We start from the raw sequence: 72,089 nt of genomic DNA on the forward strand, positions 1-72,089 counted from the left end.
TTGGTTATGAATTTGACCAATGGAACCTTCTGGTAGTTTTTATGAATCATCTTAGCCATATATTAGTTTAATGGAACCACACTATTTCATAACTCAAGTGGTCAAATTGGTCGTGTCACGTGTGTGTACAAGAGTTACATGTCTCTGAATTGCATCCCTTTGTACTTGTGAAGGTGAAACAGGAGAAGTTCATTTACCATACGCTAAATATGCTCAGTTTTGATGTGACAAAGAAGTGCCTTGTGGGTGAGGGTTGGTGTCCAGTTTATGCGACCAGCCAGGTGCTGTGCACCCACCTTCTGATATGGTTTACATTTGTGTTTTGTCTCCATTATTTAATTTGTAATTAAACATACTTCCTTTGGACGTTTGCAGATACAAAATGCAATACATCGAGCAACTTTGGATAGTAACTCACAAGTTGGGGCCATATTCCAGGTCTTGCATACCACAGAATTGCCACCTACATATTTCCGTACAAACAAATTTACATCTGCCTTCCAAGAGATTGTTGATGCATATGGGTGAGTAATAGTAATTTGTTTGATATTTTTCCTGATTGAGCACCACGTACATGATTAACGTCCTAAGTGAATACTTATCCTTAGAAACGAAATTCAAAATGAATGAAGGTTAGGAACATCCACTCATCAATGTACAATTTTTTACTCGAACGCTGAGTTGTTGTAATGCCTGGTCTCAATTAAACAGTTGATCTTTCCTGCTGTTTGTGACTATAATTCTGCAAATTTCATTTCCTCCATATGCTGGTGCTGTGGTGCGAGTGGTTGATGTTTTTGGTGTGGGGCTAGAAGGGGCAAAAGGAGTTATTGCTTTGTAAAGATAATTTTGAGATACATAAAATTTTCTCTCATATAGATGTTTCTTGCATTATGCAAAAATCTGAGCCAACCTCAAAGCACTAGAGCCCCTAAAAAGTTCAACAAAACCAGCAAACTCAAGCTCTTAATACAACTATTTTAAACCAAATCTCTTCTAGAAGCAGAATAATTCAATTCGGGTTGATTTTCAGACAGTTAAATCTGCTTAATATATGATCTACTCATACGGTCAACTAAGTCTAATATTCAATGTGCTCATATAAGGGTAAATATGAACGGATAATGGGTCACAAAACTGTATGTGAGCTTTGATAGTTGCCATTCACCGTCACAAAGAACTTTGCTTCTCTATTTCTGTCGATGAAAATAATTTACTGCTCAGTTTGGCATTCTCCCTCACCCTGCTAACTTCTTTCCTTCTTTGTTGGATCAAAGTTCTTTCTCCGGCTCTTTTCTGATTTAACATATTTAGATATAAACACACAGATTTATGTTGTCAACAAAAGAACAGTTAGCTGATTTCCTCTGATTGATTATCCATGTGCAGAGCATCATAGTTTATGACTTCCAGTTTTCAACATTTCTTGATCTAGCAACTTGATTTCCTCATCTTTATTGACCATGAAAGAAAGTCGTTTTTTAAGTGGAGCCTTGCTGGACAATATTTTGCTTTTACTATTTATTTGACTGGAGTACTGTGGTATCTACACTTCCTTAGAGATCCTCTGATCTGTGGTTCATTATAGGATTGCAAAATATCAGGAAGTAAACCCTGGTGTTTTCACAATAGTATCTTTCCCATTCCTCTTTGCTGTCATGTTCGGAGACTGGGGACATGGTATATGCTTGCTTCTTGCAACATTATACTTCATTTTACGGGAGAAGAAGCTATCTGGTCAGGTCAGTGCCGAACCTCCTTTCTGAAAAGCATCCAGTCGTTCTCTGGATTTGTCTTTACTGTTATCTGTCCCCATCTGTACCCTGTTTGATTGTAAATATATTGGGAGATCATGTTTTGCTTAGGAAAGAATTAAGAGCTAGTTGTGCATGGTTGACTTGGCATCACTGATAAATCATGTTTTATAGACTTTTTATTCAGTTAATAAGTTTTATGAAGCATAATAAGCTCATTCAATTTGATTTGTCTCAACAGAAGCTTGGGGACATCATGGAGATGACTTTTGGCGGTCGCTACATTATTATGATGATGGCTCTGTTTTCAATATATACAGGATTCATATATAATGAATTTTTCTCTGTCCCCTTTGAAATATTTGGACGCTCAGCTTACGGTTGTCGCGATCCTTCCTGCAGGTAGGTGCTGAAGTAGTAATTCATGTTCTCTCTGTTTTCTTCGTTGCTCCAATCCTTGAACCAGTTATTTTTGTTGAAGGGATGCCACTACAATAGGTTTGATCAAGGTCCGCGCTGCCTATCCATTTGGTGTGGATCCTAAGTGGCATGGTACACGCAGCGAATTACCATTTCTGAATTCTTTGAAGATGAAGATGTCGATTCTACTAGGTGTAGCTCAGATGAATCTCGGAATCATTCTAAGCTATTTCAACGCAAAGTTCTTTAAAAATGACGTGAATGTCTGGTAAGCTAGATTACGTGCCTCTCTCCTTGGTTGTTTGTCAGGACTTGACTCATTTCACAGTTACAAATAACATTTTGCCTCTGTGTATCAACATTTTCAATTCTTGTAAATATCTACCCTTGAATGTGTGTAAAGTATTCATGCGCTATTGGAATTTAGTATGCCACTCTACGATTTTATTTATTAACATGTTTTTTCAGGCATCAGTTTGTCCCCCAGATAATATTTCTGAACAGCCTCTTTGGCTATCTTTCACTTCTTATTATTGTCAAATGGTGCACTGGTTCTCAAGCGGATCTGTACCATGTAATGATATACATGTTTCTAAGCCCTACTGATGATTTGGGCGAGAACCAGCTTTTTATTGGGCAAAAATTCCTCCAGGTTTCATTTTTCATCTTTATATTAACATCTACGTGCTACAGAAGAGGCCATCTCTAATATCTGTTATCTTCTCTTCTGATCCAGCTTTTGCTAGTATTACTTGCGCTTGTTGCTGTTCCATGGATGTTATTTCCGAAGCCATTTCTTCTAAAGAAGCAACATGAGGAAGTATGTCTAAACTCGATCAATGCAGCCAAAAATTTTAGTGGTACTTGTTTTCTCCGGTGTTTCTCTTCTTGCATGAACTTTTATTCATTGTCACATCATCAATTTCCAGAGGCATCGAGGTCAATTGTATGCAATGCTTGACAGCACTGATGACTCGTTTGAGTTGGAGACACACGATCATTCACATGGACAAGAAGAATTTGAGTTCAGTGAAGTTTTTGTACATCAACTCATACATACCATAGAATTTGTACTTGGAGCGGTCTCTAATACAGCTTCATACCTGCGTCTGTGGGCCCTCAGGTGTGTATCTACCAGCTTTGAAGTTTCAAATATGAACGCATATATCAAGTTGATGCCATGCAAGTGTATAAGCTCACCTCTGTTGATAAGTATCAGTTCTGAAGTTAGATGTTCAAAAGACTAGTTTGCAATTAATCAATGACTGCATGCTTGACCAGTATTCATTCTCAGGAAATAGTCAAACTTCTGATTAACAGGGATGAAAAGCTTAACTGGTAGACTGTGATTGCATGACTGATGCAAGCAAAAGTAATGGAGAATTTTTCATCTGATTTTTTTTGTTTTGGGAACGTTTGTTTATGCTTCGAAGGAGCTAAACCGGAATGGTTATGTGATAAATGTTTCAACTTTTGTTAATGGTGCTTTAAGAAGCTTAAAAAGTTCGGCATCTTTAAATCCTCTGAACGTGTTAGGCAAAATGATTGACTCCCCTATTTGAACCATGCTTATGTTGCCATATGCACTGGAGATTTATGAAATAAGCTTCAAAAAGAACTCTGATTTATGAAGGTTGGATTGATCTAGCAGGCTTGATCCTAATGAGTTTGGCATTTTCTCAATTTGCTATCAATATTTAGTTGTAAACCAAATCAGCCTGTAAGAAATCATTTTATATGAGAGAAGCTGCTCTAGATATTTCTAACTCTGCTATCATTTTTTAGCTGTAAAGCAAATATCCGTAAAAGATAATTCTATGTGACAGAAGCTGCTCAGGATACACGTAGCATCACAAGTATTCATAGAGTCCATACAAACTAGTCAGTGTCAAGGCTTTTTGGTTATTAGAGTTTCATTAGGTTAGGTGCTTGACAGGTGTATCTTTTTATTTGGTCATGGACTTGTATGTTAATGTGGGAATACGTGCAAGTTTAGAGAATGTTTAATTTTCCTACAAAGACAAATTATTTAGTATACGAATTGAATGGAGCAGAACGGCGGTGTAGCAGATTCATATAATTGATCCAATTAGTATAGGATTGAGGAGTATTTGATTGATTGATAATAATTTGATGTGCCTTTTAGGTCATGATTGATCTTATAGCAGTCTGGGTGTTTTGAATGAGTTTGACAGTTTTTCTCAGTTTGAGTATATAGGAGATCATTCTATTCGATAGAAGCTGTTGAGAATATAGCCCTGAAGGTGAACATCTAAGGGTTCTCATGTTACCTGTATATTGTCCTTTGCTCGTAATTATAGATTTTATTCATCAATGTATATGATTTAACATTTCTGTCTCTTTGCAGTTTGGCACATTCAGAACTGTCAAGCGTGTTCTATGACAAAGTTTTGCTCCTCGCAATGGGGTAAGTTTTTTCCTGTGTTTGCCTATAAATCTGAACTGGAGAGATTATCCTCCTTGTTTTCTCTTGAGTAAGAGACCATTTCCTTGACCTGAGAAACTCACATCTAGTATATCCTGTGTTTTCTTACAGGTTCAACAATATCATCATACTGATCATTGGCATAGTTGTATTTATATTTGCTACTGTCGGTGTGTTACTTGTGATGGAAACTCTAAGTGCATTCCTACATGCCTTGCGTCTTCATTGGGTGGAATTCCAGAACAAGTTCTACGAGGGAGACGGATACAAGTTTTCCCCATTCTCGTTTGGTTTGATTAGCGAGGACGAAGATTAAATAACATAGAAGGTTGTGTAAACACTATTGTTTCATTGGTCAAAACACGCTTCGATATTTTTTCATGCTTGTAGAAATTTCTTGGTAACACACCAGTGAAAGCTGAGTGTTCGGAAATGCCTTTTGTATCTCATCCACTTGCGTAATCATCTCAAATAAAAAGGAGTTGTTTATTTAGAAGGCTGCTAATTGTTTCGAGTACGAGAGTCGTTTCTGTTTCTTATTGTGGTGATTAGATTAATAACTGTTGTGACAGAATCTCTTCTACTGAATAATATCCACGTAAAAGTTGTTCTAATTTTCTCACAAATATTCTTTTCTGTAGAACTAGAGACCATGGCATCAACTCACTGATATTGGGACCCTACAAATATTGTAATATCAATACACTCTCTCTAGTTCTCATCTCAATAGTTTGCTGGACAGTTCATCACAATTAGGGGTGTCAAATAGGTGCATTGACCCGAATTGCAGGTAAAAGATGAGCTACTTAATAAATGGGTCGGTCACTAACCGGCTGGAAGGTTATTGGGCAATTTGCACGATTGCTTTATTTGCGGGTGGTCTTTAATTTTCCCCTCCAAATTGCTTGTCTTTAATTTTTTGCCCTTTTAAAAAATCTCGGGTTATTAGGTTCAACCCTCGATCAAAAAAAAAAAAAAAAGGCGAATTTTACATGAAAATTAAGCAAAAATATGTCTTGCAAAATTTCGCAAGGCAAGCCTCTGCTTTTGCCTTAAGGCCGAAGTTTTGCGAAGCCTTGCCTTGCTATTTTTTTTTTTTTACTGTCGGGGATTCGAATCCATAATCTCGGGGTATTTTTGGCTACTTTTTAAGCGAAGAACAAAAATTAAAGACCAGTGCCTTTGAAGGACAATCCGTGCAAAAAAAAATTAAGCTTATTTGGGTGGGTCAAAATGGGCTAAACATTTGTCATAACTCAACCCCCCAAAATATTTCCAAGTTTTAAATTTCTTTGCTTGTTTTTTTATAAATTTTTAAGTACCTATAAAACTTCTTTTCTTTTATTATAACTATATATAACATAAAAAATATTATGACAAGGTTTCTCATGGACCAATTTGAGCTACACATCATCCCAGGATTGAATTGAGCAGGTCAAAACAAATTTAATCAATGATACGATTAGCTAAGCCTTATTTGGCCACCCCCGAGCAACCGTTCATGGCCATTATGGGGAAACACTTTACGAAGGGGATACATTAGTTACATTTATATATGAAAAATCGAGATCTGGTGATATAACACAGGATCTTCCAAAAGTATAACAGGTGTTAGAAGTGCGTTCGATTGATTCAATATCCATGAATCTAGAAAAGAGGGTTGAGCGTTGGAACAAATGTATAACAAGAATTCTTGTCATTAACCCCTCCCCATACAAAAACAAAAAAAGAACTTGACAAGTTGGGCGGATAAAAGTAAAGGAAAACTACATAAATTGCCCACCTGGGCCTCTTTAATTACTCTTTTTTGCTCATATGGCTTTTAATACCAGAAATAGACATGTATCCCAAAGTAGTTGCTCGGCCAGACAAAAATGAAAGCAAAAAACTAGAAAATATAACGACAACCAACACCCAGATAATTGTGGACGACGGATAACAACATTTTAGACGCACTTCGACCAATCGTTCGTAAAACTTTTTTGTATATTTACTTTCTTTTGAATATACATGTTTCAGAATGAACTGAGTGAAAAACATGATCGTCTATAACATGTGAAATATAAAGCGAACTATAATTTTATATTTTTGCATGACAATTTATTAAGGAGCATAAAAGCGAAGCACAAAACAGATCATATGATTACTATTACAATCAACATTTCATAATAGTGATTTTTTTTTTTATCTCTTCATCATTTAGAAAATTTTAGAAAATCTAAGAATGAATCATTGATAATTCGCCAGATCATTGATACAAAAAATATTCAAATGCCAAATCAGACTGAAAGAATTTATCGCTAACAAAGGTAACTTGCTTCTTCAAGAAGCTTTCCATAACATGTTCTTTGTATATTTCTAAATTTATTTAGAAGTTCTCAGGATATTTTTTTTTAAATTATTTTTACACACAAAAGATATGAGAAGTTTCTGACGTTTCCTCTCTTTTCTCTCAAATAATCTTCTATACTGTAAATTTTATCATTTCTCATTAAATCGTGTGTTATAGAGTGGGTAGATCGCTTACGCTTCTTTTTGGTGTTCATTAATTAGTTTTTGAAGATTGAAAGTTGATTCATGCACAGGTAATTTTTGTGAGATTTATGTGTGGTTCGTCTGTAATGTCGAGTTAAACGGACCATATTGTATTACAGTATTATTTTGAATCCACGAAACAGGAGTCAATTTTTATGTGGACTCAAATATTTAATATTACATGAATAAAGTTCACTCATAAAGCAATGAATTAATAGATATTATATATGTTTTAGAACTTGCATTCTTATTAATTCTTTTTCTTTCCTTTCCAATTTGACATGTTTTCGCTTCTGATGTTTAATGAGACTTAATATATACCTTTTGTGTTGTTCTCTCTAGATTGTTGTCCCCAAAGAAGCCTTAGTACTCTTTAACAAATACATTTTCACTACTAATAACTTTCATTTATTTAGCACATAATTATGCAAGATGGCAATTTATAAAGGATATTTATGTTATAAATACACCGTATTGTGGATGTCCATTCAAATACACAGTCAACTGGATAAGTTGACAATTAAGCAGACAGCTTGCAAGTAGCTCAAGCAGATAGCTTGCAAGTAGCTCAAACGACGACTTGTTTACGAAAAGCCTTACGTTAACCCGGCTTGCTGTAATCAAACGGCGGCTTGCCAGCGGCTTCAAAGCCTCACAACAGCTTCCTGAAAAGCCTCACAGCAGCTTCGTTTCCTCTATAAATAAGAAGTTAATTCAGTTCATTTTTACATCAGTTCAAAGTCAAATAATATATTAGTCTCTCTCTATATACTTGTCTCTGGTGTATTACTTTATAGTCTTTATTTTATAACACGTTATCAGCACGAAACTCAACCATCTGGAGCAAATATTTTGAAAGCCTCGAAGGTATAGACTTTTTTTCCTTAATTAATGGCAAATCTTTCTAAACGTGAATTTGTCACCCTGGATATATCGGGCAAAGGCTACTTGTATTGGGTGCTTGAAGCTGAAATTCATCTTGATGCGATGTTTCTGGCAAAAACCATCAAAGATAAAATCAGGCATCGAAACAAGATCGTGCCAAGTCAATGATATTCCTCCGCCGTCACCTTGATGAGGGCTTGAAATTGGAATATCTCACTGTTAAAGATCCTTTACTCTGTGAAATAACTTGAAAGATAGGTAAGAACACTTGAAGATGGTCATTCTTCCACAAGCACGTTTTGATTGGATCAATTTAAGGCTACAGAATTTTAAATCTATCTGTGAGTATAATTCTTCAATGTTTAGAATTATATCACAGTTGAGATTATGGGGTGAAAATATCATTGATAATGATATCTTTGGAGAAAACCTTGATCACTTTTCATGCCTCGAACGTGCTCCTGCAGCAATATCGAGAGATAGGGTTCCGAAAATATTCTAAACTAATTTCACATCTTCTTGTGGCCGAACAAAATAATGGGTTACTAATGAAAAATCATGAAAGCTGACCTCTTTTGGTTTTAGTCCATTCCCTTAAGTGAACGAGACTAATTTTGTCACGACCCAGCCCCGTAGGCCGTGACTAGCGCCCCGCATTCGGGCACCGTACGTACCAAAAAAGCTCAAAAGTAGTAACTCGAGTATTTAGAAAAATTTGGGCGAGAGTTTCCTCGTTTTCTTACTAACGAAATCAACTGCGCACGGAAAATACGAACAAAGGCCATTCGAGCCAACATATCCACATATGCGTATATAGGCGAGCCGGCAAGGGTGCGTGGCGGGGAACCTCCCGAAACATATTACATATACATACGGCACGTACGGACCATAGCCACGCTTTATGTCTACGGGCCTCTAATACAAAACGAGAATCGGAGAAGACGGGGACGGGGCCCCGCCGTACCCAAATAAGTACATGTGCGAGAATGTATGACAATGATATATACCAAAAGTACAAGCTCGGATCGGGGAGCGACTCCAAACGACGGGCGGATATCTGTTGGTGGCGTATCACGCGCGGTGCGTACGTACTTGCGGGCATGTGCGACCCCAGAAAGAACGGGGGTCGGTACGGAAGTGTGGGGTATGTAAAGCGGAAAGGCAACAAATATATTCATAATCAAAGACAGGGATACGAAGCATAACGGACGGAGCTACGGTTAGAATGCGAAGTACAAAAGGTAATACCTTGTCAGAGACACCGAGAAAACATAGTGCCAAAAGATAAGTAATGCATATCGGATCATGTAATATCATATGAACATATGTCGTGTCCGCCCTACGATAAGGGACTCGGTAGGTGAAATCATGCATAACAAAATCATACTTTATATATATAGACAACGTGTCGGCCCTTTATTAAGGGACTCGGTAATATGGAATCATGCATATCGAATCATATATCATGCATACATAACGTGTCGCCCTCTTTGCGGGTCTCGGTGAATAATAATCATGAGCCATCACGGCCACCATCCCGTATCATCACATCATAATCATGAACGGATAACGTGTCCGCCGCAAGTACGAGGGACTCGGTGAATAATACAAAGAAGTGCGCACGAGAACATGTCTGGCCGGGCTCGGTGAAAAAGACATATCATAGCCGCACGAACGGATCAATGCGAAACATATGCATATAAGTCCGGACTTAATAGACAAATCCGATAAGTCATAATTCGTACCTCTCGGATGTCGTGACGGATTATGTCAAAACGGAAGTTTTGAGGCTGTTCATACGAAGCAAATATATCACAAGGCTTACGGAATATTCGGAATGATCGTTCCTTAACAAGTAGAACAATTTAAATGACATATCGGGCAAGGAAATCAGATGACAATCATAGTATATATATAGGCCCTTTTTGGGGATGGCACGACAACTTGCATCGAATCATATTTCTAGGATCATAACATATATCATAATATCGTAGATTCGTCGTATTTATCATTTGACAACGGTACAATGATCACAAGATTCCTTTAAGCATTTTGTGTGTAGACATAATCAATTAAAACCATAGTAAGAGGTCTCGGATTACGTAGGCCCACCTCGGGTGAATCGAGGTGGTGAACTCAAATCATGGATCATAAGCCTTATGGGGTCATTCATGAGAGTTTTGAAACAATCCGAATCTATTTGGGAAAGTTACATACATATAAGTTGCTTAAACTACAATTTGTAAGAAACTAGTTCAATTGTTGAAAGAAATGGGGCCAATTTCAATCTCGAATTTCGGGAGACGAGTCATATCTAAGGCCCGCGTCAGGAGCCTAACACGTTTAGAACATGCCAAAGAATAGAAGGGAAGACTTACATACCTTTCGCCTTTCTCGCTTACCAAAACTCCAATCCGTTTCGTCGAAAATCGTAAATGGTCACCTTTACAGTTACTATTCATGAGAGTTAATATTTCAATCTTGGGCTTAGTATTTGGCTACGAAATTTAGCGCCCCTCCCTATAAATATGACACCCGAAATTTACCTCGGCTCAAAATAACCAACAACAACCAACAACAACATCAATGACCAATAACAATCGACAAACTTGTCTACTTTCCAACATAATGCAATAATTCTCAATTTAACCGCACTTTCAAATCAACGCTAACATGCTCTCACTCATTACTAATCAAGGTCATTACAATACCATTCGGAAGCATTTCATATTGTTTCTACAATATATACTCAAAATGTACAAAATATACAAACTTCCCGCCCAAAGCCATATTTCAATCCAACAACCTAAATTTTATAACTTATTCATAACATGTTTCCATCTTCTAATTACATAACTATGATCATAATTCACATCTTATCAACTTGGTTTCCATAATATCATAAAGATTATTTTAAAGTGACATGATCTTCTACATTTCATTTCAATTCCAACTCAAACCATTAAACCTTCCTTAGGTCGTAAAGATCATCACAATCTACAACTTAACATATAAAACAAAAATAATTCATGTTCATTTCTTCATAGCATGATCCACAACACCTGACTTACAATTTCCATTTGATTTTTATTCAACTTTCATTCTCGATATAAATCAACAACTACAACTAGAATATTACATATAATTCAACTTACCATGGCCGTTATGCATTATACAACCACGGCCTGACCATTTCACACACGCACGCATTACAACAAAAACACCATTCCATGCTTTCCATTCAATTCTCTACATACCATAACATATATATAGCCTTCCATAACATAATAAAAACATGAAAATCTTACCTTTCCAATAAATTCTTCTCTTGCCAAAAGAAGTACCTCTTTGCCTTTAAAATTATACCCAACTTGGAGAGCGCACTTGCTATGAATACGAAGAGAACACGATTTTTGGATCAACAATCAAGCTCAAGAATTTTTTTCCTTTCTCTCTTTTTTTCTCCAAGGCCGGCCTCTCTCTTTCCTCTCTTCTTTGTTTTGTTTTAATTTCTTGAAAATTCTAGATGGTCAAACCCTTTATATGATTGATCACGTGTTGGTCACATGATTTAATTTAATCATGGACTTGGGCATTTAAGTGGCCATGGCCGACCACACTCGTTGGGCCTCGATTTTCTCTTTTTTTTTTAGCCCGATTCTTCATGAATCGTATTTTGCAATTAAAAATAAATTTCCAAAATTTCAATTTTACCATAGGCAACCTTAAATTTGTTTCCACATTCGAACTTTCATAACCGACACATCTTAAGAAAAATCCAAACTTGGCCTTATTCTTTACAAGCCAAGGTTAATTCCACGTTTTCAAATACGCAAAAATGCGGATGTAACAAATTTCCACCCGGCCTTGTGGAAAAAGTCGTGGCCTCGATCTAAGGCGTTGTGCACAGTAGTGGTCATGATCGTGGTCGAGGGAAGAGCTCTATTCATGATGATTTCCTTGCACCAAATAATATGCTTCACCACCAGTAGTGGACAAAGAAGGATAAAAGGCATGAACCGGTACAACGGAGAAACCCAGGAGATAAATGTCACAGATGTGGAGGAAAAGGACACTGGGCACATGCTTATCGTGCATCAAAGGACCTGGTTAGGCTTTATCAAGTCTCCCCAAAGAAGACAGAAAAGAATGCTAAAGCAAATCTCAATTCTGAAGAAAATAATGACTTCACACATTTAGATGTAGCTAATTTCTTGGCACTAGATCTTGTGATCGGTGAAGAATCAGTAGAAACTTAAATGTTTTAATTCATGTTGTTTGTATTATCTAGTATAATCATGTTCATACATAAGATAAGTCATGTTTTATTTTGGTAATTTAGTTTGTACATTTATGAATTTTGTAAATAAAGTATAAATCATGTTTTAGCAATGGATTTACTACGATGTTCACTTTGTTTATATTTTTCATTTTGAAGAAAATATGAAAGTCCTCAAACTTTGTTTGGATCAATGATCAATCGTGAATATTTGTGTAATTGGTGGCAAATTCAAAGATGAGAAATATTTTTTCTTACTTGTTTAGGAAAAAGGCAAATGTTACTACAATTTTAGGCAATTCAAAATTAATTGAAGGCTCTGGTAGAGCTACTATATTTCCGCCTAAAGGGACGAAACTTGTTATAGATGATGCAGTGTTCTCTTCTAAATCCCCAAGAAACTTGTTGAGTTTCAAAGATATCCGCTGAAATGGGTATCATGTTGAGATATTAAATGAAATGAACATTGAATATCTTGGTGTTACCAAGAATGTCTCCGTTGGAGAAATTACCAAATTGCCTTACACGGCTATCTTAGAGTTTGAAATTAGTACGTTTTATTTGAAGCACCTGTCGTAAATTAGAAGTTTGCGATTCAAGTACTTTGTGCCTTGACATGACGAATTCATCTGCGATCAATAATGATCGGAATTGTGGAAATTCAAATGGGCATCCACTTAAAAATCTGAAGATTCTTGAAAGTGGTGAATTTTCATGTGATGATTGTTGTCAAGGAAAATTGATAGCAAGACCATCACCAGTGAAAGGTGGCATTAAATCCCCTTTTTTTCTAGAGTGTATACATGGGGATATATGTGGACCTATTCACCTACCTTGTGGGTCATTCAGATATTTCATGATTCTAATAGAGGCATCTTCAAGATGGTTTCATGTGTGCCTCCTATCGTCTCGCAACCTCGCGTTTGCGAAATTATTGGCACAAATAGTACGCTTAAGGGAAGAGTTCCCATATTATCCCATTAAGGCTATACGCCTCGATAATACTGGAGAATTTAGATCCCAAGATTTTGATGATTATAGTTTATCAGTTGGGATAAAAGTTGAACATCCGGTGGCTCATGGTCATACTCAAAATGGCTTTACTGAGTCATTTATTAAGCGCCTGCAATTGATAGCATGACCACTATTTATGAAAACACGGTTGCTCACTACCGTCTGGGGCCATGCTATCTTACATGCAACATCGTTTATTCGTCTCAGACTAGCTCATTATAATAAATACTCTACGTCACAATTAGTATTTGACCATGAACCAAATATTGCTCATCTCCGGATCTTTGGTTGTCTTTGTATATGTCTTTGAGACCACCACAACTAGCACTAAGATAGGCCAAAAGAAGGTTAGGAATATATATTAGGTTTGAATCACCCTCTATTATTCGCTACCTTGAACCTTTGACTGAGATTTATTCACTGCTCGATTTACAGATTGTCAGATTGATGAAATGAATTTCCCACAATTAGGGGGAGAAAAAAAGAAAATCAAAAGTGAAATTGCGTGGAAAGTTTCATCGCTCTCTCATTTTGATCCTCATTCCCCTATTTGTGAAATGGAGGTCCAGAAGATCATTCATTTAAGAAAATAAGAATCGATGCCGGATGCATTTACTGATTTGAAAAGGATAACTAAGTTGCATATTCATGCAGAGAATGCGTCTATCTGAATTGATGTCCCAAAAGGACAATCTGCTAGTGCCATATCTTCTGAATCCCATGCGCGCCTGAAGCGTGGAAGAGCATTAGGTTCCAAGGATAAAAATCCTAGAAAAAGAAGCACGAAAAATGATAAAAATTGCACTATGAAAGGATATCATGATGAGATTCAAGATCTGATTCATCCTGATATTCCTGAAGATATCAGTGAACTAAAGACTCAAGTGAGTAAAGAGCTATCATTAAGTTCTACTGGTGATGGGATTAATTTGAATCGATCCAAAATTATGGTGGATAATGTTTTTGCATATAACGTTGCACTGAACATTATGAAAGACAGTAAGGATCATGAACCTCAATCAATCGAAGTATCTCGACGAAGATGTGATTGGCCGAAATGGCAAGAGGCGGTTCAATCTGAATTAAACTCATTTGTTAAGCAGGAGGATTTTGGACCGATGGTCCAAGCACCTAATGGTGTAAAATCAATTGGCCATAAATGGGTCTTTGTGCAAAAAAGAAATGAATGTGAGATACAAGGCACATCTTGTTGCACAAGGATTCTCCGAAGAACCGATTTCGACTATGAAGAAACATATTCACCTGTTATGTGTTAGGGGTTTTGTCCTGATTTTCTTATCAAATTTGAGTTTTACTTTTCTCTCGAAGGAAAGTTAAAGTATTACCATAATTGTTTTTATTTTTCCTGAAAGGAAAATATAATTCTCTTCCATATTTGATTATTCCTTGTCTTGGAGGAAAAGTTTTGTACATCTATAAATTGAAGACATCCTTCCCACAACTAGAACACAGTAGCATCCACAATGTAGGCGTTTAGAGAGTTTTGTTTAGGGGGAGATTATTCTTTCAAAAGTTATGCTTTTATATTAGTTTTTTCATATGTAGGCCAGTTGGCCAAATCATATAATAATATTATGCTTCTTTTAGTATAGTTCTTTTTGTTGTCTTATTTATCGCCATTCAAAGTTTGCAATTATTAGCTTCTGTATCATCTTTATGTTATTTCGATCCTAACAAGTGGTATCAGAGCCAATGGTTCAACCGATGGTTCAACCAAGTTTAACAAGACTGATGACAGGTTCAAGGCGGGCTCAAATCAAAAGCAACCAATTTGGCGATAATGAGGAGTTTTGTCTCAAAGAAAAAAAAAAAAGAGTTTGAAGTGCTACATGTGGAGACGAAGTTTCAACCATATTTTCAACATTTCTACTGCTGAATCTTTGAAAATAAAAGCAAAATATTTTAAATCATTTTTAACCCATAATATTTTTAACTTTATTTTTAACCATGACAAACAGCAGTGATGAAGATTATGTGAAGAAGGAGATGAAAATTATTTTGTCAAGAAAATCCAAGCCAAAAGGGGAGATTTGTTAGGGTGTTTGCCCTGATTTTCTTATCAAATTTGAGTTTTACTTTTCTCTCGAAGGAAAGTCAAAGTATTTAACATAATTGTTTTACTTTTCCTGAAAGGAAAATATAATTCTCTTCCATATTTGGTTATTCCTTGTCTTGGAGGAAAAGTTTTGTACATCAATAAATTGAAGACATCCTTCCCACAACTAGAACACAATAGCATCCACAATGTAGGCGTTTAGAGAGTTTGTTTAGGGGGAGATTATTCTCTCAATAGTTATGTTTTTTATATTAGTTTTTTCATATATAGGCCAGTTGGCCAAATCATATAATAATATTATGCTTCTTTTAGTATAGTTCTTTTTGTCGTCTTATTTATCGTCGTTCAAGGTTTGCAATTATTAGCTTCCGCATGACGCCATGTTATTTCGATCCCAACATTATGGATGCCATAACTGTTACATCCCGTACTTTTGTACGTTGGATTTGTCGTAAGTTAACCGACATAAGCTCGAAGGACAAGACTATTTTGAGGTTATAAGTATTTATGTAATGCTTAACAAGTGATAAGTAAGTGTCGTGAAGGGTAGAGGTTAAACAAATTTGGGCTATGGTTCGAACTGCTCGTACCGGAGAATATTTTGGTCATATTTAGGTATGCAAATAAAGAGATCGGTGTATAAAAGGATGAGGTCCCAAAATAATTTAGGACTTATGTGTTCCAAAGAGAGGCTACGGACTAGTGCTATATCACATGATCGTGTTTATCAGTATATAAAGTGTGTTAAAATAATTTAATTCATGCAAGCATATTGAGATCTAGGAGATAATTATGTGATTAGCTTTATGTTGGGTTTAGTGGAGGATTAAGAAATAAGTATTTTTTTAAAAATGCATAAGGTCTTTGGAGACATCTTTCCACGTGGGACCACCTAAAGAAATAGAGAAGGTGACTATTATACCTATATACTAGTCGCGCTGGGTCCGTGCTAAGCCCGGGTCCAAATTTAACTTTAATATATAAAAATAATTTGTTTTAGCATTTTTAAAAATAATTTATTTTAGCATTTTCCTTTTGCTCGTCATAAAATGATTTGTATTCATAAAAGTATTTTAGATCGCGAATTTTAAAAGTCTTGCTTTCTTTTTAGATTTTATGCATAGTCAAATAGGGTTATATATAAACTGAGACGAATGAAGTATTAAAAGAATGGTGTACATGTCTTCATTAGCAAAATTGGCAAGATCACTTGCACAAAATGACTGCAAACATCACTCACGACTCAATATATCAATAGTTCCTTAAATTTGTTAGTAAATTTTATTCTAACTTTCGAATTACATTTTGTTCCAATTGAGCACATGAACATCTTATAAAGTGTCTGGTTTCGATTCAAATTTTTGAAAAACTTTGCTCGTGTTCTCAAGCGTCTTTTAGGTGCTTAACTAAATAAAATATGACATCTCCTTTATTATACACAACAACCTAAATATCAATATATGTGAACTCATTTAACTGACTTAGCGGAGTTTAAGAAAGAATATATGACTTTTAAACTTATAGTGTTAAATGAGTCGGGGAAAATAAACATATATTTTGCGTGTACCGGCCAATTATAAAAGCCCATGTTAAAGTGAATGAGAGCAAAAATGTAAAAACCAAAATATGTATGGAAAATTTACAACAAACTGTAAGGACAAAGACCATAGGACAAAGACCGTGGGATAATTATGTGAGGACGACAAATCCTAAAGATTGTCCCCTGTATTAAGCAGTAATGTTACACGTATGGTTGGCTGCCTTTAGGATAATTTAGCATATTGTAGAGGTAATTAATATAGTGGGGCCCATATTACATTTAAGAGGAGTTCCTTTGCATTCTCATATGAAAAGAAGATATTTCCTTTGAAAATAACAAGAGCAGCAACGTATACAACCAGCCATATGCACAACAAATTGCATTTTTCATTTTTAGGTAAGGAAGCTTCCTCTATTTGCTTCCTTTTCCAAAATCATAAGTCCTCATCTTCATCTCTCCATGGTTGTAGAGATCAGCCTGATCCTTGTAAAGCTCGAGTAAGGTAGTTAGTTTTCCCTCAATCAAGGTACGAAATCCGTTCCTATCTCCGTAGATGAGATTGTATAAGCGATATTAGTTTGTTTATCGACTAGGACTTCCGGAACGGTGATCGGACATGAGTCCAAATTATTGTGATTCTTACTGGTTGTAGGTATTGGGTTGCCTAGATTGTGTATGTTGTTGTTGATGTTGTGGTTCTTGATGTTGAGTTGAAGAAGTGATAAAAGTAGGGGAGATGCTGCCTAATTCTTTATAGAAACAGATTATCATTTGATATACATCATATACTAGTGTTGTCTAAGTTGATGGGCGCATTATCATTGATTATAGGTTGAAGTACTAACTGAGGCAAGTTCGTTATTGAGTGCATATTGATGACAAGAGGTATGTTAAGGCTATCCCTTTCTTCTTTTGGCATGATCCGAATATAAACGAACCGTAAACAATGTCCGTCCAAAGTGACTCTACTCATGAAAGCTAGAAATGCCTATGTCCTTCATTCTACTGAAAAGGTTTATTGATTCATGTATATCTTGTCTTATTGACTAATATTGAAAAGTATATTCATGTGTTAGCTCCATAATGTGGTCGGAAGTCTAACGACCTTACGTCACTCCAAACGGCTCATGATGTTCCTTTGTGGTCTCTCATGCATTTATATATATATGTATATGATATAATGACACGCCCCGAGCTATAATCGGGGGGTACGACACTAATGTGTGCTATATATGTATATGTATATGATATAATGACACACCGCGAGCTATAATTGGTGGGTACGGCACTAATGTGCACTATATATGTATATGATATGATGACATACCCGAGCTATAATCGGTGGGTACGACACTAATGTGTACTATATATGTATATGATATAATGGCAAACCCCGAGCTATAATCGGTGGGTACGACACTAATGTGCGCTATATATGTATATGTATATGATATAATGACACACCCCAAGCTATAATCGGTGGGTACGGCACTAGAGTGCACTATATATAAAATATGATATACCCACCACTGATCAGTTGGGTACGTTATGATGATGGTTAACCCCAAAGAGCGGCTTGATATACGGATATATGTATCTATATGTATATGTATTCTATGAGCATGCATGATATACACTCTTCATAGTGTTCAGAGTGTTTCTCCCTAATCGCTCTTATTTCAATGTTGTTGCTTTTATTCATGCCTTACATACTCTGTACATTATTTCGATCTTGACGTCCGCTGCATGGGGGACGCTAACGTTCATGTTCGTAGGATTCAGAACATGTTGTCAGGAGGATTGCACCAGTAGGATTGCCGAGTCCCAGCTAACGTGGTAAGCTCCATGTCATTTGGAGTTACTAGGGTCAGAGTTTTGTGTATATGCAGTATGGGTAGGCCGGGGCACTATCCCGACCGTGTTACAGTTACACTTCTGTAAAGGCTTGTAGACTTGTGTGATATTATGTTTTATAGGTTGGCCTCCTGGGCCTCATTCATCTTCCGAGACATAGAGGATATCAGTTACAGTTTGGTTCGCCCGGCCTTAGTAAGGTGCCGGGTGCCAATCATGCCTCACCAAGATTGGCGTGTGACAATAACATTTCGATATCTCATCAGTTTAGTTGTGCATGAAAAGCTTGAAATACATCTTATGGATGTAGTTACAACTTATCTTTATGGCTCACTTGATAATGAAATTTTTATGAAAATCCCACAAGGATTTACAATCAGATTACAAAGATCATTATACGGTTTGAAGCAATCAGGGCATGTACGCCATAATCGCCTCAGTGAGTACTTGATAAATGAAGGTTATATAAATGATGCCATTTGTCAATGTATTTATATTAAGAAACAACTTATCGAATTTGTTATACTTATTTGTTTTATGTTGATGACATAAATATTTTTGGAACTCCAAAAGGCGATTGAATTTTTAAAGAAATAATTTGAGATGAAAGATCTTGGAAAGACAAAACTTTGTCTTGGTCTGCAAATTGAACATTTAGCAGATGAGCTTTTTATCTATCAATCTGCCTATACTGAAAAAGTTTTAAAATGGTTTTAATGAGGCACAAAATCTATTAATGAACATCCAAGGAGGAATGTTATAAATACACCATATTGTGGATGTCCATTTAAATACACAATCAACTGGATAAGCTTACAATTAAGCAGTCAAGTTACAAGTAACTCAAACAGATAGCTTACAAGTAGCTCAAGCGAGACTTTTCGTGCCTTTAGCCTTGTCAAAGCGGCAGCTAGCTTCCTCAGCTTGTAATCATGTGAGTGAAATTTTTGCCAGGAAAGCTTTTGAAAAGCCTCACAGTTGACTTATTTTCCTCTATAAATAGGAAATAAATTCGGTTTCATTTCACCCAGACATTGATTCAAAGTCCAATAATATATTAGTCTCTTTATATACTTATCTCTATTCACTTTATAGTCTTTATTTTATAACAATTTAGTATTAGATAAGAGTTATAATTTGACTTGGAAAGCAACTGAATAATTTAATGATAAAAATATTGTTGAAGATGATATTCAAGCAAAGCATACTCAATAAATGTATAATGACCACGGAAAGCGCGGATAAATTATCCAGTTGTATACTCCTTTCATTTCAATTTAAGTGTCTTACTTTTTAATATGTTTCAAAAAGAGTTTCTATTTCTATATTTAGTAAGTTGACAATTTAGACATCCTTAAAACACAAGATTCAAATGATATTTTAGTACAATACACACATCTTTAATTCTATATAAAATTTAAAATTTTTTATTTTTATTTCTTAAACTTTGTGTTAAGTCAAATTAATACACTTAAATTAGGAGGGATTGAACGTTATTTTTAGCAGCGGTCAATTCAAGGAGAATCAGTGAAGAAAAAAAGAAAAAATGAAAAACTCAAGTCGCAACGTGGACTGGAGTCCGACCCGGATCGGGTTTCAATATCGGTCCACTTGAGTCTTCCTCTTTCCCGAATTCAGACATAGGAGCCCTCGAAATCGGAGAAGCAGAAATCAAAACCCATAGAAACAGATGGATGAAGATAATGGAAACAGCAACAACAATAGCAATAGTAGTATAACAGTGGATACAGCAAAATGGGACAGATCAGTGTGGTTGATGAAGTGCCCTTTAATTGTCTCAAAATCATGGCAATCTCAATCTTCATCCTCATCGGATTCACCACAAGTGGGTAAAGTAATAGTGTCAGTTGATCCTCTTCGTTCCGATGACTCTTCTGCTCTACAAGTAACTATCCGCACACCCTGTCTCTCTCTTTCTCTTTTATCTCTTCTATAATCGATCCTGTCTCGTAGTTTTAAGTGTTGTTTGGTGCAGAATGGATTTTGAGCTAAAATCTACAACTAAAAGTAACCTAAGGTAAGCTATTCTAGATAGAGCTAAAAGATGATTTTCATTGATAAACTCTAAAATGCTTACACCAACAGAATGTATGCTAAGGAACCCTAGCTAGCTAGCTAATGGGTCTAAAAGAAACTTATTACAATAAGAATTGGGGTAAATGCATAATTTAAATAACTAAACTTAAGGGTCCGAATATAACTAATGGAACTTGTGTCTCCCTTCCAAAGATCAAGTTTCCGACAGCTATGTACTGCACCAATTGCACCCGGTACAGCCACCCCAAGCATTAGCTCACCCTTATTATAGCTCCCAAATTCATATTGCATCATTATTAGTTTTTTTTTTTTTTTTTTTTTTTAGAATTTGGACATTAATTGCTTAATTTTTCTGAAACAAAACGGTAGGTATGTATAAAAATCATCTGAAAGTTGATGATATTTTCGAGGAGTTTATCTGATATGTATGCTTTGATCTGGAATTGAGTTTTCTCTTCTTTTCTTTAACTATTATAACTATCAGAGCTAATAGTTGGAGCTAAGCTCCCTTTTATCTCTTCTAGAACCTTCCAACCTCAGAAAGGAGAACAAATTCAGCTTCCATAATTGATCCTGTCTCATAGTTTTATGTGTTATTAGTATTTTCTGTTAGAATTCAGACATTAATTTCATAATTTTTCTGAAACAAAACGGTAGGTATGTAGTATAAAAATTAGGGAAAATTATGCTCTGTGTCTACTGGGAGAAAATATTTACACCACGTAGCCCATATTTTGAGTTTGTTACCCGGTTTAGCCCATATTTGTGTATAACCTTAGATAGGAGGTTATGGAGGATACGGATTAGGGTAGAAGGCTAGTAGGTAGTTGAGCGTTGTCATGCTTCTCCTTTCATACTTGTAGTTGTAGTATTATTCTTGTAGTTTCTTGCTCTTAATTACTGTTTTCTGTGTTTCTTGTAATTCGATTATCGTATGATTTTGTGGTAGTTATGGTATTGTCCCTTTTTTCAGACTGCTTTGTCATGCTTTATACTGTATTTTGCCATTACTTTTGTCATTTCTTTTTCCCGACTGCTTTGGTTTGTTTTTCTTTGAGCTGAGGGTCTATCGGAAACGACCTCTCTACCTTCCAAGGTAGGGGTAAGGTCTGCGTATACTCTACCCTCCCCAGACCCCACTTAGTGGGATTACACTGGGTGTGTAGTTGTTGCTTTTCCCCCGGGTATAGTGTCGTGTAATATTGTGTATTGAGCTACGTGGCGTAATAGTTTATGCTGGGCTGTATATTTTTGAAAATTTCCCAAAAAATTAGGAGAATTAGGCTATCTGAAAGTCGATGATATATTCGAGGAGTTTATTTGAGATGTATGCATTGATAGGAAATCGAGTTTTCTCTTCTTTTTCTTGTCTATTATAACTATCAAGAGATAATAGTTGGAGCTTTATTCGTATTTGTGCTTTCTGTTATGTTTGTTTCTTCATTGTTGTTAGGAAGGTTTAACCTATATAGGTTATATTATGCAATAAACTTTATATGTTATAGTGCCAATTCTTGTGGAATATGATCCTGCATCTCGGTTGTGAATTCAGGGTTTCGGGTGTGTTTGGTATGAAAAATAATGTTTTCTTGGAAAACAAGAGGTTTCTTACTTAGTAGGCGTTTGGACATGCGATTTCATCTTATGAGATGAAATCCCAAATCATCCAAAGAGGCATGATTTGGGATTTCAAATTTTTTTGAATGTAAAAGTTGATCCATAAGTTTATATTTTGTAAAAATAGATCCATAAGTTGGTAGATATATTTAGCAATATGTTTACCAACCATTTAAATCAAATATGAAAAGATCTACAAGTTGGTAGTATATTTATAACAAATTTCCTCTTACCAACCACGTGGAAGGATTATATTAAAGAGTAGTTACACTACAACTCATGTTCAATTTTCCATTTTATTGAACTTAAGTTTGATCAATTGATGTTGTATTTTTTAGAAAGGCCCTCTAGTTGTGTATTAATTTTGTTATGAATTATGACTTGCTCATTTGGTAAGATTGTATAAGAATTGGGAAAGTTTTGATGGTTTCACAACTTGTGGGGTTTTTATGTCTATAAGAAAAAATACGACTTCAGAAATCCAAATTGCTTGTCCAAACAGAACTTCAACTTCAAATCATCATGATTTCAAATCATGTCCAAACGGGTCCTTATTTTCTAGTGTTTGTCAAGTAAGCAAAACAAATATTATCCCAAGAGCATTTATATGTACTCTAGCAAAACACTATGGGGTGGGGAGTGGGGGTTCGGGGGTGGTGGGCGGTTGGGGGCGTTGGGTGGGTGGGTAAGGAGGAGACACTGAACTTGGAATGTTAGTTATGGAACTTGTTTCCCTTACTTTCATTAGAGAAGTCCTTTTCCTCATTTTTAGGAACTTGTTTTCCTAGATAAAACGTTTAACCAAACATGAGAAGATTGGAAGACATTTTCCAGGTACACCCTTAAAGTCTGTGAACGTACCTCCTAATATATATACACAACACATTTTTTTAATTCTTTATAAAAGGCTTTCTATATGCATATGTAGAGTACTAGCATGAGGCAGTCCAACACTCTTAATGTAGACACATATTTCGATAAATAGTTGCTTAAAATTTTCTGTGTACATATATTTAGTCTGACACTGAAACCTTTCACCTCTTTTACAAGTATGTAGTCTGAGTTCCATGCGGTGGGTGCATGTGCACCCATTGCTTATATGCATCTTCATCACAGTTTTATCTTAAAAAGAGAGATGTTCGCAATCATTCTTTATCCTTCTGACATCTTTATGATATACAGTTCACTATGGAGATGGGTGGAAACAACGTGGGGAATATGCCGAAAAGTTACTCCTTGAATATGTTCCAAGACTTTGTTCCAATGTGTGTGCTCTCAGAGACAGATCAAGGTAAGTATCTTGGCGCTATTACTTACATTTTACAAAGTCATGAGAAGGTTTGATGAAGATTTCTGTTGTTCTTACCTAGGTGATGTGCAATTGTGCATTGTTTTTTAGGGAGTTAAATCTGGTGATTGCTTCCTTTTTGTTTTCAAATGTTAATAAGTTTATGTGCCCTAGTGAACTGAAGGACCAGTACAAGTTCTTTGAATTATCTTGGTCTCGAAACTGTATATTTCTGCTTCTGACTAGGCTCCTCCATTTGCCCTATCAGGTTCAATTGGAGATTTTAGTTATCTATTTGCTAGCAATTGGTTTGGTACTGATATCAGGATTCTATTGTTTGTTGGGTTATCCAAAAAACCCACATCATGTATAAAAAGGCATCCAGAGGGATCTCTAAAATTATTGGGCTACTCCACCCGTTGCTTTAAGATATTTTACATTGGAAGCTTAGATTCTTTCATGTCATATCACAATCAACCTTTAATAATTCTCACACTTTTAGGTCTGCATTAAAGTGCGTTGAGTTATTTAAAAGTCCCACGTAAGATATGCAGGTGCATCCAAAGGGGCATGTAAAGGGCTTGGGTCACTCTTACTCTTGGTCTAAGGTTTTGGGTTGATCGCTTAGATTGTTTTCCTACTCATGAATGTTTATCTGAATAACCGAGTATCTTTAAAAGGATATAAGAGGCTTAATTTCCTTGAAAATCTATTGGCTACTTCTCACTGTAGCCTCCACGTTTTTTATTCCTTTTCATTGGCTCTGCTTTTCTTGTTCTTTTTTCTTTCCTTTGCCTCTTTGTTCACTTCTCCTTCATTATTTGACTAGATAATGAAATTCTATGTTTATATCAATTTTGTGTTTTAAATTATAGATTCATTTCGTTCTGCAATGTCATGAATATATAACTTTGGAATAATTTGAAAACTATGCAATTGTATTTTGCACAATAAACTTTATTAACAGTCTACATTTTTTCTTTCCTTACATTATCAGTATCGTAATATTGAGGAATTGGCTGGTTTTTGTTTTAAGCTTTTACAACTGAAAAACGTACCAGTAAACTCATGATTTAGTTTGCTTTACCTAATTCATTGTGTCACCCTCTCTTCTCCGAATTGTTGTTCTTTCTGAAGGAAGAGTTACCATGGAAGGAAAGGTTGAACATAAGTTTGATATGACACCTCACACTCGTAACATGGAGGAGTACAGGAAAATGTGTCGTGAAAGGACAAATAAGTCAATGATCAAGAACAGACAAATACAGGCAAATCTCCTATTATTTGATCGCTTTTCTGATAAATTCACACTGTCTTTCTGTGTTTTGATTAAATTTACTGCAAAGTCAGGTCATTGATAATGATCGTGGAGTCAATATGAGGCCCATGCCTGGGATGCTCGGCATGATTGCGTCCAGTTCTAAGGTATACGGACCATCATCTATTCCTTTTAAACATGTAGAAATCTTGCCTTTCCTTTTATACACAGCTTTTTTCTTTTTGATTGGTAAATGTAATTCATTAATAATTAGCATCAAGTAGGTGTAAAGTATTTACGAGATGGAAGTACAACTGCAGATTGTGTAAAACACTTAAAAGTCAACCATGGTATCTATATTATTAGCAATACCCATGTTGCACAAAAAAAACAAGGAAGATGTACATATGTACTTAATGCTAAGTACATATTCCATTTTTGCTTTAAAAAAATTCTCGCATTCCTCTCCTCTAGACAATCCACCAAATCACTACAGAGATGGTATCCCATCTCTTTGTCTTTCCTATTCCTTCTAGATGCAAGCACTGTAGAAGTTCTCTTTTTTTTTTTTTTTGGAAACTGGTAAAGTTGTAGCACTGTAGAAGCTTCTATGTTGTCCTCGGCATTGTCCAAAGTGACTCCTAGAATGTTAAGAAAGAAGCTCTAGATATATGGGATGAACGAACAATGGACAAATAAGTGATTGACATCTTCATTCTCCTTTTAACACAGGCAGCATCTACTGCATATATTTATTCCCCGTTTTTGAAGGTTTTCATGTGTTTGAAACGCTTCTTTGGCCACCAACCAGGTAAAGCAATTAACTTTGGGAAAACAACACAAACTACCCATTTCAAGCAAACTAAAGGGTAGCCCGGTGCACTAAGCTCCCGCTATGCGCGGGGTCCGGGGAGGGCTGGACCACAAGGGTCTATTGTACGCAGCCTTACCTTGCATTTCTGCAAGTGGCTGTTTCCACGGCTCGAACCCGTGACCTCCTGGTCACATGGCAGCAACTTTACCAGTTACCCATTTAAAGCAAACTATTTACCCGAAATTGCTCCTCTAGTAACTAATTACCTGAAATACCTACAAAGTCAAAGAATTTACCCGAAATACCCATCTCAAATGTTCCTTTTCTCTTTCCACTGTGTCAGCCGTTTTTGTCCTTAGCTATAACCTTAATTAGCTGTAAAGTGTAGCAACTGTACTTGTTTCCTTATTTTGTTTTTACCTTCTTTTTTTTTTTTTTTTGAAACTGGTAATTTTGTATTCCTCAGCATTAAGGGTATGCTGGCCACCTCCAAAAATTTACATTTTACTGAAAGAGAAATACTTACAGTAATCCTAAAAAGTCCACTAACTGAACTTCCTCTTCTACATATTGTTCTTTACACCAAAAACTTAATGAAGTAAAGACCTTCCATTGGATCTTCTGCAATGAACTTTCTCTGCCTTTAAAAATTCTGTCATTTCTTTCCTTCCAAATGTTCCACCAGATGCAGGCAGGAACTGTTTTCCACCAAATCTTCTGACTCTTGCTCCCTCCCCTTCTTATCCAACAGCTTAGAAGGTCTGCAGTGTGTTCAGGCATAGTCCAGTTCACCTTAGCCAAATTAATGAACAATGCCCAGACTTGTGCCGTAACTTTACAATGAAGGAAAAGGTGATTGTTTGTCTCTAAGGCCTCCTTGCATAATGTGCATCTTGAAGCAATGTTTATTCCTCTTTTCTGCAGTGCTTCATGAGTCAAGCAGGCTCTCCAAGCTACCAGCCAGGTGAAACACTTCACCTTAGTTGGTGCCACACTCTTCCAAATGGATTTCCAAGGTCCTGGTGTCCTCCCTGAAATTTCAGTCAAACCCTTGTTGTACAATCTGTTCACAGAGAACAGTCCATCTTGATTATGCTTCCATGTCAGTAGTTCCTTGAAATCCACCAATTACTGTCAATAGTTCTGCTACCCATGCTATTTCCCAATCATTTAGAAGTCTTCTGAAAATCAAATTCCAGCCTTGGGGAAATGTATTCTTTTTTTCTCTTTTTGTTAGTTTAACTTCTTTTAATTTTTTTTTCCTTTTGGAGTTGGCTGTAAATGTATAGTGGTAGTCATAAATGTTTTCTACTTTCTTTTGTCCTCCTTTTCTTTAATTTTTTTTCTTTATTTGGTTAGTTTTACTTCTTTTTATAATTTTTTTGTCCTTTTTTATTTAGTATTTTTCTTTTTAGTGATAAAAATATAATATAAAGATAAAAATATTAGCTAATTATTTTTAGACTAATAAAATTATAGTAAAATTAAATAATTAGATTACAACAAGAAGTGATTCACCACTTTGTGGGATTTCACTGGGAATGTTGTCGTCGTTGTTACAACAAGAAGTAATTAAGAAAAATACTAAAGTCACTAACTTATTTATAAAAATCTAAATTAATAGTTAATATATTTTTATAATAGCATGGTAGTGTATGATATATACTATTGAGTATATGAGGATTGATGAGCTTTTTTTTTGAAGATGGGTTTGTCCTCTATGATATACTGTTACTATATGATATCTATCAGGTTGGTAGCATAAAGGACTAAGCCCTTTTTTGAAGAAATGTGAGTATCATAGAGGACTGAAGAGTGTTTTTTCTTGAAGGAATAAACTAGTCCTCTATGATACCCTTTCAGTATATGATATATATCAGGTTGGTATCATAGAGGATTGATCTCTTTTGTGAAGGAATGAACAAGTCCTCTTGATACTTTGTCAATATATGATATATAGTCCTCTTGATACTTTGTCAATATATGATATATACCATGCGAGTATTATAGAGGACTGAGAAGTGTTTTTTATTTTTAAGCAATCAATCATTCTTTATGATACCCTGCCAGTATATGATATATATCATGTGGGTATCATAGATGACTGAGCTTTTTTTTTTTTTTTTTTTTTTTTTTTGAATGAATGAATCAGTCCTCTATGATATCTTGCGAGTATATGATATATCATGTGGGTCAGTCATCCATGATACCCTGTCAGTGTATGATATATACCATGTGGGTATCATAGAGGATTGAGTTCTGTTTTTTCTTAAAGGAATGAACCAGTCCTCTATGATACCTTGTCAATATACTATATATGGTATATACCATTTGCGTATCATAGAGGATTGAGGAGTGTTTTTCTTGAAGAAACGACCATTCCTCTATAATACCCGGTCAGTATATGATATATATACTATGTGGGCATCATAGAGGACTGAGTAGTGTTGGAATGAATCTGTCATCTATTATACCATATCAGTATATGATATATATCAGGTTGGTATCATAGAGGACTGTTCTTGAAGGAGTGAACTGTCAGTCCTGCATGATACCTTGTTAGTATATGATATACCATGTGAGTATCATAGAAGACTAAGTAGTATTATTTGAAGGAATGAATCAATATTCTATGATACCCTGTCAGTATATGATATATACCTTGTGGGTATCATAGAGGATTGAGTTGTGTTTTTCTTGAAGGGATGAATCAGTCCTCTATGATATTCTGTCAGTATATGATAAATACCAGGTTGGTATCATAGAGGACTAAGTGTTTTTCTTGAAGGAATGAACCGCCAGTCCTATATGATACCTTGTCAATATATGATATATACCATGTTGGTATCATAGTATACTGCAACAGTATACTTCAACTGCTACTGATTTGATATACTATATGCTAGAATAAATTGTTTTTTGAGATATTAAAAAAGAAAAACATAATATATCAGTTTTCCTTTTTATTGATAGAAAAAAGAAAAAAAATAAAAATAAAGAAGCCAAAAGTGTGTAGAATTAGATTATGAAAAAAAAAAAGGAAATAAAGAAAAAAAATAATTTGAAAAAAATGAAATTAGAAAAGGAGAAAAAGGTCACTGAAAATCAACAGAATTTTAAAAAGAAAGAATAAATAAAAATAGGAAAAAAGGTGAAAGAAATTAGATTATGGAGATAAAAAAGAAAAAAAATAAATGAAATTAAAAAAAGGAACGAGAAATAAAGAAATAAAAAAAAGAAAATAGAAAGAAAAAAAAAAAAAACGAAAAGAAAGGAGCTAGAATTAAATATGGAATGATTATGGTGAAAAAGAAAATAAAAATAGTATGATTTGGGAAAAAAAATAAATGAACAAAAAAGGAGAAAAAAACAAAAAAGAAAAGGAAAGAAGAAAAAAGAGACAGTTACCTACAAAAGCTACAATGGGTATAAAGGGTAACTAGTTTTGGGGGCGTGAAAGTAAGGGGGGCCTAGTCCTCCAGATACATTTCCAAGGTCACTTTTCAACAACATTGGGTCTTCAACTATTGGTAGCATGATTTAACATAAAACTTGCCATTAGAATCCTGTTTCCACCTTATAGTCATTCCTGGGAAGAACGGGAGGGTCCTGTGCAGACTGAGAAGTCGTGAGCATAGGCTATAGGCTGTCCATTTCCTCGTTGATACTTGATATTGCGCCTGAATACTATGTTCCAGCCTTGATCATTCCAGTAATCTGAGACTGATGGTTCAGAATTTTGTGCGACACTGTTTAAATTTGGGTACTGCTCGTTCAGAGTTGACTGGCCAGACCAAATATCAAACCAAAACCTCATTTTCCTGCCATCTCCGTTACTATAGAGGTCTTGGATTGAAAAGAGTCTCAATTAGCACTCTTGTGTTCCAGATACCACATGTGTTGGGGAAATGTGGCTGTTTCCGTGATCCAAGGATTGAGAGTCCATATTTAATTACTATTACATTCCAAACGATAAAAAAAGTTACTATTATATTCTTCCGTAAAGCCCCTTCCTCCTTGTTAAATCTCCAAAGCGATTTGGGTTGCAAACTGATACTTTGAGCCCTCAAATCCTTGACGGCATGTTCCCTGACTTCGTATCAGTAGTGACTGTTGCCCACTTTACCAGATTGAAAGTTTTTCTTTCTCTACTCCCTTGCCACAGAAAATTTCTTCTTTGTTTATCCATTTTCTTCGCTATTGAAGCTGGCAAAGGGAACAAAGACATAGTGTAGGTGGGTAGGGACACTGTTGATTAGTACAAGCCTATCCCCAAGTGACAGATGCTTACTCTTCCAACATGACAACTTTTGACGTTTCTCCATGATGTCATTCCAATTTTCAAATGCTGGTTGCTTTATACTTTGCATTCACGGAAGATATACATCTGTCTTTAGACTTAAAGCTAATTACGGATTCATTTTGGAATGTTGTGTCTTTTCATAGGTTCTTTCTGGTCATATAATGTATATGATTTAACATACTGCAATTTACTAAGTTGTAACTTTAGTAAATGCCTTCTTGGTACAGACATGTTTTCATGACCTTATCCATAGTATGATAGAGCATACAATTGGGATACATACACTCTCATTATTACGCTTTTGACCTCCTTGAAGTCTCATTATGTGTGACTTTCTGTCAGAGTACTTTACCAGCTTGGCTCACTGTAGTCAGTTGTGATGGAACAATTATTTTCCATGATCTTTTCTAATCTCTGTGAGAAAGTGATTGAAAAAATGAGTAGCCTTTTCAAATCCATTGTTCCCATGCAGGATAAGAAGAAAGCAGCCCCTGTTAAGGGGCCGGAAGTCAAGAGAACTAGAAGGGACCGTGGCGAACTGGAGGATATCATGTTTAAGCTTTTTGAAAGACAACCTAATTGGACTTTGAAGCAGTTAGTGCAAGAGACGGATCAACCTGCGGTAAGTTGTCTGATCAGGATGTCTATGCTGTTATCAATTTTCAGACACTTTTTGACTCGTCTTTTGGTTAATATTCATTGTTTTGTCTTGGGGGAAGTGTGAGATTCACGGCAATAGCTCTTATCGTCCAAGTCACATCACATAATTTCGTTTCCATGTTTCCTCATATATGTCCACTTTGCCCTCTTTATCAGGGACGACAACAACAGGAAAAAATGATTATATTTCCTTTTGGTGCTGCTTGGTTGCATTTCTTTCTCCTTACCACATGATTTTGTATCTAATTATTTTACTTGTTTTGCAGCAATTTTTGAAAGAGATACTGAATGAGCTTTGTGTGTACAATAAAAGAGGAACAAACCAAGGAACGTATGAATTGAAGCCAGAGTATAAGAAATCTGTAGAGGATACAGGTGCTGAATGAATTGTCCCCCTGTTTCAACATATATTAGATCGTGGAACTTAAGACTATGAGTTTTAGTAGAATTAGTGTTGTGAACATTATACTTCCATCTTTCACCAGTTGTTGATAGGTGCTGTGTATGCTGTCATTGTCAATCATGAATGGATGTAGAGTTTTGTGAATGCAATATATATGGAACCCACTAACATACACTATCTCAGTTATTTATCGTCTGATTTCTAGTTATATTTTCTAATTGATTCCATTAGTTTTAAATTATGCATTAATGCTTTGAAAGTTCTCCGAGATAAGGTGGGAATGGTATCAGTGGAGGACAAGATGCGGGAAGCGAGACTGAGATGGTTTGGGCATGTGAGGAGGAGAGACACGGTGCCCCCGAGGCGGGAGGTGTGAGAGGTTAGCTATGGATGGTTTCGAAGGCAGAGGTAGAGGCGAAGAAGTGTTGGAGAGAGGTGCTTAGACGGGACATGGTGCGATTCAAGAACTCACGAGGACATGACCTTAGATAGGAGGTTATGGAGGACTCAGATTAGGGTAGAGGGCTAGTAGGTAGTCGCAGTTTTGATTTATAGTCTATTGTCCTTTGATTCTTGCTACTATATGTTGTTTCTTGTACTTCGATTATCTTTATTTATCTGTGGTAGCTCTCGCTTCCTTTTCTCGACTCTATCATGACTTTTTCGCTTTCTTTAGTTTCATTTTTCATTTTGCTTTGAACTGCGTGTACGTATCTGACCTTTTCTCGTCGTGTTTTCTCTTGAGCCGAGGGTCTTCCGGAAACAGCCTCCCTATCTTCTACACTTTACCCTCCCCAGACCCCACATTGTGGGATTTCACTGGGTATGTTGTTGTCGTTGTTGCTTTGAAAGTTTTCCATATCTTTGCTGTTGAGTTTCTTCTCCTTTCTCATTTTTTTGCCTTTCTTCCCCATCATTTATGGAATTATAAAACTGAAATGCTATGTCTGCACTTCATGTCAAATGGAAATGGTGACAGTGCACTATCTATAATGTCCCAATCTTGTTCGGCTATAGTTGTATTTGTTTTGTCCTTTCTGCTAGGAATTTGTTTTGGTTTTGTAGTGTGATGAATAGATTTCCCTTGTGTTGTGGTTAAGTAGTGGATAAATTTAGAATTACCTCCAAATCAAACGTTCTTCATCTGTCTATATTTATTAACAATGTCATTTTGGTGGCAATAGCCTCAAAATCAAATTATCAATGGTGAAGCTTTCTGTGATTTTCATGCTCCCATACCTTTTAGACCAAAATGGTTAGTCAGACATTGTAGATTAAAAACATATGCAGCACGTATGTAGACAGGTGCTCCTTGTAGACTGAAGCTTCTTTATAGCTTCAATAGTCTCAATCAAGTTGAATATTCGGTAGTGCTTGAAAAGGGTCTGTATCCTCTCCTATCTAGTCTATATTTTGCCTAGGCTACCTTTAACTTTGTTGTCAAATACAAGTTGACTCTTATATCCAGTCTGCGCGTTCTTCTAGACGCCTTTTCATCCCCTTATTAAAAATAAAAAGGAATATGCACAGAATTTGATCTTGACTTGTGAAAATCTGTATGTCCTTGCTGATATTTTCCAGTGTCACACAAATGTTTCAGGATAGCTCATAGTTTTGATTATCCTATGTTATTTTTCAGCATACAGACTTTATCTTTAAAGAGAGTAGAGAATTTGAAATTATGTTTGGGGAGTATCTGTCTTATGTACCCTGTTTTTGATTGATGCGTCTATTTTGTAGTTCACTATAGGGGACCATGCAACCTGTAGCTTAAAGCATTGTGTTGGATTCTTAAAGTGCATTCATTCTCCTAGAATATAAAATTTCCGTGGTCAAAACGTTCTTTCATGTGTTCATCTTTTTATTGGTTCATCAGTAATAACAATTAACAACACAAATTAGCTGTGAAGCTTGAATTTGGACTTTGAATAAAATACATGCCAGTCTTTCAGTATGTCAATCTGGTTATTAAGGATTACATGGTTCTGCTCCTTCAAGTTATATAAAGGTACTTATTTGTTTATACAGTGTGAAATGAACATCGTATGTATGTTGCGTCACATCATTTTTTCGTGCGGTCTGTGTTTCAACAAATGAATCTTTCTTCCCTTGGAAAATGACATTTCTTTGTGTTGTAAGGAGTATTTTGTGTCACTTCTTTGCAAATTCAGTTACATTATGTAGTCAACATTGGGATGCTATAAGTGGGTAGTCATAGCCCAGACATAGGTTTGAAATTAGTTCGTCAGCTTTATACTGATAAGTTAACATGGAGCTCGGTGCTCGTAAAATTGATGATGCGAGTGCTGCCTTTTCTTGATTATGAACAAGCTGCTAGTTTACATGTTAGTCCAAGCATTGATGTCGCAATCAAGGAATCCCTGTTGCCTAGGAAAAAAATAAAAATAGAAAATAAAGTGAAGCATTCCTCTAGCCTGTAGGTCTTAGTTTTTTAAAAATGCATTCCTCTAGGTTTATGATATTGACTCGAGGAATTTTTGGTCATATTCAGTATTATCACGGGGAGTTGTGGCTTAGCTTAACTTGTTGCATGACCTTGTATGAAAAGGATATTCTGATAGCTATGTAAGAGTCAGAGGCTATTGTTGCGTACAACTTGAATTATGCAATTTAGCTCTCAATGTGCTTTTGACACCCAAAAGGAGATAGTCTTCACTCTTCAGCAGAAAGCTTCCTGGAGCTTAAATTGACCTTTTCTGGAATATTGGGAGGTTATTTGTCTTTGGTGTAAGAACAAAGCTGCACCCAAGGGTGTAATTTAGTGGTCAATGAGTTTGCCATGGGAGGTGAGGGCTCAATTTTCAGCATGGACAAAATACCAAGTGATTTCTTTTCATCTGCACCCTAGGGTGTAATTTAGTGGTCAATGAGTTTGCCATGGGAGACGAGGGTTCAATTTTCAGCATAGACAAGATATCATCTGCCCAAGTCTTGGTGGGTTGAGTTATCCAGTGCATGTATTGTCGCAGGTAGCAAGTATCCGATGAAATATTCAAGGTAACAAAACTGTTGAGGTTTGTATAGCTGGTGCTGGTTGTAAAAGTTAGACAGATTATTTTCGTGGTTGTTTTTTTCCCCGCTACATGTATCTTTCATGATTTTCACCTTAACAATGATCATCTTACTCAAGTGACCATAATTACAACAGTGCTTAGATTATTTACATGGATTTTACCCTAACAAGAATGTTTATACTCCTAGTCATTGAGATGCCTACAAAAATGTGGAAGTGGCAAGAAAATTGCCTGGTGTGGGCTCTTGTTGAGCACGAGTAGCAAACCAATATCCCCACTGATTTAACTTGTCAGATCATGTATTATCAAAATGACCTACGAGGAATCTTCTCTCACTTTTATGAGATTTTTCTTGTTCCTGCTTCTCATTTTCGCAATTGGACGAGAGACTAATTGACTTTATTTAACTTTAGCTGAGTACTGGCAACCTAGGGTGCCTACAAGTATCACTCCTGTGAATGTAAATGTCAAAAGTAGCTAACCACTAGAGAAAAGGTAATTTCAAGATTTTTTTTCTCATGGTCGTACACATGAATGGAATCTGTTTTATTTTCATGCCACTCTCTTTCAAAAGGAAGTTCGTTGCACATCTTGCTTTTTGGCATTGCCTGTTTACGCTTTAATGGCACCTTTTTGCTTGGAGTTATCATTTATATACAGACTCCAATTTAATCGATTATTGGAGTTTCAAAAATTGTAGTGCTCTTTAAATTAAAGACGCTTTGTGTATGTTATATTCTCTAAGGTGTCGTATGAAAACCGGTGATATATGGTATCTTGTTCATATAGATAGTAGTCCTAAAACGGAACGAGGTGACACTTTTAATTTTGTAATTAGATGTGTTTGTTTAAGGACGAGTGTGAGATTTCGAAATCGTCAGATGCGTTTTACAATTAGATTTTTTGTTATTGGAATGGAATGGAAAAAGATGTGGAAGATTCATATAACTCACTCTTTAGTTGAGGATTAAGACATATGGTTGATAGTTCACCCGTTACGTGAGACTTGGTGTAATGAAAGTTAAAGAAAACGAAGTACTAGTATGGTTAGATTATCAACTTTGGGGCATCACTTCACCAGCATCTCCTATTGGTATATAGGCATTTGAGACATTCAGGATTTTGTGTGTTTTTTTTTTGGGGGGGTGGGGGGGTGGGGGTGGTGTAAGATATCATCTCGTCTTCTCTGTCTTTGTAATTTTTTTTAATTACATTATAGGAGTGATAGGGAATTAATGAGAATTGAATCTATACCTATTATATGAGAGACTTGTCGGCAGGGGTGTACAAAGTAAACCGACAAACCGCACCAAATCGATAAACCGAGTCAAACCGAGAAAAAACCCGATTAGTGGTTTGGTTTGACTTAGTTTGGTGTCGGAAAAAAGACCCGCCCATAATTGGTTTGATTTGGTTTTAGCTAAAAAGTCTAACCGAACCAAACCAACCCGACATTAGATGTATTCAAAATTTAAAATATTTTATACATAAAAATATTTATTTGTAATGTAATTTATAAATATTTCTTAATTTTTTCGTAGTTTTTTTTATCTATTATGATATCATTCAAGTTTGAACTTAGAATTTTGAACGCGAATAAGTTTTATATCCTATGGATGTTAGTAAGCTCATATAAAGTTCAAATCAAACCAACTCAACACTAATACTAACAAAAGGAATTCAATTTACCACTAGGAATGACAATAATCTTGGATATCTATTCTTTAATTTTGCATAATTAGTTTAGAGAGTGAAAATACATAACTTAAGTTTTTTTCTTGCCATGTAAATAATACTTATTAGCCGTACTTATTTAGCATAACTTAGTATTTTTAGATTATGGTAATTTTCTTTATGGCTTATTAATTGGCAATGTTTATTTTAATCGATTTTATTATCTTTTGTTGAATATTTTAATACAATGTCATCACTCTTCTCACATTTTGTGTTATTTTCTTATGAAACACCTTAATTACATAGTTGTATCTTACTAGGACTAAAGAAATATTCGAAGTAAAAGTTATCTGTTTTGTATCAAGACTATTCCGGGAAAAAAAACCCGAATAACCCGAGAAAACCGAATAACCCGATAAAACCCGAGGTTGAAAAACCCGAATTTTATTGGTTTTTGATTTGGTGTATAAATTTAAAAACCCGACACAATTGGTTTGGTTTGGTGTTTAAAAAATCCGACCCAACCCGGTCCATGTACACCCCTACTTGTCGGTATCACTAGATTGTAAGCTTTGTGTTCACCTTTGTTATTTCAAATGTGATTTAACCACGCGATTATGAAAATTGGATGATAGGTTTTTACCTCAATCTACTTTGGAAAAGGTAAAAAGTAAGAAGCATGATATGTGGCTTGGTCAATTTTGGTGGCCTCTTAAGAATGAGTAACTTAAAATGTTTATCAATGTGAAAACGATAGTGATTCGGCATTTTACCATGATAATTATCAGTTTTACTTTGCTTTTTGAATTGCATGAATACTTATCACTGTTCTTTCTTTGCCAAGAGAACTAAAAGAAAGCCACAGGTTGTGTGAATGCAAGTCTAGTGTGTAGAAATGATAATTAATGTAATTTGGTGTCAATAATGTAATCTGGAGCCAAAATGGCATATTTTTGCAGCCATTAGTCCAAAATAGGCTGCCTTTTTTTTTTATTTTTTTTTATACCACAATGGGTATTTCGTTGGATAACCAACGAAATACCCAACAACACTGTTCCTGTGCTTCACTGATAAGTTGCATTTCGCTACAAGTGTAGCGAAATGCAACAAATATATATTTTTTTTTTGCATTTCGTGAATCTTAGAACGAAATAGGTTTTTATTTTTTTTATTTTTATATTTCGTGAATTTGAACAAAACTGGTTTAATTTTTTTTTTTTGGGTATTTCGTGAATTAATTCACGAAATATAACTATTTTTTTTTTTTGCATTTCGTGAATTAATTCACGAAATATAAATGATTTTTTTTTGTATTTCGTGAATAAAAAAACGAAATATGGAAAATACAATTTTTTTTTTATTTCATCTAAAAACGAAATTGAAAAATATATATGATTTTTTTTTTTATTTCGTTCATCTAAAAACGAAATTGGAATATATATATATATATATATATTTCATTCATATACCAATGAAATAAGCCCAATACATCAAGGATACGTAGACGTTCGGATCGTCATTTTAGGGGTTGAAAAGGTGCCCGAAGTAAGTTTTGTTTGAAAAAACTTAGTGTTTGACTATAAGGTTATTTTAGTCAACTTTATATGTCGAGAAAATTAGTCGGCTTTATTTTCAAAAATTGAAACCGCGAAGTGAAATTGACATTCACGGCTACGTTACCCGAGATTTTTACGTTGAAATCTATTGCGTATCATCATCTTATAAGTAAATAAAACTGAAAATTTCAAGCCAATTTGGGGAAAAATTGAAATTGAATGGGATAAAAGGTGTTTTTTTAAAAATCGGCTCGGACGGCGGTTTGTCCGCGTAGATCTCGAAAAAATACGCAAGTTCAAAAAAAAAAAAAAACGCGTAAAACGGACGTCCGAGCGCAAAGTTATGACCATCTAAAGTTTGACGACTTTACAACTAGTTTTTCTCCCTATATTTTTTAGAATTATATTTATATTCAAAATAAAGTTATGTCTTGATTAAAAAATAACACGCTTAAATCAAAATCTTAAAAAATAAAACACCCTAAAGTTTCCAAACAAAACATATCCTGATGTACTGGGCCTACATTATTGTACGCAGAAAAAAATATCAGATTATATATAAAATATTGACGTTTCGGAATCTTGACACACGACTAATCATTGGTCAAAGTATGAAAAAAAACACTAAGTGTTGCAAAAAATAAGGTTGGCAAATATAGATAGGACAATATTTATAAACGGAGAAAAGTAAAAAATTTCGCAAATTAAGTCACGAAATGTAAAAGATATTATTTTGAAAACTATTCAATGCTCGTCTAAAACTGATTGAACCAACAGAAATGAACAAAAAAAATAAAATTAAAACCATAGCGATATGGAGAGCAGAAAAACGGTAAAAAGGGGGGGGGGGGGGGGGGGGGGTTGGTTCGTTATATACCTACGAAATAGAACAAAACATTTCGTTGGTATATAAATGAAAAAAAAAAATATTTTCCTATTTCGTTTTTATATAAATGAAATACAAAAAAAAATATATATATTCATCCTATTTCATTGGTATATGAATGAAATAAAAAAATAAAATACACACACACACACACACACACACACACACACACACACACACACACACATATATATATATATATATATATATATATATATATATATATATATATATATATATATATATATATATATATTTCATTTTTATATAAACGAAATGAAAATAAAATTATATTTCTATTTCATTTTTATATAAACGAAATGAAAATAAAATTATTTTCCTATTTTTTTATACAAACGAAATAAAAAATATATAATTTTTTTTTATCCTATTTCGTTTTCTAATACACGAAATGCAAAAAAAAATAATTATAATTTCCTATTTCGTTGGTATATCAACGAAATAAAAAAATATATTTTATCCTATTTCGTTGATCTACCAACGAATATGCAATATATATATATATATATATATATATATATATATATATATATATATATATATATATATATATATATATATATATATATATATATATATATATATATATAATTTCGTTTTTAGATGAACAAAATAAAAATTATATTTTCCATATTTTGTTTTTTTATTCACGAAATGCAAAAAAAAAAAAAACACTTATATTTCGTGAATTAATTCACGAAATACAAAAAAAAAAATCAGTTATATTTCGTGAATTAATTCATGAAATACAAACAAAAAAATTTAATTAGTTTCGTTCAAATTCACGAAATATAAAAAAAAGAAAAAAACCTATTTCGTTAAAAGGTTCATGAAATGCAAAAAAAAAAAAAAAAAAAAAAAAAATTGTTGCATTTCGCTACACTTGTAGCGAAATGCAACTTATTAGTGAGGCACCGAACAGTGTTGTGTGGGTATTTCGTTGGTTATCCAACGACATACCTGTCACACCCCAATTTCCGTTAGGGCGTGACGGGCACCCGACCCTTACTTAGGGCCGAGCGAACCCGCTGACTAACGTAACACTCATACCCATACTGGGCCCACAAAACATAGCATACACACGTAATGAAAATTTTTCGAAAACAAACATGCCTCTCGTTTTTTTTCAAACCAAATAAAATCGCAATATAAGGCATAACGAAGCGGCTTATATAGCCGCTTGCCAAACACATCGGTAACATAATACATACAAACACACGGCTTACGTAGCCGCTTACAAATGAACCGACATATCATACACTCGACATCGTCCGCAAAGTCTCTATCATAACTTCGAACACCATACAAAGCACTCGACTCGGAAGACCGAGGAAATGAGCTCGCCAATCCAACTGGAGCATCTTCGCTAGCATCACCGACTCATCCGGGTACCGCGTGGCATGAAACGCGACCCCGAAGAGGGGTCAGTACGAAATATGTACTGAGCATGTAAAGCATAGCATACATCAAACGAGGTCATAACTAAAGTAGGAAGTACAGAAAGTGAAGTCGTAATAACACAACTATCTAAGTACTTACATCCGACACACAAATCATGCATACTCATACCGAACGCATCGTAATCTGTCATATGGAATGACAGGATCGATGTGGGATCGCCTCATCATCGGTGATCAAACTCATCATCGGAGAACAAACTCATCACACATCATCACATATCAAATGCGGTCCATAGGACCGTGGACGAACGTGGTCGCCACCCTATCCGGCGCCACAACACAAAGATAACTCCGGAAGATTTCAAATCTCCGTATCCCCGAACACAACACATCATCACAACACATCATAAGCCATATCACAAAGCATAACTTCATAAACGGAACCCGGCCCTATGGCGAGGTCTCGGGAACCGTAACACGAAAAAAAACGATAACTTCGAATATATCATAGTGCGCACGATCATATACCGGCCGGGATCCGGGAAAGAGGTAACATTAACGCACGAACGGATCGTAAGTGACCACACGCATATCGTACATCATCACGCCGACTCAACCGAATGATCAGAACGAACCCTTCTTTTTTGAAAATCCAAAACCATAGTCAAAACAAGTTTTTTTTCCGAATTTCGCTCGGGAACATGTCAAACCGAATTTTAGAAACCACAATTATGTATCCAAAATCATGGGCATAAAATCCTTATTTCCAACTCGACAAATACATAAATAAATAGTCATAATGAAGAAAATATTAAATTTTCCGAAAAATCCATAAAGGTAGCATAGAAAGGCCGCGGGCCCCACGGGCGGGTGCCGACCCCCGTCCGAGCCCGACTACGAGGGGTAGGGGAGAATGATGTCTTATGAACTTACATATTATGTTTTGGGGCGTTTCGAGGTCGTATGCAAAGTTACGGACGTTTGAAGTTTCGGAGTCGTTTAGGCATATATCTCTTTTGAAAACAAAACTCTTTTAAAACCAAATTCTTTTGAAAACGTAACTCTTTTGCAACCTTAGAAATTTAGTCATACAAAAGACGTGAGAATCGTAACTCGACTGCATTAAGGGTACGAATAATAAGAAACATATAAAAATCGCTTACGCAACACTTCAAACTCAATCATATCCAAGACATACGGAACATACCAAGGATGCCAACATCAAGCAAATACGAATCACAAACCTACTCAAAATTTACGAATGGAGTTACCCCAAGGCACAAATCATGTCATACCTTAATCCGTCTAAGACATGCCAAAAGAAAAGAAGGGTAAGCTTCACATACCCGGCTTGCTTCCTAAGCTAATCCAAACGTAAGTTCGTCTTCTCAAAATCTACAACAACATCAATAGGCATCGAACATTAGTCCGGCGCTAAAGGATCCAATCCCAAACCATTGCTTTTTCTACCAAAAAAATTGGGCAAAAGATTTCCTATATATTCACCAACCCCGAGAATTCAACTCGGCCAAATCGTCAACAACAATACCAACAACCATTTCAAAGAACATCAAGAAGTAATTTCAAACGCATTCTAACACTAACAAGTCATTTCCACATACTTCGAAAACATTCCAATTATATTCAACTTAACTACATATTTTCAAACTACTACCAACGATCGCATATTCGAATAACAATTCAAACCTTTCAAACACAAATCAATAACATTTCCCACAATTCACAAAATTGTTCAAAACAATCCAACCAAAACATAAGGCAACCCGAAACCCTCCAAGTCCAAGGAAATATCAACAACACATTTCTTTTCTTCCAAACTCATAAACCATACTAACAATTTCACACATTGACGACATTATCTTCCACCAATTCATGAAACCACATTAAAATTTCTTAAGGTTCTAAATCAGCCCACCAACAATTACAACACCAACTTGGCACATTAAGCTCTTATTTACCTCATTGGATTCATGACGACAACAACCAAAACATACCAAATAAAATCAATTCGCTATAAGCTACCAAAAACAGCCCCTATTCGGCCAACCCTCAACCTACACCATTCCATAAGTTTCATTCACTTTCTACACATTACCATAACACACAAACATGTTGTATACAATTAAATCACTATCATCACACCATACACACAACACACGGCCAACCTTCAACTTTCACAACTCAACTTTAACATCCATATTTTCATGATTTTAATCCATTTTCACACTCCACAACATCCACAACTATCAAATTACATCACATAAAATTGGTTCGTCATGCTTACATCAACAACATACACCCACGGCTACAACTCCCAACATACAACCTCTCATGATTTTCCATCCATTTCCATGCACCATAACACGTTCAACACATCCATAAAACATGTAAAGAAGGATTAAATCTTACCTTTTCTTTAGCTCCTCCCTTTCTTCTTTGAATTTTCTGGAAATTTTTGGAAGTTTTGGATGAAAAAAATGAGATTTTAACACCTTAAAACGGACTTTGAAGTCGGTTTTCAGAAAGCGCATCTTGTAGCGGCACCGTAGCGCATCGTAGCGGTGCCGCGGGAATATTGTTTCTTGCGTCGACAGATTCAGTTTTTTGTAACGTCTATAATTCTCTACTCCGATGTCCTATCAATGAACGGTTGGTTGCATTACAAACTAGACTCGACGAACTTCATTTTCGGGACTTTGAACCACCTTAAAACTCCACATATACTATGAGATATGCGCCTCCAAAGTTAACTAAAATCCGTCCCGCGTTTCTCAAATTTTCGTCGAACTTATTTTCTTCAATTTTCTCAATCCCGAAATATTCCGAAATTCTCCATACATGATATTTATCACTTATTACACTAATAATGGCCATGTTCCCGTGTTTCAAAATATTCTTTCCCGATTACGACTTACGAGATCGTAATTCACCCTTTTTCTTCGTTGTTACGTACTTTCCATGGCTTGTGCCTTTCAAAACATCTCATTACTACGATGAGGTACACGTCAAACTCATGCTCTGAAAACGCGGGGTATAACAATACCCATTGTGGTATAAAAAAAAAAGGCAGCCTATTTTGGGCTAATGGCTGCAAAAAAATGCCATTTTGGCTCCGGACTCGAGTAAATTTACCTTACCTTACTAATCTTTCTCTTTCATGTCTCCTTTTCCACTTCACTTTGTTTCAAAATTTTCTTATCCCTTTCTTGAATTAAACCTTATGTCCGATGAAAAATGATCGCTCTGTCTAATTATACATCTCACTATTATTACATGAGGAGTCAAAATAGTTTTTGTTTTCAATTATGATTCTTTTAAATGAAAAGAGAAAGTTGCGCACCTCCAGTAGTCAAAATTTGGGGAACGCAATTTCTCAATCAAATTTTAAGCACTTTGTGCTCGCAACAAGCAATATAATTTCTTTGAATATTCTTCTTAATTATAAATGTTTATGATCATAACACTTTTTATTAGATAGTCTAATTAACTATATAAATTTTATTTCAGAAAATTAAAAGAATCAGAGATTCAATTTTACTAAGATATTTGGATGCTTTGACCTTCATACACTGAACACAGTACCATTCTATTTTTTTAAGGAAGTATTTTACGGGGAAACATGGGGCCGAAAAAAGGGAGTCCATCAACTTGTTCTGACCAAGAATAATAATAAACTTATGAGTTTGGTCTTATACTTCACCACCGAGAAAGAAAAGAAAACTTTCATCTGCAAATTTAACTCAGACGTAGCACCGTTTTTTCTTTTGGAGGGGGTGGGAAAAAGTGTCGAACTTGTACAGTTCATGGAAAGATGTCAACTCTTATAGTGGAAATGACAATGCAGTATCCAAGAGGCTGTGTGAATTCTAAAAAAGAAGAAACAAGGGGTCTCAGCAATTTAGATCAGTAGATGGTCTCTAAATAAATTCATAGCAAACCTTAAACAGTCATGTAAACCATCAACTACTGATTTTAATATACAATGAAAAAAGAATATGAATAGGAAATGAAGCCCTTGCTAAGAAAATAAAATTCTGAATATAGCTCTTTTTACTAAATGTATGTCTCATATATCCTCACAAAGGGCAGATGCAATATTTCTTTATTTGTTTCTTGTTCTTTCTTTTTTCTTTTTTCGATTATGTGAAGAATTTTAGAATGATGACATGGTCTCAATTGAGGGGGACACAGTGTCTCTTAAAGCACAGGATATATGATTAATCAGCCCATCCCACACTTGGGAACTTTTGTGTGGAAACCTCAGTGGAACAATTCATCAATTAGGAAGCAGATTAATTAAACATTGTCTTAGGAAACATTTCATAATTGTATTGAATCGTACTATTAATTATTATGTAGATTTTCATGTCGATTTTCCAAGGTAAAAAAGGGGAATGGGAGGGAGATAGATTCTTTTTGCTGGTTGTTTGGCTGCACTCTTTGACACTATGGTCTATACCAAATTACCAACAAAAGTATAGGCGTTGACGGTTCGATTTGATCGATTTTGATTAAAATTAAAACTAAATTATCAGTCCTTTAACTATTAATATCAAACTAAATCAAATATCATACAAATTTATCAGTTTGCTGACTTTTTTCGGTTTATATTTATTAACTTAAAATTTTGACTGGTAGTTAGTAATTTAATGTATAACTAATTATATACTACTTAGTACAACAAGTTGTAACATGTATCTATATTCAGGTTTCTAACGAATTTGTAGAGGCATTTCCATCGGTAGGCAACAGCAATAATTGCCATTGCATATCGTATGGGTAGATAGTATGAGTCCGCAACTTAAATGACCCAAAAAGTGGTGTTTGAGACTAAAATAACCCATTAAAAAAAAAAAGAAAAAAACCAAACTACCCTTTGCGCACTAAACTAGTGCGCAATATGGGTTTAATTAAAACCCTACAAGCTTCTTTTTTCAAGTTACTCCGCTTCCTCACCTCCTCCATTTTCACGCTTTCAAAACCCATCCTCCCCCCCACCAAAATCATATCTCAAAGCTTTGAAACGTCAAACTTTGCTATAGAACCCGATGTTTGTGAATGTGGTCATTATTGTAAGCTAAGAACATCAAGGATCGAAGATAATCCGGGGCGTCATTTTTTGGCATTGTAAAGTGCCCGAAGTAAGTGTTTTTACAATTTTTTAGGGTTTAATTTTTTTCACATTATCTACATATTTACTTTAAAAAACTGATTTTCTTGTAATGTTTATAGAATATGGACGGTTGCAAACATTTTCGTTGGGAAGATAGCATTCTCGTGGATAAAACGGTGGCGGCGAAGTTTAAAAAGCTTCTTGTTGATAGAGATACCGCAACTTCACGTATCTCTAGAGATACCGTGAAGTTTGACTTGCAATTTAAGCTTATGGAAGCTCAAGAAAAAATTGACCTTTTGGAGGCCTTGCTAAAAGAATCCAAAGAAAAAACAAAGTTTTCTCAAGGCTAACCTTAGAGAAACTCAACACAAGAAAAATGCTTTGAAAGAAAAATTGAAATTTTGGAAGATTATTTGTGCTATGTTGTTGTTGTTTATTATTTCTATGTATTTTGTTTATTAAGTTTAATATTTCTATGTATTTTGTTTCTCTATGTATTTTCTATTTAATTTGTTATTTTTATGTACTTTGTTTTTACCAGTTGCACGTTTTCATTTATTATGTAATCCTCACTCTTTATGTACTAATTTATTTGTTTTTTTTTAAATAGTGAATTGTTGAACTTTTTATGTATTATTAACTCTAAGAAGATTATTTAAATTAATAATAGACTCTAACAATCAAAGCAAATTAAAAACATACTAAAAATATTCAAATTGGTGACTTCATCATAAGCTAAAAATACAAATTAAACGCATGAGTCCGAAACTTAAATTACCCAAAATCTAAGAGAGTGAACCAAAATAACCCCTAATGTAACACCCCGTAAATCTGAGTTAGGTGTGAATGCATAAATATCAGTATTAAATTGATATTTTAGCCATATGAATCCATTCGGGATGAATTCGGGTGATAAACGGTCGTTTTGAAGTTAAACAAAAAAGTGAAGTTCTTAAGACCTTCTAAATTCGTCCAAGTCTGAGACAGTCTGTACTTATGGCCAGTTATCGGGTATTTATGTTAGGAATTTGAGAAAACTCAAAACATGAAAGTTGTAGGTCTTTGAAATACCATTCCAACCATATATTATGGAGCTCAAACGAAACTCTGTGGTAGAAGTTATGCCCGTTTTACTAGACGCTACGCAGTGGGTGCGAAGTAATGCGCGAAGTGACCTTCAGGTGCGCGATCGCGCACCAGAGGCAGTGTTACTGCCTTTGCTGCGTGATCAGCTGCGCTAAGTAGGCCTCCAGCTGCGCGACCGCGCACCGAAAACGATATTTTAAAAGCCTAACTTCGTTATATTCATTCCCACTTTGTTTTAAACCAATTTTTCTGAGGAAGAGAACACCAAAGAAGTCTCTCTAACCCTAAGGTGAGTCTATACTCAATCTCCATCAATCATACACCAAAGTTCATCTCTTCTTGATCATAAATCATCTCTCCAAACCCTAGGTTCTTGAAAAATTCAAGAAGAGAAAGAAGAGAGGCTAGTAGGAATTCTTCTAAAAGGTAAGACTTCTAAGTTTTCTGAGTTTATTGTTAAGTTTGGGTTAGAGTAGAAAGTTCTACAAGATTAGAATCCGCTAGTGATTCATGGAAGGGTTCTACAACACGTTTATAGGCTTAGAAAATCCCTAGTTTTTTGAAACATAAAGAGAGTTCGTAGAAACTAATAAAGCTTTAATCTTTCTCATCTAAATCCATTGTAGATTGATTGTTGAACCTTGGGAATTCCGTTTTTCTAGCTTTTAGCGGGATTAAGGTATGTCTCTCTTTTGAAAGCTGGTTTTGGATGTATGTCTCCTTTTGAAACTAATCTTGGAAGTATAAATTTCATTCAAGGGCTCTTTTGAAACTTTTCATGATTTGAAACTCTATTTCCTGCTTTGATTGTGGTTAATGTGCGTGAGGGGACAAGTCCACGTTAAACCTAGTTTGTATCATGCTCTACGTACGTATATAAGTTTATAAATGTTTTTCCTCTATAAAAGATGATCAATAATGATGGCTAAGGGTTGGTAATGATGTTTTCATGTTGAATTAGGACATTGAAATCTTGGTTAAAGAAGTATAAACATTTTCAAGACATTCTTTGAAATGATTTATCTTTACGATATGGCATAATGAACCTTAATGACCATTGATGGTGTAACTACCTTGAAACGAATAAAGAATTGGCTTTTATGCTATGAAAGTGGTTGTTGTGTTGGCCTAGCTACTCGGGAGGAAGGGTAGTCACTATGGATCCTAGTGTAGTAATGCCTAGCCATTCGGGAGGAAGAGTGGACACTGCCGGGTTCGCCACCCGGGGTGCTGTTTATGCCTAGCTATTCGGGAGGAAGGATAGCCATCGAGAATTACATATTCCGGTGTGGTGCACTGTGTTTAGGGAACCTCTAAGGTCATCCCTTCGATGTTATTGATTCTTGGGCCTGTATTGGCAAGTGTGATATCCTTATCCTTTTATGGAATTGTTGTTGATAATCATGATCAATTTAAAAAGCATATTTGAAAGTTGTAACTTGACAAAAGGCTTTATAATCGCTTTTGATAATTCTTATTGAGATATAACAATTTGAATAACCGACTTCACGTTGTTTCATATTATCCTTAGAACTCCATTTCTTTAAGTATTATTGTACTTTATTTTCATATTACTTGTTGTCCCCAAGGCACTCACTGAATACGAAGTACTCAGGCATACCATTGTTGTTTTTGATGGTATGTTAGGTAACGGAGAAGAGCAGGTTCTTAATAGTCAAAACGCTTAGGAAGGACTTCGTTGTCGTCGCCGACTTGGTGAGCCCACATGTTCATTCGTGGGACACCCCTTATCATATTTGTTTACTATTCTAGTTTTTTTTTTCGGGCTGCGTCCCGATGTGTCAGATAATTACTCCTTTTATCTTAGAAGCTCCATAGTACACATTCTTATGGGTAGTTGTTGAGTTTTGTTTAACTCGTTGGCGTTCGTCACGTGTTGATTAAGTTTTATAATATTAAAGACTTCCGCTGATTTAATTCATATATAATGATTTGATTGTATTTATTTTATAAACTGTTGGAGGTGAATATTGAACCTGGCGGGTTCAAGTGTTGTTATTGTATCTTTTAGGTTCTTTCGATGTTGTTCATGACGTCGGATACCGATCACGTCTAGGGTGGGTTTTGGGGCGTGACAAGCTTGGTATCAGAGCCTAGGTTTAAATACGTCCTAGGATTGTTGTTGGTGTCTGTGGAGCTGTGTCTAGTGGAGTTTTCCTCGTGTAGCCTGATCACCTGCATGACTGAGAAACCCCCAGGACATTTATAAGTGTTTCTTATCCTTCTTGATTCTAGATTGTGCTATAGAGCTTGAAATTCTATTAGGGTCATTATAATGAGTTCGTTAATTCGTGCCTATTACAGAAATGGCTCTAACACGATCCAGAAATGGTAACCGAGGACGTCCCGTGAGAGCTAACCGAAATCTTGGGGGCGCGAATGCTGGTAACGGAAATAATGTTGGAAATCAAGCACCACCTCAAGCACCGCCTGCTCCTGCTGTTCCTGTTGCGGGTGTGCCTGAGATTGGTACGATGCAAACTGCTATTCAAATGTTGACTACATTAGTTGCGGCTCAGCAACAGCGTGGAGGTGTGGAACCTCATGGTGGAGGCAGACTTAAGCAATTCCTAGACTTAAAGTCACCAGAGTTCTTCGGGTCACGAGAGGTGGATGACCCCCAGCACTTTTTAGATGAGACTTTCAAGGCGTTGAGGGCAATGAATGCCCATGGTTCCGAAGCTGTGAGGTTTGCTTCTTATCGGTTGAAGGATGTTGCTCACGCATGGTTTAAGATGTGGGAGTCTGAGAGGGGTGGTGCTGCTTTAGCTCCTACGTGGGCTGAATTTGAAGAGGCTTTCATGGAAAAGTTTTTGTCTGATGAGGAGATATTTTCTATGGCTACGAAATTTGAAAAGCGATGATATTTTGGTGTATTCAAAGAGTCGTGAGGATCATGCAAATCATCTGAGGATAACCCTGACAACACTTGAGGAGAACGAGCTTTATGCAAAATTCTCTAAGTGTGAATTCTGTGGCTTTCTTGGGTCATGTGGTGTCTGGTGATGGTATTAAGGTTGACCCTCAGAAAATTTCAGCTGTTAAGGATTGGCCTAGACCCATGAGTGTGACTGATATTCATAGTTTCTTGGGTTTGGCTAATTATTACAGAAAGTTTGTGGAACGCTTTTCATCAATAGCCTCGCCATTGACTAAGTTGACGCAGAAGACCCCTAAGTTTCAGTGGTCTGAAGCTTGTGAAAAGAGTTTACAGGAGCTTAAGGCAAGGTTGACTTTGGCTCCTATTTTGACTTTACCTTCTGGGTTCGGTGGCTATGTGGTGTATTGTGATGCTTCTAGGATTGGGATAGGTTGTGTGTTGATGCAGAATGGTAAGGTGACTGCTTATGCGTCGCGACAGTTGAAAAAGCATGAGAAGAATTACTCGACTCTTGACTTGGAGTTGGCTGCTATGGTATTTGCTTTGAATATTTGGCATCACTACCTGTATGGTGAGCATTGTGATGTTTTCACTGATCAAAAGAGTCTACAATATATTTTCAAGTAGTGAGAGTTGAATCTCAGACAAATGAGATGGTTGGAGTTGTTGAAAGACTACAACTTGAATATCTTGTATCATCCCGGTAAGGCGAATGTGGTTGTTGATGCCTTGAGTAGAAAGTCTATGGTCACGTTGGCATATTTGCGTGCACATGACATGCCTATGGGAAGGGAAATTCGAAGACTTGCTAGTCTTGGTGTCAGACTTGATGAAACCAAAGATGGTGAGTTAGTGGGAATCACGCCAGCACAATCTGATATTGTGGAAAGGATCAAATCCAAGCAGTATGACGACGAACTTTTGATGAAACTTTGAGAGGGAGTGGAAAGGGGTGAGTACACTTCATTCACTGTTGGGACAGGTGATAGTGTCCTATGGTTGCAAGGGTGGTTATGTGTTCCTGATGTTGACGGACTTCGACAAGAATTGATGGTGGAAGCGCATAGTTCCAAATACTCTGTGCATCCGGGGTCTACTAAGATGTATAAGGACTTAAAACAACACTATTGGTGGAAGAGCATGAAGGTTGAAATTTCTAACTTTGTGGCTAAGTGTTTGAATTGTCAACAGGTAAAGGCTGAACATCAAAGGCCTGGTGGTTTGGCTCAAAACATTGAAATTCCTCAATGGAAGAGGGAGATGATCAACATGCATTTTGCGGTGGGTTTACCTCGTACAAAAGCTAAGTTTAACTTTATTTGGGTGATAGTGGATAGACTCACCAAGTCTGCCCACTTTATTTCGGTAAAGACAACTGACACTGCTGCTCATTATGCTAAGTTGTATTTAAAGGAGATTGTTAGGCTGCACGGTGTTCCGACATCTATTATATCCGACGGAGATATGCAATTCACTGCTCATTTTTGGCAATCCTTTCAGGAAGGTTTGGGAACTAGAGTGAAATTGAGCACTGCCTTTCATCCTCAAGGCGACAGCGGGCAGAGAATCGTTCGGACTTTGGAAGATATCTTTGCGAGCTCCGTGCTATAGATTTCGGAGGAAATTGGGATGAACATTTACCTCTTGTGGAATTTGCGTACAACAACTGTTATCAAGCCAGTATTCAGATAGCTCCTTATGAGGCTCTTTATGGGAGGCATTGTCGGTCTCCAATTGGTTGGTTTGAACCAACTAAAGTAGAATTGTTGGGTCCTAACTCAGTTTATGAAGCAATCAAGAAAGTTAATCTTATTGTACAACGACTCAAGACCGCTTAGAGTCGACAGAAGTCTTACATAGACATGAGGCGTAGGGAATTGGAATTTCTTTGTTGGTGACAAGGTATTCTTGAAAGTGTCGCCTATGAAGGGAGTAATGCGGTTTGGTAGAAAGGGAAAGCTTAGTCCTCGTTTCATTGGCCCTTATGAGATTGTTAGGAGAATTGGGAAGGTGGCTTATGAGTTAAAGTTACCATCTGAGATGGCCATGGTGCACCCTGTGTCTCACATTTCGATGTTGAGGTTATATAAACCTGATCCTTCTCATGTCTTGACTCATGAAGAGATTGAAATCAACAAAGGGTTGTCTTATGAAGAAGAGCGGTTTTCAGATTCTAGATCGTCAATGTTACACCTTGGAAATTTTGTGTTATTTGCATTATGAATAGACTAACGTAAACTTAAAGTGAACATGAAGCCCTTATAAGTTTAAGGAGGATATTTGATGATCTCAAGTGTATACCTCAAGGCTCCAAAGCCATATGAGGCAATGGAAGCGAGTTCGTCGGATAAAGTTGAGGTTGAGTTATGTTTGGAAAGATTTCATATCATTTGAGTTGCACATTGCTTGGCATCACTTTGAGGAAGAGATATTGAGACCCTTGGATGGTTACTGAATTTTTATAAAAGTGCCAAGAAGGTCCCGTAAGGATTGGAGGTCAAACGAATCGAAGAGAACGCGATTTCGCGAAACCGGGAGATGCAGGGGCAGTGTGCAGTCGCACATTGAGTGTGCTGAGCCGCACACTGGTCGCCAACTCCCCATTTTGGGTGAGCTCACTGCCCAACATCATTTTTAGTTGGAGGAAGGAGTGTACGGCCGTACACTGAGTGTGCAAGGCCTCATACTCATCGCACTTTAGGGTCGGGGGTGATTTTGCCACCTTTTTAAATCCCAAACGACCCCAACTTCATTTCCAACTGTCCACACTTATTTACCTATCTTTATAGAGGCTTCCCATCAGTTATTGAAGGTTCCCAATCACTCCACACCTTTCCATATCATCTAAAGAGAGAATTAACATCAAAGCTAAAAGGTAATCCAAGGAAGGTGATTGTTCTTGCTTCCCTTTAAAGTTGTGGTGAACTTGATCTTGGAGAGAGTTGAGTGAGGTGAAGTTCCTTGATATTAAGGTATGTTCTCCATCTTAGTTTTATGATTGAGTTGATGTAAAGGTTTAGCAACCTATAGAAAGGAAAAGAATTAAAGTGGAGAAGCCATGAATGGTGTAATGAAGAAGATGACTATGAGGTGAATCAAAAGGGGGATTTTTGCTAAATTTGGGATTAAATTGAATATAAATTCTTAATTATGATATTATGGATGTTGTTATTATTGTTTGGGAGTTGTTTTTCCATATTGTGGGAGTTGATGAAATAGGGGAAGTGCTGCCCAATTTTCGTTAGCCTCTTAGTCGCTCTAGTTTGAACTTAAGCATGTTTTCAAGACTTAACTTCATTGTGAATCCTCTTAAATGTAGATATTGCGGGCTTGGGAATAAACGTTAGTAGTTAAGGAGACGTGAAGGTATGTTAAGGCTATCCTTTCTTTCATTTTGGCATGATCTTATGATATGAACGAACAATCGAGTAAACGAGCTTCCATATTACTCTACTCTTAGAAGCACTAGGAGTACTTCAGTCTTTGATGTTCCTATACCCTGTTTATGATTGTTCCTTCTGTTCATGGGTCTTGAGATTTATTATATTGATGATGCTAGCTTAAACGATGTTCATCGGAGATAGTACGATCTTATGTCACTCCGAGAGTTCTATGTATTCACTTCGTTTATGCATTGCATTCATATTCATATGCATATTGACCCGTGAACAGAAGGCGTTATATACGCGCATATTCTATGTATATGGGGTATGGGGAAAAGGATAGGCATTATATACGCATTACCACCTGATCAGCTGGTGCACCATGATGATGATATATGGATCGGGCTGCACGTTTCGCAGCAATGTATATGATGATGATGATGGCTGCAGAGAGGCCGATGGGATATGAGATAATGGATCGGGCTAAACATTCCTCAGCACTATGACCTATATATACATGAGCATGATTATTATTGAGAGCATGCATATTATACGCCCACAGAGGCATTGTCAGTTATATAGATTTATGCAAATACTTTCAGATACTCAGTCATACAGATGCATTCAGATAGTCAGTCCGGCTTATGTGTTTCAGATTCCTTTCATGATTCTTATGTATATGTTACTCTCATGCCTTACATCCTCAGTACATTATTCGTATTGACTCCTCTATTGCTTGGGGGGGAGGGCTGCGTTTCATGCCCACAGGTCCCGAGATTCAGGTTAGTGATCAATCTAGTAGGATGTCAGCTCAGCGGATGAGGTTGGTGCACTCCATTGTTCCAGAGATGCCGGAGGTCAGCATGGTCTTATGCATATTCACATGTATGGGTATGGCGGGGCCCTGTCCCGACCACATTATGTTACGATATGTTTTCCAGTAGAGGCTTGTAGACAGTTATGTATAGTCAAGCGATGTCCATATTTGAGGTTTCATATGTTGTCATGTAGATGGTTATGATAGCCTTATCGGTTCATACAGTTTGTCCAGCATATTCATATAGATGGGTCTTTTAGATTAAATGATACATGCATGTTTCCTTATGAGCTTATCGAGAATCATATGATGGCCCTACCGGCCCACCTATGTTTATATTGATGTTACAGATGTATGTCAGATGGTACTTGACCAGTACGGTCAGGTGCCCATCGTGTCCCTCTAGCTTGGGTCGTGACAGTCAAGTTAGAAGGTTGAGAACAAAAGATGTAGCTTCAGCTAAAGTTCTGTGGCGAAACCATGATACCGAAGAAACAACTTAGGAAGCAGAGGAGGACATAAAGAAAAGATATCCTCACTTGTTCCCTATTGCAGGTATGAGTTAAAGTTTCTAGCTATTCTTACACGAATTGTTTGCGTTTGTTTGAAACAACTTGTGGTTTAGTGAATCCTTGGTAGGCTACGATTCTCATTCGAGGACGAATGATCTTGAGGGGTGGATTATGTAACACCCCGTAAATCTGAGTTAGGTGTGAACGCATAAAAATCAGTATTAAATTGATATTTTAGCCATATGAATCCATTCGGGATAAATTCGGGTGATAAGCGGTCGTTTTGAAGTCAAACCAAAAAGTGAAGTTCTTAAGGCCTTCTAAATTCGTCCAAGTCTGAGACTATTTTAATTATGGCCAGTTATCGGGTATTTACGTTAGGAATTTGAGAAAACGCAGAACATGAAAGTTGTAGGTCTTTAAAATACCTTCCCAACCATATATTATGGAGCTCAAATGGAGCTCTGTGCTAGAAGTTATGCCCGTTTTAATAGACGCTACGCAGTCTGCGCGAAGTGACCTTCAGGTGCGCGATCGCACACCAGAGGCAGTGTTACTTCCTTCGCTGCGTGATCAGCTGCACGAAGTAGGCCCCAGCTGCATGGCCGCGCACCGAAAATGATGTTTTAAAGGCCTAACTTCGTTATATTCACTCCCACTTCGTTTTAAACCAATTTTTCTGAGGAAAAGAACACCAAAGAAGTCTCTCTAACCCTAAGGTGAGTCTATACTCAATCTCCATCAATCATACACCAAAGTTCATCTCTTCTTGATCATAAATCATCTCTCCAAACCCTAGGTTCTTGAAAAATTCAAGAAGAGGAAGAGGAGAGGCGTGTGGAGTTCTTCTAAAAGGTAAGACTGCTAAGTTTTCTGAGTTTATTGTTAAGTTTGGGTTAGAGTAGAAAGTTCTACAAGATTAGAATCCGCTAGTGATTCATGGAAGGGTTCTAGAACACATTTATAGGCTTAGAAAATCCCTAGTTTTTTGAAACATAAAGAGAGTTCGTAGAAACTAATAAAGCTTTAATCTTTCTCATCTAAATCCATTGTAGATTGATTGTTGAACCTTGGGAATTCCATTTTGCTAGCTTTTAGCGGGATTAAGGTATGTCTCTCTTTTGAAAGCTGGTTTGGATGTATGTCTCCTTTTAAAACTAATCTTGGAAGTATAAATTTCATTCAAGGGCTCTTTATTGAATAAAAAGGTGAACTTTTCATGATTTGAAACTCTATTTCCTACTTTGATTGTGGTTAATGTGCGTGAGGGGACAAGTCCACGTTAAACCTAGTTTGTATCATGCTCTACGTACGTATATAAGTTTATAAATGTTTTTCCTTTATAAGAGATGATCAATAATGATGGCTAAGGGTTGGTAATGATGTTTTCATGTTGAATTAGGACATTGAAATCTTGGTTAAAGAAGTGTAAACGTTTTCAAGACATTCTTTGAAATGATTTATATTTACGATATGGCATAATGAACCTTAATGACCATTGATGGTGTAACTACCTTGAAACGAATAAAGAATTGGCTTCTATGCTATGAAAGTGGTTGTTGTGTTGGCCTAGCTACTCGGGGGGAAGGGTAGTCACTATGGATCCTAGTGTAGTAATGCCTAGCCATTCGGGAGGAAGAGTGGCCACTGCCGGGTTCACTACCCAGGGTGCGGTTTATGCCTAGCTATTCGGGAGGAAGGATAGCCATCGAGAATTACATATTCCGGTGTGGTGCGCTGTGTTTAGGGAACCTCTAAGGTCATCCCTTCGATGTTATTGATTCTTGGGCCTGTATTGGCAAGTGTGATATCCTTATCCTTTTATGGAACTGTTGTTGATAATCATGATCAATTTAAAAAGCATATTTGAAAGTTGTAACTTGACAAAAGGCTTTATAATCAGTTTTGATAATTCTTATTGAGATACACAAGCTGAATAGCTGATTTCACGTTGTTTCATACTATCCTCAGAACTGATTTCGTTAAGTATTATTGTACTTTATTTTTATGTTACTTGTTGTCCCCAAGGCACTCACTGAGTACGAAGTACTCAGGCATACCATTGTTGTTTTTGATGGTATGTTAGGTAACAGAGAAGAGCAGGTTCTTGATACTCAAAACGCTTAGGAAGGACTTGCTGTTGCTGCTGACTTGGTGAGCCCACATGTTCATTCGTGGGACACCCCTTATCATATTTATTTACTATTCTAGTTTTTTTTTTCGGGGCTGCGTCCCGATGTGTCAGACAATTACTCCTTTTATCTTAGAAGCTCCACACATTCTTGTGGGTAATTGTTGAGTTTTGTTTGACTCTTGGGCGTTCATCACGTTTTGATTAAGTTTTATAATATTAAAGACTTCCGCTGATTTAATTCATATATCATGATTTGATTGTATTTATTTTATAAACTGTTAGAGGTGAATATTGAACCTGGCGGGTTCAAGTGTTGTTATTGCATCTTTTAGGTTCTTCCGATGTTGTTCATGACGTCGGAAGCCGGTCACGTCTAGGGTGGGTTTTGGGGCGTGACACCTAATCATCATCAGAATAGAAGTCCTCAATATCGTCCTCAGAACAATATTTTGGGTTTCTTAAGAAATATCTTTTTTTTGTAGATGTTAATTCTCTACTTGTTGTTGATGCTTGTTCTTCAGCCAAATTTAGCATGTAAAATCTACAACATCTTGCAAGCATTCTGTTGTTTCTTTTCTAATCCTTTGTACGACAAGCTCGCAAGTTTCTGAACCTACTCGAGGCATGGTTATTGAGTACCTTGTTGGGATTTGAGCATTGAGATTTTCCAAGTCACGAATAAGATATTCTGATTCGGCATTCCGATATGCCCATTCTCGGCGTAACCCGCAATAATATTCTCGTGGATCTAAATATTTCACGCTGCAAAAATTATCATTACGCTCTATAAGAAGGTGGGGTTTCAAATCTTCTAGTTTGAAATCACTGTTATCAAGGAAACTTGTTTCACTGGAATAGCCGCTATGATTTGAACTATCATCACCACTGCTATTCGAATCATTTGGAAGGAATAAAGACCAATCTACATTTCTACTACTCGTCATTGAATATGTTGTAGTCTGATAACAAATGAAAGGCTACTTATATAGTTGCAAACCCCACAAGTATCCTCGGGTGTAGTCATTATGACCCTTCCTACCTGCTTTATTATAAAAAAATATTAATCTTCATCGGACATCTCACAGTCCGAATCCCGCTTGGATCTGAATCTTACGTAACCATGTTGACCATATTCTACCCTCAGGCAATTTATTTTCATCCGATTGTTCTCTTCGCGAAAACGGTTAGGAGCAAAATTCAAACCTTTTGGAGTGTCACGAGGCAATGACATAGCACGTTTTTTTGGGCTTTTAAGCCCTAGTGACTTCAAGTTTTGTTCTAGTGCTGCACGCTCCCTGACATGCCAATCCCACTCCTCTCTCATTCTATTATTGTACTGTCGATTGAATATGTTGTTTGGGTTATTTGATTATTTAAATTCATCATCTAGTTCCCATGTCCTACCCATTGCTTTGAATATGTCTGCTGGGGTAAAACATGTAATAGAACCAATATTAGCAAATTGGGTATAGAATGACATGATAACTCGTTTTAATGTGAATGCTAGTTGTTCCTTAATCATGTTATATACTACTCCTTGATTTGACCGCTACTAACTTATATTGCTCAACATTTAAATGTGCAATATATGAGCCATAGATGACATGCCTGATTTGACAAGACCATGCTGCATTATTTGACCGCTTTTTATTACACAGTATGCTTGATTTGACAACACCATGCTGCATTACTTGACCGCTACTAACTTATATTGCGCAACATTTAAATGCGCAATATATGAGCCACAGATGACATGCTTGATTTGACAACACCATGCTGCATTATTTGACCGTTTTTTATGACACACTATGCTTGATTTGACAACATCATGCTGCATTATTTGACTGCTTTTTATGACACACTATGCTTGATTTAATAACACCATGCTTCATATTTGACTGCTACTAACTTATATTGCGCAACATTTAAATGCGCAATATATGAGCCACACATGACATGCTTGATTTGACAACACCATGCTGCATTATTTGACCGCTTTTTATGACACACTATGCTTGATTTGACAAGACCATCCTGCATTATTTGACCGCTTTTTATGACACACTATGCTTGATTTGACAACACAATGCTGTATTATTTCAGGAATCCTATCCTATTGCGCATTGTTTTCTTGCGCAAAGTATTGCGCCGTTTTTTCATGCGCAATAGGGGTTAATCCCATATTTTTTAAATGTTCACTTTTGCGCTCAAATTTTTTCTATTTAATATGAAAGTTGGATGAGGTAAAAACTCATCCATTTCATAAGTTTAAGTCTTTTAAGTTCTTGAAAAAACTCAAACTTCAAAGAAAAAATGTCTTCTCCTTCTTCAACCGTTAAGGTTTCTCTACTTTGGGATGGAGATATACTTGATGACAATAATATCGTTCGTTATAGTATCAAACCACAAGCCCATGTAAACTTTCCAACAACCTTGAATTACGAAACATTAGTCACTTACCTACACAAAAAATGAAAACTGATCCCACTCAGTATGAATTATCTGTAATAGGCAGATATCCACACACCGTTTCACAAGGTTTAGAGCTTTATGGTGTGTGGAATATCAATGATGATGACTCTTTGAGGGAGTATTTGAGGGCGCCTGAAGAATATAGGGATTTAGTCGTCATTTATGCTCTTGAAATGTATATTGAAAAGATACCTCAAGAAGTCCCTCAAGTCCAGCCTACTCATGATAACACTTATGGGGACTTTAGTTCTTATGGACACATTTTGAGTGGTCAAGTGCCACTGGAAACTCTAAGCCAGCAATTTAATCAAACTTACACTGAAAATTGGTAAATATCCAATTTTAAATTATTATTTTGTGTAGTAGCACGTGTTTATTTTATTTATTGATAAATATCCATTTTTGGTATCTTTATAGGGGATATACACTTGATATGAGTAATATTTGGCAAAACTCTCAGTTCAGTGGAGTTGAAAATTATTCACAAAACTCGCCAGTGGTACCAAATGTTGATTTTGGGCAATCTACTCGGTTCGGTGGAGTTGATCTTTCTCCAAACCATGTCAATATATATCAATATCGGTAGGTTCATCACCTTGATATTAAATAATCCATATATATTTGATGTTGGTATTTAAAATATGTTACTTTTCGTGTAGGAAGAGGCCTTTCTTAGATGGTGATGATTGTCCAAATTATTGTGAGACATCATCAAGTGATAGCGAATCGAATAATGCAGAAGTAACCGATGATGATGATGATGAAGAAGAGGTCAATGTTCAATCTGGTAGGCAGCAAGCAAATTTAATAGAATTGATGCAAAGTCCGCTGCCGGAAAATCCAACTACCGAAAGCCCAATGCAGTGGCATTCTGACAAGATTCCATATCTAGACAATCTTTAAGGTCGTGCTGATGCCTTTGTCTTCACCAGAGAAGATGATCAAAGTCGTCAAAAAATATGGAAAGAATCGGCCGATCTTATAAACGATGATTGCTACCTTGAAAAAGGGATGATGTTCGAATCAAAAAAGGCATTGCAAAGGGCAGTCAAAATTTATAGTTACAAGAAAATGAGGGAGTATAAGGTTGATAATTCAACCAGAAAAATATGGAGACTAGTTTGTAGACGACAGTATCAAGGCTGTCAATGGATGCTTCGGGGAATTGTTAAGCCCGATGGTATGTGGGTTATCACAAAATTCCACAAACGTCACACTTGTGATATGGGAGAGAATCGAGCAGATCATTTTAATTTAGATATAAATATGATTGCTCAAGTGTTACTTAAAGACGTTGCCGAAACCCCAAGGTAACCTATTCGACCTAGTTCATTATAATTCTTACATCAATTAAATTATCATTGCTAAATGTTATTTGCTTAAAGTTGTGCAGGATCCCCATCAAAGATTACATTAGAAACGTTAAGATAGTATATCATAAAACAATAGGCAAGAGAAAGGGATATCTTGGGCGTAGGCGTGTGTTTGAGATGATTTATGGAAATTGGGAGGGCTCTTCCCAGATGTTGCCGAGGTATATGGCAGCTCTACAAAAATTCAATGCTGGTACTGTTGTAAAGTGGAGGCTTCTGCCCGGTAATATTTTCAACTATGTGTTTTGGACATTCAAACCATGTATTGATGGTTTTGCTCACTGCCGGCCAGTCATATCCATAGATGGCACGCATGTATATGGTGTATACGACATCAAGCTACTGATTGCAGTAGGAATGGATGCCAATGGGTTGATATTCCCTCTTGCTTTCGCAATTGCCGCTAAGGAGAGCAACGAGACATGGGTATGTTTTTGAAACATTTGAGGCAGTATAATATTAAGGGTCGTATGGGCATATGCGTGCTATCTGATCGACATCAAGGCATATTTCACAATATGTCTACTTTAGAGGGGTGGCAGCCTCCCTTTACTTACCATCGCTATTGTTTAAGGCACATTAAGGCAAAATTTTCAAACGAAGTTTGGAAACGGCACACTTAACAAATTGATGTGGGCGGCTGCGATGGAGCATCAACAAAAAAATGGCTTGTGAGGATGGAGACGATCAAGGCAGTGAGTCCAGAAGCATATACTTGGTTGAAGAAAATCAAAGTTGAAAAATGGACATTACATGCTGATGAAGGCAGGAGATGGGGGATGCTTACAACAAACAGCTCGGAGTCATTCAATGGTTTGCTAAAATCTGCTCGGGGACTACCCGTTACTGCAATGGTGAGAATGACTTTCATGCAAGTTGTGGAGCAGTTTGTAACAAGAACAAAGCATGCCAAAGCCATATTAGCAGAGGGTGGGAGATGGATGCCAAAATCGAAAAAAATGATGGAGCATCACAGGAAAAAATGTGAGCTGCACAAGTTGATCGAGTATAACCTGGCTGAACGTGTGTATGAAGTCAGAACAGGTTATTACGAAGGTAGGGGAGGAAACTTACATACCGTTTATGAGGGCACGAGATAGTTGTGGTAAGTGGCAAACATACCATATGCCGTGTTCTCATGCCGTCAAGTGTTTCGAGTCAATGGGAAAAACGGTATCAACTTATGTGGCATCGGAATACAGCCTCAAAAGTTAGGCTAAAGCATATGCCAGCCACTTCTACCTACTTGGTGATCAATCTTATTGGCCAAACGAGCCATTTTCAATGGTTGCTAACAAGGAGTATATCCGTAAAATTCGGGTTAACGCGCGAACTCGGATTCACAATCAAATGGATGTCAATGATAAGACATACTCTCGCAGGTGCTCTATGTGTAAGGAGTTTGGCCATGATAAGCGTTTGTGTAGCCTACGAGGCCGTGGTGGTGCAAGTACGTCTCGTAGTAGAGGAGTCTCTCGTACTTGATGTATTGTTTTAAATATTTTGTTATTGTAAATAATGATGTATTATTTGGTTATTGCAATGAATTATTTTGAACCTCTCGTATTGGATGAATTATTTTTGAATATAATATTTTTATTTGTACATTCGAAATAAAGTAATGCCTTGACTAAAAAATAAAACACTTAAATCAAAACCTTATAGAATAAAAGACTTAAACCTAAAGATAACAAGATTCAAACAAACAAAACTTACTTCGGGGCACTTTACAACCCCTAAAACGACTATCCAAACGTTTAAGTAAACTTGATGTAATGAGCCGACATTATTGTCCGCAAAAAAAGATATCAAGTTCTATATAAAATATTAATATTTCGGAGTTTTGAAACATGACCTAATCTTTGGTCAAAGTATGAAAAAAACGTGAGTTTGAGAACTTTAAAATTGTGTGGAAAAAATATAACCCATATTGCACACTAATTTTGATAAAATCTCCACTGTTGAGCTAAATGAGGAAGACAACTCACTGTTGAGCTAAATGAGGAAGACAACTCACACGCAAATGGGTTTCAGACAAAACAATGAAGAAACTAAGTCTTGTCTTTTCTCTTTCACATTTGGGCCTTTCTTATTTCAAAGGCCCACTTAGTTTACAGCATTGTTCTCAGCAGCCCAAGATGGAAATATACACCACATTTCACATATACTCTACCACATCCTATAAATGGCACTTGTATAGGACAAAAGTTTGTTACACATGTTTTTTATACTCCTTGTAATATTGATAATTTACAGCATTAGTCCTTAGTTTAGCAATTATAAATAATGTAGCTTGTACACGATACAGAGAAATATACTACAAGTGGAATTCCAATTGTTTCTTTTCCTCTTAATTTCTCTCAATTCCTTCATGGTATCAGAGCAGGTCTGATCCAGATCTGTTTTTTTCTTCACCAAAAATCTCTTATTTTTTCTTCCCCAAAAAATCAGTAGTATGTCAGGAAACATTGGAACCACTGAGCAGTCCAGTGTAGCCATTGAGAAGACACCTACTGATGTTGTTCCAATCAATCATCCTTATTATTTGAGTGCATCGGATTCACCTGGAATGAATCTTTTGAATGTTAGTTTTGATGGCACTAGTTATGGAAATTGGAAGAGAGGAATACTCATCTCACTCTCTGCCAAAAACAAACTGTGCTTTATAAATGATAAATCAGAAATTCCCAAACAGGACTCACCTCTGTTTGATCAGTGGAGAAGATGCAATGACATGGTCATTGCATGGTTGCTGAATTCCCTTAGCAAGGATATTGTTGAAAGCTTGATCTACTCCTTGACAGCCTCAGATCTGTGGAATGAGTTGGAGGAAAGGTATGGTCAGCCAGATGGATCCAAACTATTCCAACTTCAAAGGGATTTAAACAATATCACACAAGGCACAAGTGATATTGCGAGTTATTTTAATAAACTGAAAAAATTATGGGACCAATTGAGAGTTCTTAATATTTTTATGGTGTGTAGTTGTGAATGCAAGTGTGGTGCAAAAGAGCATAATCACAAAATGAACGAGGATATTAAGCTTATTCAATTCTTAATGGGTTTAAATGAGGTATACTCAGGTGTGAGAGCAAATATTTTGATGATGAAACCACTCCCCTCCACTGGTCAGGCCTATTCCATTTTACTAAACCAAGAATCACAAAGAGAGGTACATTCTGGGAATCTAGTGGGAACAGATTCCACTGCTTTTAGTGTGAACAAGTGGAATGATAGGAGAAGCTTCAACACAAAGAAAGAAACTACACAAATCTCCTACCCAGATTCTTCCCATCCTAGGAATTCCCAGAACACTAACCAAGGAAACAACTTATTTTGCACCTACTGCAAGAAAACAAACCACACTATCGGTAATTGCTACAGGTTAATAGGTTATCCAGAAGGATAAAAGTCTACAAACAAGCCAAAGAAACCTATGGGCAATGCTAGGGTCAATGCAGTCAATGCAGTAGAGGAAATCAGTGGAGGTAATGTTCTAAGTTTCCAGAGAAGTAACACTGAAATTCCTAAAGGACAAACCTCTAAGGTGAAAGGAATGAACAAACATTCTGCATTCAACATCAACAACTTCTCAAAAGACCAGTGTCAGCAACTAATTGACATGTTCACTTCAGTGCAAAATGGAACTGGTTCCCAGGAACAACACACTGCAAACATGGTTGGTATATCTAAATTTTTGCAGCCTACACTTCTTCTATCAAAAGGTTTCAGGACAGCCCCTGGATAATTGATACTGGGGCTTCACACCACATGACTTTTGATAAATCCCTATTTCATTCTTTTAAATTACTCCCTCACCCTGTTTCTGTAACTTTACCTAACTCTTATAAGGTAATTGTTCATTATACAGGAGACATTGTTTTATCAAAACACATTATTCTAACTAATGTGTTCTATGTCCCTTCTTTTAAACACAATTTATTTTCTATCAGTCAATTTGTTGAAGAAACTGAGCTTGAAATTATTTTTTCTAAAAAAGGGTGTTTCATACAGGGCCATACAATTTAGAGGAAGCAGATTTTTGGTGAAGCTGTTGGAGGTCTGTTCCTGCTGAAAGGTCACACATCTGCAACCAATTCTACATCCAGCCTTCTTCACTTTTCAGAGAACAAAGTTATTAATTCTAGTTCTTTTAGTTCTGTTTCTCCTGTAAGTTCTAAGGTTCAATCAGTTTCTTCTATGCCCAGTACTTGTTCAAGCGTTTGTAATCCTTCTTTCATGAATGAAGTGAATTGCAATTCAGAGAATTTAGTTTCTAGCAAACTTTGGCACTTTCGACTTGGACCTCTGCCTTACATTTCTATGAAAAGGATATTTGATGATTTACGTCCAACAACCTAAAATACTTGATTTTCCTTGTGACATTTGCCCCATGGCAAGGCAAACCAAGTTGCCTTTCCCAAACAGTAGAATTTCATCACAAGCATGTTTTGACATAATACACATAGACACATGGGGACCCTATAAGACTCAAACCTATAAAGGAGAAAAGTACTTCCTGACCATTGTTGATGATTTTTCCAGAACAACTTGGACCTACTTACTGTCTACTAAGTCCAATGCCTTTCCAGTTCTTAAATCCTACTTGGCATATGTAGAAAGGCAGTTTGGGAAGAAGGTTAAGGTGGTAAGATCTGATAATGCATATGAACTAGGTTCTGGACATTTGCCTAGTGACTTTTTCTCTGCATAGGGTATTATCCATCAAACCACATGTGTGGCCACCCCTCAACAGAATGGGGTGGCTGAAAGAAAGCACAGACACCTTCTTGAAATATGTAGAGCACTTATGTATCAATCCCATTTGAAACCGAGATATTGGGGGGAGGCTTTACTCACAGCTACTCACATCATAAACTTACTCCCTACCAAAGTGCTACAGAACATGACACCCTATGAAAAACTTTTTCAGAAAGCACCTTCCTATTCCCATTTGAAAACATTTGGTTGTCTTTGTTTTGTATCAACTCTATCTGCGAATAGAGACAAGATGAGTCCTAGGGCCTTTCCTGGAGTGTTTTTGGGTTATCCATTTGGAAAAAAGGGATACAAAATCCTTAATCTCATTAACAAACAGGTCATAGTGAGTAGATATGTAAGATTTTATGAGTCAATTTTTCCATTTGCACACGATGTTCCTATGTCTCAACTTTTTCCAGGTTCTTTCAAAATGGATATAGATACTGCACCTAAAACTATAGATGAGTCTGGTCTTTCTTCTATTCCTCCACCTGCTACAATTCTTTCACCCACACCACACTCTGATCTTACATCTTCTCCTTTATCTCAAACACCTCACAATATTTCCCCTCAACCAAATCTCTCACTACAGTCTTTACCTAGTCCATGTAATTCTCCTTCTCATGTCATTCCTACACCTATCCCTAATGTGAATGTGTTGCCAGCAGAAGTAGGCCTGCGCAGAACAACCAGAAGGTCTGTTTTTCCCTCTCACTTATCTGATTTTATATGTGATAATGCCTTTTCAGTTATTTCTCCTACTTTTTCCATTCCTCCTCTACATTATTTTTCTTTTACTTGTTTAAGCACACAAAATCAGCAACTTTTACATTCAATTGAGCAAATCAGAGAACCACGCACTTACCAAAAGGCTGCTTGTGATCCTGGTTGGTCTCTTGCAAATGAACAATGAGCTCAGTGCTTTGATTTCTAATTCTACTTGGGATGAAGTGATTCTTCCACTAGGGAAAAAGCCTTTACCCTGCAAATGGGTTTATAAGGTCAAGCTTAAGTCAAATGGTGATTTGGAAAGGCTAAAAGCTCATCTAGTTGTACGAGGTGACATACAACGTGAAGGTATTGATTATATAGAGACGTACTCACCTGTTGTAAAGATGACCACCATACGCTGCATTCTTGCTGTTGCTGTGAAGAAATCTTGGCCTCTCTACCAGCTCGATGTGAATAACACCTTTTTACATGGCGACTTAGACTAGGAAGTCTATTTGCGTTTTCCTCCGGGACTATCTCCACCCTCTTCATCACATGTTTGCCGATTGCGCAAATCCCTTTATGGGCTCAAACAGGCTTCGCGCCAATGGTATTCGAAGTTGTCATCAGCACTGGGTACACGAGGTTTCAGTCCCTCTTTGAACGATTACTCCCTCTTCCACAAATCATCTCCAGATTCTGTTACTATACTTGCAGTATACGTTGACGACATTCTTCTCACTGGCAACAATCAACCGGAAATTAGTGATTTAAAATGTTTTCTTGATGATGAATTTCGCATAAAAGATTTGGGTATTGCAAGTTATTTTTTGGGTATGGAAATCGTACCTCTTCCAGATGGACTGATTGTGACACAAAGAAAATTTGCCATGGATTTGCTTAAAGAATACCCAGATCTTCCTTCCCGTCCTACTTCTACTCCTATGGATCCTACTGTCAAAATTTCCATTGATTCCGGCGAACCTTTGCCAGATCCAACTGTATATCGGCGCCTATTGGGTCAGCTCAATTTCCTTACACATACTCGTCCTGACCTTGCCTTCGCTGTTCAATCTCTCAGCCAATACATGCAACGACCTTGTTCCGGTCACCTTCAAGCAGCCTTTCACACTCTCCGATACTTGCGAAAAGACCCAAGTTTAGGCCTTTTTATGAACACTGATCTATCGCTTGTGTCCTTGGTTTTTGTGACGCTGATTGGGCCTCGTGTCCCGATTCTCGGCGTTCCGTCAGTGGCTATTACATCAGTCTTGGAAATTCTCCGGTGTCTTGGAAATCCAAGAAGCAACCGGTGGTCTCCCTTTCTTCCGCTGAATCTGAGTACCGATCTATGCGTCGGCTAGTCGGAGAAATCTCTTGGTTGGTTCGACTTCTCACAGATCTTGATGTTTCTCCCTCCCTTCCTGTTTCCCTTCATTGTGATAACAGATCTGCCATCCACATAGCAAAAAATCCCATTTTTCACGAACGAACCAAGCATATCGAGCTTGATTGCCATTTCGTTCGTGAAAAGCTACTTGGTGGACTCATTTCTCTTTCTTTCATACCATCCTCCTCACAAATAGCTGATCTTTTCACCAAGGCTTTAGCCGGTCCTCTTCATAGACATTTCTTGAGCAAGTTGGGTATCCGATCGACGGACACCAACTTGAGGGGGGATGATAAAATCTCCACTGTTGAGCTAAATGAGGAAGACAACTCACTGTTGAGCTAAATGAGGAAGACAACTCACACGCAAATGGGTTTCAGACAAAACAATGAAGAAACTAAGTCTTGTCTTTTCTCATTCACGTTTGGGCCTTTCTTATTTCAAAGGCCCACTTAGTCTACAGCATTGTTCTCAGCAGCCCAAGATGGAAATATACACCACATTTCACATATACTCTACCACATCCTATAAATGGCACTTGTATAGGACAAAAGTTTGTTACACATGTTTGTTACACATTATTTTTATACTCCTTGTAATATTGATAATTTACAGCATTAGTCCTTAGTTTAGCAATTATAAATAATGTAGCTTGTACACAGTTCAGATACAGAGAAATATACTACAAGTGGAATTCCAATTGTTTCTTTTCCTCTTAATTTCTCTCAATTCCTTCAGATTTAGTGTGCAAAGGGTAGTTTGGTTACCTTTTTTTTTTTTTTAATGAGTTATTTTGATCTCAAATGCCATTTTTGGGTCATTTAAGTTGCGGACTCTAGGTAATATAGTAGGTGACAAAGAAGCGGATCTAGTAAGCTAGTACTAACATTGTACTGCTAACAAATATTTTTAGCTCAACTGACTATAAAGTTGTTACTTTTTAATCACATGTATATATATAATATATAATTTATTAGTTTGGTCCGATATTTTTTTTTGTTTTGATTTTTTTAATCAATTTTTTAAACTTAAGAACATGCTAAAAAAATATTTATTTGGTTCGATTCTTTTTAGTAACCGTGAACACCCCCTAGATATAGAAAGCTTTTTTGATCGGGAGATACAGAGATCATTAATACTGCGGTAGAATTTTTCTTTTTTGAAATATAACATGTAGATTCAGTACTCCAATACATTTGATTTATGGCTGAAAGAAGATGATGATTAATAAGTCACACCCCTTCCCGAGTATGGCTTAAGCTCCTTTATTTATTTAAGAGTTGCTAAATTGCCACACCAATTTGATCCAAATTTGGCCACACTTATGTAAAAACCACCATAACCTCCATTGTACGATTTTAAATTAAGATAAACTTTGAGAAAAAAAGATAGAAATGACATTAAGTAATCATAAATTATTAAATTTGACCTAAATAGTCATATGAATTTACCCCATTTGGGCCATTATAGCCAAAATAGTGTGACAAAAAGATGTTTTGTATTTATTTATACTCCCTTTTAAACACCTTTATTTTGTTTCTTATTAATTGATCTGGCCAAAGCCCTGATAATTAAATGATCAAACTATTTTGTCTGTTTTTTCTTTAATTCCTGCACATTCTCTTTGGCAAAGACACATGAAACTGATTTTATGTCAAATGATTCATGATTTAAGTCCTGAGTTATGAATGGTCCAGGTTACTAAGAACATGTGGTTCTTGTACGACCTGTGTGGATCAAATTATACTGTTGGCCACTTGTATTTCATTAAGTTCCTTAAAATAATTTAGTTGTGCTTTTATAATCCATACATATAAATATTTATTGGATACTACTGACAATTTAAAGAGTAGACTACGTTATGAATATTAGTAAAATATCCCACCCCTTTCCGGTGGCGGAGTTTGACTCGATACATAATTTAAGAAATAAAGACTCTTTTTAAAAAATTGATGATTTAAAACCTGTATTGGATACATAACTTAGGAAATAAAGATTCATTTTTTTAAAATTAATGATTTTCAACCAGTATTATCATTTTTATGACTATAAAAATATATCATTGAGGATAAAATAAAATATTTAAAGCTCAAACATTTTCTTAAGCATAAAATATGCTGTTATTTTTAGAACCAACTAATAAAAAAACCATGTCATATAAAATGAAACTGGTGACGTTATAGACTGAAAAAAATAGACAACAAATGAAACCCAATGCAAAGCTTAGCAGTTCGTGTTGGCGGGCAGAGCGGCGCAGGATTTGGAGGGTTCGTGGTAGAAATTGATTTAGAATTCTTAAGTTTACTGAATTCAAAATAACATTAATTGTATTATTATTTCTTTATGGTAATTAAACTAGTGAATTCTTGCAATACTGTAATCTAGAAAATAACATTAGCAAATACTTCCTTAAGATATTAAAAGTGAATTTATACTAGGCGCGAGCCGAAAACAATGAATGTAAGTTCGTAAACATTATGCATGGTGTATACACCAACCAGTATGTACTCCTTGTGTGCGCTAGCCGCTATGTATCAAATTAATAATCATCATCATCAATTGCATGCTTCCAAAACAGAACCTCTTAGCCACAAAGCACGCTGGTCATAACCATCTCTCTGCCTCTCTCAATATTCCTCCTTTTTCTTCTTCTTTTCACTAGTGGGAGTGCAATGATTGGGTTTTCTAGTCATTCAAGTGGGACTTGGACTGTTCTTTTCTCTTCTAAAATTCAATTTTTCGGGGTAGGAGAATTGAGACTGGCGGAATCAAAATTTAGTTTTGTGAATTTTGTTCTCTAACTGTTTTGCCTTTCTTTTTTTAGTTTAAGCCAGACTACGTCTTCTCTAAATTGTGGTCATTTGTTGGAGAGGGGTGGGTATTGTTTGTGTTAAATAATAAAGGAAGATATGAGAGCGTGGGAGACAATCAAAAAACATTAGAGGCTAATAACAGTTGATGTAACGTCTTTTAATTGAGGACCCCAGTTAGTGGGGTCATATATTTGACAATCTCACTTTTCTTGCAACACAACCATATATATTTATATCTCCCTACCTAAGCAATTCAACTCAACTCAATCCCATTCCAATATTCCTCTCTACAAGTGTGTCAGGCAGGAGTAGGAGAATGGGGTTTGCCATGCCTGAAAAAATGCAACTGCACTTGGCCATGTTGGCATTGCAGTTTGGTTATGCTGGTTTTCATGTGGTCTCCAGAGCTGCACTCAACATGGGCATTAGCAAGATTGTCTTCCCTGTTTACAGAAACATTCTTGCTTTGCTTCTCCTTCTTCCCTTTGCCTATTTTCTTGAAAAGTAAGTTGTACTATTAGGATCTAGCTAGCCACGCTTGATCATATGATAAATGAAAGGAGTAACTTATAATTTCTTTTTTTGTAATTCATCAGGAAAGACAGACCACCTCCTACTTGGTCCTACATGTTTCAGTTCTTCATGCTAGCAGTTATTGGGTATGATGCTGGAATTACACGATTTAGGCCCCCTCAAAAAATTAAGTAAAGAACAAAATATTTGACATTTCATTTTTTTCCTTTTAACAGAATTACTGCAAATCAAGGATTCTACTTGTTGGGGTTGGAGCACACTTCCCCTACTTTTGCTTCTGCCATACAAAATTCTGTCCCTGCTATCACATTTCTCATGGCTATAGTACTCAGGTATGTTTAGTGTAGTGGCAGAAAAGACTTGAGAAATGCTATAGGTTGCGTGTTTGACTTTTAACTTGGCACTTTAGCATTTTCCCGAATCTTCACGGTGAAATTCCTGACTGACTGCGTCACTGATTGCAACTAATGATAACATGCAATTGTTCTGCCTTCAACATAAATATATTAATCGCGCATGAATCAATCATAACATAGGCGGATCACAAGTACTTCCTTGTCATCTGAACATATATAGAACAGAAGGAATATTGAGGATGATGCATTTAGTCAACCTCAACTAATTTGAGACTCAGACGAATCCATTGACTCACTGTCTAAATTCCTCTTATTTGTTGTTGAAAATTACAGGATAGAAACAGTGAGAATGAAGAGGAAAGATGGATTAGCAAAAGTGTGTGGAACATTGTTATGTGTGGCCGGAGCTTCAGTAATTACACTATACAAAGGACCAACAATTTACAGCCCAACTCCACCATTACAAAGAACCTCATCTATAATGTTGCAGCTTCCCGCACTCGGAGATGCTAAGGGAAAAAGCTGGACACTTGGCTGCATCTACTTGATAGGCCACTGCTTGTCATGGGCAGCCTGGCTGGTTTTGCAGGCACCAATTCTTAAGAAGTACCCTGCTAGGCTCTCTGTCACTTCTTATCAGTGCTTCTTTGGAGTTATACAGTTCCTTATTATCGCCGCTTTCTTAGAGAGAGATCCTCAGGCCTGGCTTGTCCACTCTGGTGCTGAGCTCTTTAGTGTCTTCTATGCGGTACGCATTTTAAGTAAAGTTCAGTAACTATACGTAAAATTAATTCAGCATAATATAGTCCGTCATTCTTTTTTTTCTTTTTCTTTCAACTAGGAAAATACACAACATACTCCTTGCCAAAAGAAGAATAGAATTTTGTTATTAAATGATTTGTAAGGTAGATTACATAGATAGCCGCCTTAATTTGATCTCAACTGGCAAATAAACACCCCAATTTTGAAAATACACATCTAGACACCTTAACTTGGTTGAAGTTGGCCGCGTAAACAACCCAACTTTCAGAATGCACATTAGGAAAAGTGTGTTTATGGGCCAACTTAAACCAAGTTGAGGAGCATTTTCAAAGTTAGGTGCTTAGTTGTTAGTTGAGGTCAAGTTAAGGTATCTATCTATGTATTATTTCAATTTCTAAATACTTAAGTTTCGGACAAATAATAAAGAAATTGATACTTGAAGTCTTACTACCAATATAAATATATATTGAATCTCGCACTTTAAGCTGTGAATTTCATTTTGAACGGAGAAAGTATATATAAAGGAAAAGGGAAATTTTAGTTAAAGGCTGTCTATGCGAGATTAAATGTGTGCAAAGAAACAGCCAAGCGGTATAGACCTGCCTAAAATTTCAGTGGAAAAAATCATGTGACACGTGAGGCTATAATTAGTCAAAGTTAACCTTTCAAGATCTCTATTGTTAATTTTGCTGCTTATTCCTCATAAAATTATGCGACATGGACAGAGAATAAGAGGGTGGCCATATGGTTAGTTATGGAAAATGATATGACAGCAAAAACAGTAGTAATTCAATGAAATTAAATGTAAAGAAATAAATGTGCAGGGAGTGGTGGCTTCTGGGATAGCATTTGCTGTACAGATATGGTGCATTGACAGGGGTGGCCCCGTTTTCGTTGCTGTTTATCAACCTGTTCAGACTCTTGTTGTTGCCATCATGGCTTCAGTCGCTTTGGGTGAAGAATTTTATTTGGGAGGGTATATATTTCTCATTCTCTCTTATTCAAAGCATTGCTTTCAGTCATATGCATAGTTATAATGCATAGTAAAATATACATTTACATTCAGTACGTTATTTAATACATATTGATAGCCTAAAATAATTTATACACAATTCAGTTGCTTGTCTGAGAATAAAAAGGTGGAAACTTGAAAAAAGGAGAAGAAATTA

The 72,089-nt window shown here is 36.3% G+C and overlaps 3 protein-coding genes across 4 annotated transcripts in view; all 3 read left to right on the top strand.

The window, feature by feature from the left end:
* Positions 1 to 5,137, top strand: part of LOC132037814 (V-type proton ATPase subunit a2-like) — an 11,875-nt gene extending 6,738 nt beyond the window's left edge. The window contains exons 8-18 of the mRNA XM_059428446.1: positions 1 to 32; positions 174 to 281; positions 376 to 524; positions 1,589 to 1,742; positions 1,996 to 2,156; positions 2,236 to 2,442; positions 2,643 to 2,826; positions 2,911 to 2,994; positions 3,104 to 3,297; positions 4,543 to 4,602; positions 4,732 to 5,137. The exon at positions 1 to 32 is cut by the window's left edge and continues 76 nt beyond it. Of these exons, the coding sequence (XP_059284429.1) occupies positions 1 to 32; positions 174 to 281; positions 376 to 524; positions 1,589 to 1,742; positions 1,996 to 2,156; positions 2,236 to 2,442; positions 2,643 to 2,826; positions 2,911 to 2,994; positions 3,104 to 3,297; positions 4,543 to 4,602; positions 4,732 to 4,936 (1,538 nt within the window). The 3' untranslated portion in view covers positions 4,937 to 5,137. The remainder of the gene's footprint in view (positions 33 to 173; positions 282 to 375; positions 525 to 1,588; positions 1,743 to 1,995; positions 2,157 to 2,235; positions 2,443 to 2,642; positions 2,827 to 2,910; positions 2,995 to 3,103; positions 3,298 to 4,542; positions 4,603 to 4,731) is intronic.
* Positions 5,138 to 20,324: 15,187 nt separating this feature from the next.
* Positions 20,325 to 31,382, top strand: LOC132037815 (transcription initiation factor IIF subunit beta-like). Of its 2 annotated transcripts, XM_059428447.1 has the most exons (6): positions 20,336 to 20,710; positions 23,662 to 23,770; positions 24,905 to 25,035; positions 25,118 to 25,192; positions 30,615 to 30,764; positions 31,069 to 31,382. In XM_059428447.1, the coding sequence occupies exons 1-6, from the start codon at positions 20,495 to 20,497 to the stop codon at positions 31,186 to 31,188; spliced, it is 801 nt and encodes a 266-aa protein (XP_059284430.1). In that variant the 5' UTR covers positions 20,336 to 20,494; the 3' UTR covers positions 31,189 to 31,382. The 2 variants fall into 2 exon arrangements, with proteins under 2 accessions (XP_059284432.1, XP_059284430.1); XM_059428449.1 differs by lacking the exons at positions 30,615 to 30,764; positions 31,069 to 31,382 and adding an exon at positions 25,758 to 25,913 and having other exon boundaries at positions 20,325 to 20,710.
* A 37,527-nt stretch (positions 31,383 to 68,909) lies between these two features.
* The window catches only part of LOC132038548 (protein WALLS ARE THIN 1-like), a 5,101-nt gene continuing 1,921 nt past the window's right edge, over positions 68,910 to 72,089 (top strand). The window contains exons 1-7 of the mRNA XM_059429202.1: positions 68,910 to 68,915; positions 69,280 to 69,333; positions 69,447 to 69,772; positions 69,865 to 69,927; positions 70,018 to 70,134; positions 70,492 to 70,906; positions 71,745 to 71,896. Coding sequence (XP_059285185.1) covers positions 68,910 to 68,915; positions 69,280 to 69,333; positions 69,447 to 69,772; positions 69,865 to 69,927; positions 70,018 to 70,134; positions 70,492 to 70,906; positions 71,745 to 71,896 — 1,133 coding nt within the window. The remainder of the gene's footprint in view (positions 68,916 to 69,279; positions 69,334 to 69,446; positions 69,773 to 69,864; positions 69,928 to 70,017; positions 70,135 to 70,491; positions 70,907 to 71,744; positions 71,897 to 72,089) is intronic.

The sequence above is a fragment of the Lycium ferocissimum genome, chromosome 11 (assembly GCF_029784015.1).
Source record: "Lycium ferocissimum isolate CSIRO_LF1 chromosome 11, AGI_CSIRO_Lferr_CH_V1, whole genome shotgun sequence".
Classification (NCBI taxonomy): Eukaryota; Viridiplantae; Streptophyta; class Magnoliopsida; order Solanales; family Solanaceae; genus Lycium; species Lycium ferocissimum.

What these genes read in the sequence shown, in the direction of transcription:
- LOC132037815 (XM_059428447.1), top strand. Translation starts at nt 20,495, where the DNA reads ATGGATGAAGATAATGGAAACAGCAACAACAATAGCAATAGTAGTATA. An exon ending in ATGACTCTTCTGCTCTACAA is followed by an intron (nt 20,711 to 23,661) that starts GTAACTATCCGC and finishes TATGATATACAG; the next exon opens with TTCACTATGGAGATGGGTGG. An exon ending in TGATTGCGTCCAGTTCTAAG is followed by an intron (nt 25,193 to 30,614) that starts GTATACGGACCA and finishes GTTCCCATGCAG; the next exon opens with GATAAGAAGAAAGCAGCCCC.